At 41.6% G+C, this 71,092-nt stretch overlaps 4 protein-coding genes and 1 non-coding gene across 6 annotated transcripts in view; 4 read left to right on the forward strand and 1 right to left on the reverse strand.

The window, feature by feature from the left end:
* Window positions 1–8,164, forward strand: part of lrp13 (low-density lipoprotein receptor related-protein 13) — a 12,133-nt gene extending 3,969 nt beyond the window's left edge. The window contains exons 9-20 of one of the 2 annotated variants that reach the window (XM_026186856.1): window positions 165–351; window positions 1,457–1,669; window positions 1,781–1,964; window positions 2,059–2,260; window positions 3,087–3,251; window positions 3,514–3,714; window positions 4,430–4,979; window positions 5,058–5,177; window positions 5,351–5,458; window positions 5,583–5,816; window positions 5,905–6,283; window positions 7,944–8,164. In XM_026186856.1, the coding sequence (XP_026042641.1) occupies window positions 165–351; window positions 1,457–1,669; window positions 1,781–1,964; window positions 2,059–2,260; window positions 3,087–3,251; window positions 3,514–3,714; window positions 4,430–4,979; window positions 5,058–5,177; window positions 5,351–5,458; window positions 5,583–5,816; window positions 5,905–6,283; window positions 7,944–8,061 (2,661 nt within the window). In that variant the 3' untranslated portion in view covers window positions 8,062–8,164. The remainder of the gene's footprint in view (window positions 1–164; window positions 352–1,456; window positions 1,670–1,780; window positions 1,965–2,058; window positions 2,261–3,086; window positions 3,252–3,513; window positions 3,715–4,429; window positions 4,980–5,057; window positions 5,178–5,350; window positions 5,459–5,582; window positions 5,817–5,904; window positions 6,284–7,943) is intronic. The other variant, XM_026186857.1, reaches the window with a different exon arrangement.
* A 1,583-nt stretch (window positions 8,165–9,747) lies between these two features.
* Window positions 9,748–11,533, forward strand: LOC113033881 (proline-rich receptor-like protein kinase PERK12). Its single transcript, XM_026188045.1, has 3 exons — window positions 9,748–10,051; window positions 10,477–10,569; window positions 10,655–11,533. The coding sequence occupies exons 2-3, from the start codon at window positions 10,507–10,509 to the stop codon at window positions 11,249–11,251; spliced, it is 660 nt and encodes a 219-aa protein (XP_026043830.1). The 5' UTR covers window positions 9,748–10,051; window positions 10,477–10,506; the 3' UTR covers window positions 11,252–11,533.
* A 10,354-nt stretch (window positions 11,534–21,887) lies between these two features.
* rchy1 (ring finger and CHY zinc finger domain containing 1) lies at window positions 21,888–29,198 on the reverse strand. The gene is made up of 9 exons (XM_026186970.1): window positions 29,091–29,198; window positions 26,471–26,590; window positions 26,206–26,321; window positions 25,014–25,092; window positions 24,880–24,924; window positions 24,709–24,767; window positions 23,906–23,935; window positions 23,340–23,460; window positions 21,888–23,225 (listed from the first exon to the last, which is right to left on the reverse strand). Exons 1-9 carry the CDS (start codon window positions 29,139–29,141, stop codon window positions 23,064–23,066), a joined length of 783 nt encoding a protein of 260 aa, XP_026042755.1. The 5' UTR covers window positions 29,142–29,198; the 3' UTR covers window positions 21,888–23,063.
* Window positions 29,199–31,986: 2,788 nt separating this feature from the next.
* On the forward strand, window positions 31,987–32,057 carry trnag-ccc (transfer RNA glycine (anticodon CCC)). Its single transcript has one exon. It is a non-coding gene; the product is annotated as a tRNA-Gly (tRNA).
* A 264-nt stretch (window positions 32,058–32,321) lies between these two features.
* On the forward strand, window positions 32,322–42,811 carry LOC113033296 (nucleolysin TIA-1-like). Its single transcript, XM_026186969.1, has 12 exons — window positions 32,322–32,597; window positions 33,324–33,420; window positions 33,647–33,745; window positions 34,545–34,599; window positions 36,346–36,433; window positions 36,642–36,717; window positions 36,924–37,032; window positions 37,131–37,226; window positions 38,396–38,480; window positions 39,141–39,279; window positions 39,753–39,904; window positions 41,423–42,811. The coding sequence occupies exons 1-12, from the start codon at window positions 32,569–32,571 to the stop codon at window positions 41,559–41,561; spliced, it is 1,164 nt and encodes a 387-aa protein (XP_026042754.1). The 5' UTR covers window positions 32,322–32,568; the 3' UTR covers window positions 41,562–42,811.
* Window positions 42,812–71,092: the final 28,281 nt, after the last annotated feature.

Raw genomic sequence — 71,092 nt, forward strand, 5'->3', positions numbered from 1 at the left:
AAATGGATTGAAGGGTGTATGTAGCAATATTGCCATGTAAAGTCTGATTGTTCTGGATAAACGATCCCTTTTGTTGATCCAGTAAAGATGTATATGAAGGCTATGAGCCTGCAGTGACTCAAAGTGAGTAATCTAAATGTTAGATTTGCATTTGGTGTTTCTAGCGCTGTCGCTGTGCAGCAGGTTTCAGGCTCATGGAGGATGGGCTGGCCTGTGCTGATGTTGATGAGTGTGAAGTTCAGACTCCAGGTGTGTGCAGTCAGCTATGCATCAACGCTCCAGGCTCGTACAGATGTGACTGTCAGCCGGGCTTTATAATGGAAGCAGATGGACACCACTGCAAAATCACTGGTAAAGCTCCCTTTAATAAACAGCATGGCGTTGTCACTCTTGAAGTGGAACTGGACAAAGTTGAAAATGTCAGCACGCTGCAGCCACACCAAAAGCAAATGGGTTTGACTTTTGCCCATGCCCCATTTCAAGATTAATAACATTCTTGCTGCATTCTGTTAAATATGACAAAAGCAGATTTATATGTAAAGTTTGTATCTGTCTTGTGTGAAACTTGTATGAAAAGCACACGAGTGAAAACGGATAAGAGCCCTTGAAAGATTATATAAATGAAACTTGTATGTTTTGGATACTTACTAAAACAACATGAAAGTAATGAGAAAGTGGCCACTTTCATGAGTAAATCATATAAGCCTTATATGATTCACTATATGAAGTAGGCCACGTCTTATGCAAGTCTTTTATACGTTTTTTTTTCTTTTTCTATTTCTTTTCCATATGGGTAGCGGGACATTTTGGGAATTGCACCCATTTTATTTATTTTCATTTTTAACGAGTACGCATGCATGTCTGTTGAAACACTAAGCCACATGCAGGAGACCACAAACTGGAAGCGGGGGTAAATACAGGGTGAGGAACACTCATATTTTTTTTCTGGTGTGTGACACATTTTCACTTCATTCTCACGCTCACAAGCTGCCCAAAGAAATCTCGTGCCAAATAAGGGCAAGGATCAGAGGGAGGAGAAGCAGTGGGCTCACAGTTGGTGAAATATTTTTATTTTTGTAATGTCCTTATACAAAAGCTTCTTTCAGCTGCTTCCTTAGTCAGAAGAGGTGACAACAGCAGATGGATCTGCATATTTGATTTTTATCTGGAGGACTTTCCTGATACAACCCTCTGAGGGACTCACTTCCTGCTCTCCTCAAACTGGCATCTTTTGTGTGTCAGGCAAATATGTAAACCACAAAATCATGTGTTTAATAGCATTACAAAAATCTAGCCATTCTGCTGAAAGACTCTCCCCTGCCTTTTCACAAGATTTTGCTCACATTTATTGAGTCTTATATTTTTTTTAAATCAACATTAAAAAGGTGAAATGGAGCAAAAAAAAAACCTCAGTGTCGAATAACTTATGCATTATGATCATTTTCTTATCCCTCAGGTGAGCCCCTGCTGTTGTCCTCAATCCAAACGGATATCTACTTGTATGGCTTGCGTAGTCACAGCTTGGTTACATTGCCCTCTTCTGCAAAGAAGGCAGTCTTGTCTCTAGACTATGACTGGAAAGGTCAGAAGGTCTTCTGGGTCAGTCTGGAGATGGCTGCTATAATGTGGTCTTCTCTAGATCAGAAGATGACAGGAAGTCTGATTAAAGGTTCGTACAACTCGAATGTGGCTGGAGCATTCAGAGGAATGTCAGTTTACTCATGTCTGAAAGTTGTATCACGGAACACCTGTGGAAACAAGATGCCACTTGTTTCCACAGGTGTTCAGGCTGATTCTATAGCTGTGGACTGGGTCGGGAGGAATCTGTACTGGATCAATGGGGTGAAGAGTTATATTGCTGCCATCAGATTGGCAGCAGCCTCTGCAAGCTCACTGTACCAAAGCATCATCTTGGATGAAGACTTGGATCAGCCCCGCTCTCTTGCCCTGCTACCACAAAAAGGGTTGATATGAATTTAAAAAAAAGAAAAAAAAAAAAAAGACAGAACTGTTTCAGTTTTTGCAGTAAGCGGCATTCGTGGTCTCTTATTTCATCAGGCTGATGTTCTGGACAGAGATTGGTAATGTAGTGAAGATTGAGCGTGCTGGGATGGATGGGTCAGAGAGGAGGGCACTGGTGAACTCGAGTTTGGGCTGGCCGGGTGGTGTGGCTGTAGATGCAGTCTCTGAGAGGGTCTACTGGACAGATGAAAGACTGAAGGCGATTGGATCTGCAACTCTTGATGGAGACGACATTAGGGTAAAATGTATCTATTTAACCTATCCCAAATCTGCTGTTCTAGCGTAAAGGTTATCAAGCTCTGTCTGTGAAGGCTCTCAGTCATCGTAGTCTAAGGAGCTTGAAGAGAAAAGCCTCTGAAGAAGCTTCTGCCTCTGAAGAAGCTTCTGCCTCTGAAGAAGCTTCTGCCTCTGAAGAAGCTTCTGCCTCTGAAGAAGCTTCTGCCTCTGAAGAAGCTTCTGCCTCTGAAGAAGCTTCTGCCTCTGAAGAAGCTTCTGCCTCTGAAGAAGCTTCTGCCTCTGAAGAAGCTTCTGCCTTGCCTCTGAAGAAGCTTCTGCCTCTGAAGAAGCTTCTGCCTCTGAAGAAGCTTCTGCCTCTGAAGAAGCTTCTGCCTCTGAAGAAGCTTCTGCCTCTGAAGAAGCTTCTGCCTCTGAAGAAGCTTCTGCCTCTGAAGAAGCTTCTGCCTCTGAAGAAGCTTCTGCCTCTGAAGAAGCTTCTTCAATCGACTTAAAGAAGTCCAGATGCTTTTCTTTCCAAACCTCTTGGTTATCACGCTCTCCTTCCATAACTAAAAATATCACTTTAGATAAGATACCTCTTTATTGTCATTGCGCAGTCATACATTGTTCAATGAAATTGGAAAACTGTCTCATGTCAGCACTACATACGGAAGTCTTTTCCCTAAATGACTCAAGAATATAGAGATGATGATTTTTGTGTAGCAATGAAAAATGTCTAACCTAACTGGTGACTAATACCCTTTTGTGTGTGTGTGTGTGTGTGTGTGTGTGTGTGTGTGTGTGTGTGTGTGTGTGTGTGTGTAAAATAATATAAATGCCGTTTTCAGATTCTACAGATAAAGGAGACCACAAACCCCTTTTCTGTGGCAGTGTTCAATGACATGCTCTACTGGTCTGATGCCAAGAAACGAGTGGTGCAGGCTGCTCATAAAATCTCTGGTAAAAACCATCAAGTTGTGCTGAAAAGGCCCAGACAGCCTTTTGCTGTGAAGGTAAGGAGTGATGTTGAATTAAAACATGTTAGGAAATGGGGTGGCATAATGTACAATTTTTGGATCCTTTCATGTGTTAAGTGCTCATACAAAGCTATTCCATTATGTTTGAAGATTTTTATTTTATTTTTTATTTTTTTTGTGTTGGAAGCAATTAAGAAGTTTTTGGGCACACCCTAATGGTTAGTCCTGGAAAGCTTGCTGAAGAGTTTTTAATTTAAAATGTTACAAACAGGCTTAGAAGTTTTTTTTCTTCTTTTAGATCATCCACCCAATGCTCCAGATGGGCACTGTGAACCCCTGCAAGAAGATGGGTTGTTCCCACATGTGTGTGCTTGCTCCTGGGCCCAGGGCTGTGTGCAAGTGTCCCCCTGGTCTCTTGCTGGCAGAGGATGACCTCAACTGCTCCAACCTGGTCAATTCGGCATTTCTGCTGTTGCTGTCTCTGTCCAGTGTCACTCAGGTTTTGCTAAACGCCTTAATTTTACTCAGTGTAACCTGCATTGGCAGAATATGCTGTATATGGATATGCAACTCAAATGTCTGATAAATTGGAACAATCTGCTCTGGGTAGAAACTTTCAAAGTGGGAATTGGGTTCTGAAAGAGGACAAAATCAAACTGATCACACACACACACACACACACACACACACACGTATAAAATGCATCCTTATATATATATTTTTTTTGCTTTAGAAATGGTGTATAAATAACTGATGCAGCTTTCCTTTATGTGTATCCTTGGTTTTGGGCTCTTGAGCATTCTGTTTTGCGTCTGCACACCACCACAGTAAAATTAGAATTTTGACTTTGAAGACTTCTTGAATCACAGCTGAAAGTATGCACTTCATTCACATCTTCTTTGTTTGATTCTAAAGTCAACTGTGGTGATGAACAGAAGCAAACATTAGATTGTCATTGGACAAATACTAACTGGATTTAGATGCATTTATTAGGAAATGCTATTAAGGTTACTTGGCAAATTGCTCTGCTCTAAACTAATTGTTAAGACAGAACTTCACTCAAAAGTGAAGCAAACTCCACCCCTGCCCTTCTGGACAGGCTGTATCACACAGCAAGCTACATCACTAATCGAGTAATGCCATTAAAAATGGAAAGACTTTTATATAAATGCTTAATTATTATATAAAGACTCTAATCCCAGCAATCTCTGTAGATCTACTTGCAGTCCCAACACACCACAGCCGAGCTGAAGGGCTGGCCCGAGCATCTGGCCCTGCAGATACCGAGCGTGAACAAAGCCAATCTCATGGACTACATCCTCAAGGAACGCACTCTATTTGTGACAGATGATGCCACTTCTTCACTCAGCTCTTTCAGGCTGAAGGACTCACTCCTGACGTCTCAGGGCCAGCTTCTTGAGCTGCTGGATGACGCCGTCACTGCCATGGCAGTCGACTGGATAACACTCAACATTTATTGGAGCAGTTACAAACAGCCCCACCTGCAGGTCACTGCTGTCACAGGCACATACACAGCCATTCTCATAAAGGAGGGGATCAACAGAGTGGGTTCGATTGCTCTTCACCCACCCAGTGGAAGAGTTTGTTTCACGAATATGGATCTGGAGGCTACGGGCAGCACGGCTACAATAGTGTGCGCCAGCATGGATGGTGGTGAGCAAAGAGTGGTGTGGAAGGATGCTGTCCAACCAACATCTTTGGTCTTCTCTAATAATGGGGATAACATTTTCTGGGCTGACACGAGTAAGCTGACACTAGTTTACTTTAGTTTTGTTGTTCCAATAGGTTGTTCTCTTAATGACTTGAGTCAAATGTTCTCAGGTTTGGGGACCATTGGCTCTGTCCTGATTGATGGATCTGGATATACAGAGCTGAAGGTTGATGACGGCCTGGCTGCTGTGGCTGTAAGTGACAACATCCTCCTCTGGATTACAGTCACTGGTAAGAGTCCAAGCATGTACTGTAATAACTGACTATAATTCCTAAAATTCAAATGACATCTTGGCCCGAGCAGCTTTGTTAAATGACTACTTCATAACATGGATAATGGCTCCACAGGAATCAACATCTTTGAGTATAATTTAGTGGTACAACTGACCTTTTTGTTCCTTCAGACAAGACCCAACTCTGGTACAAAGACGCTCAGCAGGATAAGAAATTATGGTTTGAGGTTGGCACACAAGTGGTCGGCTTAAAGGCATTCAGCAAACGGAGTCAGATGGGTATGTAAGAACCACAAACGGAACACCTGGAAAGGCTAACCTGCCCTTTTTAAAGATGTTTCTACATGTCATGTACAAAAAAACCAAACTACCTCATACCTAATTATCTGCTTGATTTCATCAGGCTCTAACCCATGCACAGAAAACAATGGGAACTGTGAGCACTTGTGCCTCGCCACCCCAACAAGTCGCACATGCAAGTGCTCTTATGACCACATCCTTCTGAATGCCACTCAGTGCAGCCCAGAGCAACACTGCCCAGCTGGCAGCAGGCCCTGCCTCGATCACCTCTCATGCCTGCCTGTGGAGAAGTTTTGCGATGGACATGCAGACTGCACGGACCACTCCGATGAGAACTGTGGGACACAAAATTAAAGACTAAAACTGCTCCTGTAGATTGCACCATGGCTAAAACTTTATTTTATTTTTTTCCCCCTTTCATAAAGGTGTTGGCACCCAGCAGTGCCCAGGAGCTGAGGTCTTGGCTCCCACTCAACCTCACAGTTCTCCTCCTCCTCCTTCCAGTGTCTCTCCTGTCTCACAAGTCACAGGTCTGAACACAACACTGAATGTCAGCATTCAACGTGTGAACCTGGATGCCCAGCAGTGCAGCCAGAGGCGCTGCAGTGGTAACGGACACTGTGTAGAGACGAAGGGAGTTACTACATGTGTGTGTTCACTGGGCTACAGCGGTGATTCCTGTGAAAACCGGCTCGTGAAAACCATGCAGGGTCCCATTGTCTACGCTGCCGTGGGTCTCTGTGCAGCAGTTGTGATCATTGTTGTAATAGTGCTGGTGAAGAGGAAGAAGAGTGCCAACTTAAGGTTTGTTTTTTTTATTTTTTTATTTATTTAAATCTCAAATTTAACTTTTTCCTTGCTCTCTCTCTCTCCGTGGGTTTTGGTGTGGGTGGGCTACAAGACTTGGCAACATTTGTCCCTTTGCAATAGATGGTGTCCTTGGGTTGCAGCAATGTTTAGTTTTGTACACCTTACTGGGAAGCATTTGCACACATTAACCTACTGGTGGTTTGATGTGATAATTATTTTACAGCTCTTCTAATAGCAGCTCTAAGACTTGGGCACAGTGGCTATATGGTGTGAAATGCTAGCAACAGAATGCTAACGCTCAGGATGGCATTTATATCAACGTTATTAGATGTGGGTTAAAATATTATTACTATATTGATTTTATAACTTGAAATCTGTTTAATTGGAGGTTAGTTCTATTGGCTCTCAATTAAGCATATACAGCAAACAAGGATAGTGGTGATCTGCAAGAACGGATGTCCATTTGTGAAAAATCTGTTTGGATTTGGAATAATCTCAAGCGTGTGGGTTTTAAAATGCCATATCAATCCCTTAGTCAGCACATCTGGTTTCAAAATGGAATAGAATAAGCCTTTATTTTCATTGTACAGTGGTCCCTCATTTATCGTGGGAGTTGAGTTCTAAAAATAGCCCGCGATAGGTGAAATCCGTGAAGTAGCCAACTTTATTTTTATTTGTTTTAAGGTCATAAAACCCCCTCACTACACACTTTATACACTTTTCTCAGACAGGCATGAACATTTTCATACTTTGAGAGTATTTAAACAAGAGAGGAAAAGTTCATACATTCGTAGAACAATAAGTCCAGTATTATAGAATGAAACCAAAGGCACCCACGGTTGCCTTTGACGCTGCAAAACGTTTTGTCAGAAAACTTGCAAACATACAGTACAGCCCTTCCAAGATTTATGAGAATTTGACAAGTTGAACGCATTCTGAACTGTGCAGGAGACATGGCACGGAGGAGATTGAGAATGGCCTACAGCCGATCAGGACATCGCACTGTAAAAATAAAAAACATGCAAAATTGCAAAAAAATCACTGAAGCTGGGAAAGGTGGACCACTGTACAATGAAAATGCCAAGATGGTCAAAACAAAAAATGCACATCTTAGGTTTCATATGAGACTTCATAAACCAAGTGGTGATTTCATGATAGCAGGTTCCATTTCTTATATGGTCTGCCCACCTTCCATATACAGTATCTTTGTATTAGGATATTTTCCTGTGACTACAAAGCTAAAACTGGGCGTAACCACTTGGAATGATGTCAACGGGAGTAAAAATGTTTGTCCTGTCCATTTGTCTGCTACTGAACCAATGCAATGTAGTGTTGCTACCATAATATTTGAGAGAAAAAAATCCAACATGGTTTATAAGAAAAGTGAGCAGGCTTCAGTCTCTGGGCCATGAATCTCAGCACAATTTGCATAGTAATTCACTGATTCAATTATCCAGTCTAGACTATGCTGTTACGTTTGGATAATCAAATTTTTGCCAAGTTAGTGTGGTTATGGATGGTGCATCATTTTCATTTAAAAACAAAGTCAGGAACTTGATTCTTATTCAGACTTTTAGCGAAAATAACTTGGTGTCTCTACAGTTTGAGAACAGAGCTTTTCTGCATCACAGAATTAAACATGTTCTTGCTGCAGGGGAACTGGACCATCAGCAGGCAAGGAGATGAGCATGACTGACCTGGAGAGCAAAGCGGAGACCATTCCCACATCCCATACTGCCTCAGCAGAAAAGCCAGAGGTGGACCTCCCTTAAACCAGCAGCTTCCCGTTTTGTTGCTTTGTTGGGAGCCGTATCCTCTGTGGAATCGAGCTGATTTATGAACAAGTGATGTTTTAAATAAACAGTCTGCATTTTCCACAGTTTCCTGTCATGTTATTTCAGGTTGTTTACTGTTAGACCATCATTGTGAAGTTTGACATGAATAAGCATGAACACTTGGATTATAATAGATGGTAAAATGTGAGTGCAAGTCTGACTTTAATGCCTTGTTTTGACTAAAAGACCTTTACAGTTGTGTAAAGGGGGGGACTATTACTTAAACTGAAATAACTACGGTGCAAAAGTCTTGACCCAGCCCTAATTTCACAAGATTTTCCTAGGAACATAGGAAATGGGTGCTGTGACATAATGAAACTTGTGAATGCACAGGAAAAATGATACGAGGCAAAGACATTGTTTGTAGAATTCTAGCAAACTTAAACGTCAGTATTTGGTGTGACACATGATCATTGTCAAAATCTGACTGTACTTTCCTCATAATTCTGTGGGTGTTTTTTTTTTTTTTTTTTTTTTTTGGACAAGCTCTCAAACACTGGCTGAAATGTAGCACGAAACCATGACAGAGCCTCTGTTTTACAAACACTGTTGTACTCTTCTCCTTACTACCAGCATACACATTGACAGCAGTTTGATTTGTCACTCATTGATGAATATTGTCAGATTTTCCCTGTCCACTTGTATAATTTGGCATACCTCAGACTTCTTTAAAGATTGGCTTCTTTGGTCTTTCACTTTTTTCTCCTCCAGTTCCTTCCATTTTTCATCGTCACACACCATGTTGATTTATGTCCAGTTTCTGGCTAGCAGCTTTTTGTTGCAAAACTACAATGTACGCCTCTCAAACTTTTGTCCTTAGCATTTTATTTTTGTAGATTCAACTAAAGAAATTACTTTTTTTGGGGGGGGCAACAAGCTGTTAGTAACAATGTGCCTTACAATACAACAAAACTGGTATTTTGCTACATTTTCTGTTGTGTAGGTGTTTTCAACTCTTGAATGGCTCGTAGCTAAGGAAACAAATCTTCTAAAAATGGACAGATGCTGAACTAAAATTGAGTGGGGAAAAGCAGCAAATGGAACTCCTTCAGAAAACCTCGAACTTTTGCTAGAGATCACATTTTAAAAATTACTAGTCTGGCTCACTGTATGCAAAACAAAGAAATGAGTGGTGGCTTAAGACTACAGAGGACTGTAAATGATCAGAAATGTCACTTTTAAGTGTCATGGCACACAGTTGAAGCTATTATTGTTATAATGTTTTATTTAGGTATTTAGGAGACATATGGTTTGTAACACTTGTGGACAGACACTCTGCAAGGCTTTGTAGTCTTCGTGGTGATGTCACAATCAGCTAGGAAACAATGAATTGCAGTGATCCTTACTCACCTGAATTGTCTTATTTGACTGTTCTGTAAAACACAGGGAGACAAAACGGTGTCCATATAGAATATGTTGTTTCAGTGTCTGCGGAGACACTGGATATTTAATTAATACTATGGAACATCAAAACAATCCAAATCACGTTAGTACTTTTGCACTCAGTGCAAACACTATGCATGAAACTTTGTCTAAAATTCCTTAGGTATTTTACATCTATTTAAATTCTAAACCATTGTTTAAACCAATACCACAAAACACATGTTTACTGTGCTTATGAATAGGCACTTCTGGTGGACTTATTCTTCTACAACCATTGTCCTAGAATTTTTAGCGATCTGTCATTTCAGTTTAGCTGGGGGTGTTTGGTGATTTAGCTTTCATGGTTTTAGGAATCAGCACTACAGTGCATAATATATTGCCAGGAACAGGAACCCAATGATGGCCCGGTACCCACACATTTCCACGGCTATATAAAAAGAAGGCCAACCCAGATGTTCTATTGTTTGCTGAGGACTGAGCAGAAGTGAGAATTTACTGTAATCAGTCTGGAGCGTTTCTATGGTGAGGACACTCGACCATTAAGGTAGGTTCTCAATCATAACTTAGCATTTCACTTTACTGAACTTGTTTTAGTTCAAGATGTTGAACAACTTTACTAACATTCAATAATGCATTTAAATTGAATTCTAAAATGTTTACTTGTGTTACTCTTTAATTCCTTCAAATAGTAATAGATTAGTGGATGCAGCAATACCCTCATTTAAAACTTAATGAATTTTATGCTTGAGACAGTTAAAGGCAATGTTAGCAAAGGGTTGACAAATTTAAATGTAAATCAACCCCTCCCCCCAAAAAAGAAAAAAGATCTGTGCCACTACAAACATGATTCCAGAAATGTCTTTTTTAACAATATTTGAGGTGGAAATCATTTTTAACTGAACCAAGAAGAAGGTACTCTGTTTGTCTCTCGATGTACACACTACCAGTTTACCAATATGGTTCTTTTAGTTTGTTTCAGCAAATACAGGAAGGACAGCAATGGCAGTCCTGAGGGCCACCCTTTGCGCTGTCCTCATGGTGACTCTAGTGACAGCTAAACCAGTGAGTAGCTATACTACTTTACTGCTACATTTTCCCACTGTATAGCAAAGATTGGTGGATTTGTGACAGTTTCATTATAAAACAGGTCCATCTGAAAGAAAGTGAGGATTCACCCAAGTCATCAGAGTCCAGTGAATCCAGTTCATCAGAAGAGACCACCACTAATGATAGGTCTTCACAGGAAACCCTGCAGTCAAATACGCCGGATGCTACAGAGAACCCCCTGGATGCAGCACCGCTTCCCTCTGCAGATGCAGGACCTTCTCTGGCCACTTCTCCTGAAGACCCACAAACCTCTGCTGACCCAGATGCTTTACAACTTGTGCCAGATCCGTCTCATACTGCGATGAGCGTTGATGTTTCTTTAGATGTGCCCAATTCTGGTCCCACAAAGGACTCTGTTAACGCTGTTAACCCTACCCACATTCTACCAAACACGCATCCTTCAGGGCTTTCAGAGACTGGTGTAGTCATAGGTACAATTCAACCACAAGTCATTACCACATACCAAGGATCCACCCAGGGTGTCACTCCACCCTTTCCTACATGTGTCATCCAACCAACACCTACAGCCCCACCACTGATACTCCCTATTGGAACAACACTAGATGGTGGTCCTGTCTGTTTCACTTTCCAGGTCACAACTGCTGAGCCAGATCCACCTAGAGGAGACAGCATTTGATCCCCAACAGAACACAGAAATTGTTGTTCATTTAAGTTTGAGTTCAGCCTAGGTGACCAGGACAGACCACACTATGGCTGTACATATACACAACCTTGACTTGATACTTATATAGATGTCCTAACTACACATGGCTTTTACTTTGCCCTCAACCTTGGCAAATAGGGGGGAAAAAATGGTGCTAATGTATATGCTGTATATATACAATAAACACATCTAAAGCTGTTGCAATAACAAAAGTACAGTCACAATAAATAAATTAATAAACAGCTGAAAATTAAACTGATTAAATGTTTGTCTCAAATCCGGTGAACTGTTTAGTAAAATGAGTGTGTTTTTTTTATTTTTATTATTTATTATATTTTATTTTCAGATGTTACAGACGGGACAGACATGAGTGAAATAATAACTGTAAAATAATATTCATTTCTTCGGTAAGAAGTGTGTGCTTCTAAAAGAAGCTAAAAAATTCTCAGTTATCGACTGGGAATGAAGAGATTATAAATATATTCGAGAATGCATATAGAGATGGACCCTATCAAAAAATCATTTACAAATTATATTGTTCACTGATCAATCTACGGGGTCATGATACAAGATATGTTAAAGGAAGATGGGAAACAGAGAGCAATCTATTCTTAACAGGAGAGGAATGGGACGGGATTTGTAGGCAGCAGTGGTCAGTAACAAGCTCCCCCTCGTGGAGGGAATTCAGCTGGAAGAATGTATTTCGTTATTTTATTACCCCAGCCCAAAAATCCAATTATTCTCAGAACACAACATGCTGGAGGCATTGTGGACATGCAACAGCAAATCATTTTCACATTTTTTGGGAAGGTCCCCGTGTGGTTCCATTTTGGAAGGAAATACATAAGGTCATGGAAACAATCTTCCAAAAGAAAATACAATTTCATTTTGCATTATTGTACCTAGGCAACCTAGAGAGTCTTAATCTATGCAAACCGGATAAGTATTTGTTCAGTGTGCTGTCGGTAGCTTGCAAAAAGGCCATAACTGGCCTTTGGATTAAAGAGGATATTCCTACCATAGATGAATGGATTGATGTGATATATAATATTTTTGTTATGGAAAGAATAACTTTTAGGCTAAAGTGCCAGGCGGACGGGCATACTTCTTAGTGAGTTCGTGGAGGGGTTTGGCTATAGAGATTGACAGACCACGTGACTTTCGCGCATTGCATGCCGGTAACTCGTGGCAAAACAATCCAAGTACTGCATCAAATCCAACCATTTTCAGCACCGCAAAACGTTCATTCTTCGGTTCCAATAAATTCTTGCTTTTTCTTTCCCCCCTCAAAAAGGTATGTACAAAACGAAGGAGAACAATGCTGGTCCGTACAAAGACAGACTTAATGAAAAGTCAAAGAAAAGATACGAGGAAAAAAATCAAACCAGTGAAAGTGTCAGACCCTTATGAGCACACAGAAGGACAAAATACGTTAGCGTGCTGCCCAACTTTCACCACGCTCAGATTTATAATTATACGGTTCTTTGAGTGAGTCCATACACTCCTGAAGTTTAGTAACTTCAGGTCACTGCAACAAGCCCAGGTACAGTTTACCGACGGATGGGTACAGGACCTTGAAATTCACCGTGTAGAACGAAAGACCATCGTACGTATCATAAGTTTACCAGTCTCACAAATCGTCGTCATAAATACACATTCGTTAACCGTTTATTAATAGGTATCATGACCCCGTAGATTGATCAGTGAACAATATAATTTGTAAATGACTTTTTGATAGGGTCCATCTCTATATGCATTCTCGAATATATTTATAATCTCTTCATTCCCAGTCGATAACTGAGAATTTTTTAGCTTCTTTTAGAAGCACACACTTCTTACCGAAGAAATGAATATTATTTTACAGTGTTGCTGAATCACATACCACCATGCCAATCAGATTACTTATTCCATGTGAGGGTGAGGAGGTGACCCTCCTGGATAAGATGGTGAAGGTTTGCTGCGTTTTGGTGAACAGTGTGATAAAAAAAAAAACTGATGTGATGTTCTATAAGGTGGTTTTAATAAAAAAAGAGGCAAAAATTAGTTCGTTTCTTTATTCAACTTTTGAACAGTGGTACTAACCCTAAGCCTAACCCTAGCCCCCTAGCCCCTAACCCTAAAGGTTTGCTGCGTTTTGGTGAACAGTGTGATAAAAAAAAAAACTGATGTGATGTTCTATAAGGTGGTTTTAATAAAAAAAGAGGCAAAAATTAGTTCGTTTCTTTATTCAACTTTTGAACAGTGGTACTAACCCTAAGCCTAACCCTAGCCCCCTAGCCCCTAACCCTAACGGTTTGCTGCGTTTTGGTGAACAGTGTGATAAAAAAAACTGATGTGATGTTCTATAAGGTGGTTTTAATAAAAAAAGAGGCAAAAATTAGTTCGTTTCTTTATTCAGCTTTTGAACAGTGGTGCTAACCCTAACCCTACTAACCCTACTAACCCTAGCCTTAGCCCCCTAGCCCCTAGCCCCTTACCCTAGCAGGTAAACGGCACCGAGGATGGTGGCCGTTATGGGAAGAGGTAGAACTAGACCTACACCTAGAACTAGACCTACGTTCATTGTTAGGTTGGTAATGTCACTCATTGCTTTCTCACACCTTACACGCCTCTGTTCCTTCCTCAACTCTCTTACAAGGTTGTCTATCCTATCATTAATCACTATGCGTTCCTCTATGAGGAGCTCTAGGCGCTGAGCTATTCTCTCCATTGGATCACTTTGGGGCTGCTGCAGGGACAAGGTCCAAAACGGCGGTACCTGCTCCACGTCACGGGTTCTATTTATGGACTCACCTGGCAACTTTAGTGATGTCACTGCTGATGTTGTCACTGTTGGTGTGACCTCATGACTCATTCATGCTATCTGAACTGTGGTGTAATTATGAGGTCACAGGGGGATGTGACACAACAGAGAGATGAATCTGGCATTGATATTTGACATCACAACAGAGAGATGAATCTGGCATTGATATTTGACATCACACCAGAGAGATGAATCTGGCATTGATATTTGACATCACACCAGAGAGATGAATCTGGCATTGATATTTGACATCACAACAGAGAGATGAATCTGGCAGTGATATATAATGCCATATATCAAATGATCACTATGGCATTACTGAGAGTTGAAAAACTGTCTAAAGTCTTTCATCTTTAATAAAATGATCAGCGTTCTGCTCTACCAGGTGTAACAATTGAGTTTAACATCCAGGCATCCATGAAAACGGAATTTATGACATTTAACGGAGTTAGAAGTTAGCAGGGAGTTAGCTCGCTAGCTTCTATCTGAATACAATATAGCATGTCCTGACTGCAGGGTTTTGGAAACAAATTAAAACGTACAACTCTGCTATCACTTCCAGCATAAATGAAGACAGAAAACTAAACAGCAGTGATGTTTGTGGGGTTACTGAAGTTTGGCTAGCTGGTATATAATGATGTGCTACGTGACCGCTAGCGACACAGCTACGACACAGCTAGGTCCACCCTACCAGTAGGGTTGCCAACCGTCCCTTAAAATACGGAATCGTCCCGTATTTAGAAACAAAAGTACACGTCCCGTATTGAGCTAATAAGGGACGCACTTTGTCCCGTAATACAGTGAGAATCAAAAGTAGTCTATAAATGTTTATGGAATTAACGCTTTGTTTGAAAACATAATTCCCAGCCCCTCTCCTGCTTTGTGACCAATGAGCTGACAGCACACTTATGACAATTCGAGTATGACAATTCAGATTACCGCTCATCTCATTGGTCGAGGAAAGGTCGCTTACGGAGAAAATACCGGAAGACAACAGATGACCACAACAAGAAGCATGGCCAACAGGGAAACAAACGCCGTCACTGCGGTGCAAGTCTCGGACGACAGTACACCTAAAGCTGGGCAGACACTGTGCGATTTTTTCAGTCGCGTTATTCAGCTCCTGCTCAAACTGCACGATTGACTCGCAGGGGTTAGAAGTTGGTAGGTCACGATGCAGGTCTCACACTATCCGGTTGTTCAGTCTGACGTCACTAGCCGTGTCTGGGTCTAAACTCCACTGCAGGTCCATATATCAAATGATCACTGTGGCATTACTGAGAGTTGAAAAACTGTCTAAAGTCTTTCATCTTTAATAAAATGATCAGCGTTCTGCTCTACCAGGTGTAACAATTGAGTTTAACATCCAGGCATCCATGAAAACGGAATTTATGACATTTAACGGAGTTAGAAGTTAGCAGGGAGTTAGCTCGCTAGCTTCTATCTAAATACAATATAGCATGTCCTGACTGCGGGGTTTTGGAAACAAATTAAAACGTACAGCTCTGTTATCACTTCCAGCATAAATGAAGACAGAAAACTAAACAGCAGTGACGTTTGTAGGGTTACTGAAGTTGGGCTAGCTGGTATATAATGATGTGCTACGTGACCGCTAGCGACACAGCTATGTTAGCATAATATAAATAAGCTAACTTTTTTTCCACTCGATAAAAGTTAACGTGAGTGTTCTCGGTGGTCAGAAACAAATGTAATCGCATGGCAGGATGCTGTAAAAGGACCAAACTTCAGCCAGGAGAACAACTGAGATAATCCATCCACAATACGAGGTTAGTCATTCATATACTGTTGCATGGGCTGGGCTGTAGTTACATCCTAAGGTTTTAAAAACTGAGCTTAAATAAATGATTAGTGGTAATAAAAGCCGAGGGAGGTCAACAGGGATCACTGACTGTTTTAGGAGCTTTTTGAGATCAAATAGAAGAAAATACAAAACATTAAACATGTTAACAACACAAAAGCCATATTAAACGCAGACTACTTTAGACCCAGAAGTAGGATTCGTCGCGTCATCACTGAACAACCGGATACCGCCCGATGCTCTGATGCGACCTGAGTGCTCACACTGTGCGTCCATAAAATTAAGGTTATAACAGAAAATCTGTCGCTCGCTCTCTCTGTCTCTCACTCACACAGACACACCACCACCATCAACTTTGCTAAATTGCTAATGAAAAACATGATCAGGCAGCTGTGATTTAGCAGCGATGTAGATCCAACTATTTTCACGGTTGTTGTGGTCGTGATAATTTTGTGAGGCCACATCGAAAAGGCTCGGATGAGCTTTTCAAAGTTCTACAAGTTGTGCCTCCATCGCTTGTGTCCAGATCACACGCTGCACAGCCGTGCTGCGCCATCTTTTTCACGGCGTTTACGTGTTTGCGCGCGAGCAGTGTGAGCGGCTCACGAGCGATTGATGATCGGGAGCTGGTCGTGAGGTGTTAATCACTTCTCGTTACCCCACGTATACTACACGACGCACGATGAAGGCCAAAATCGGTCCGATCACTCAAAAATCGGCTCAAAATGGGCCTAAAACCGCACAGTGTGAGCCCAGCGTTAGAGTAGCAATGTTTGTTCCCCTCAGAGAAAGGGAAGAATGGGAAAAGGAAAACACCTGGCTGGAAAAAGTTAATATGGGCATGTGCAGTGAATATCAGCGCTATGTGGCCAGAAGTGTGATAATATAATTTATTTTGTGTAATAAACGACTGCAAGGATAGATGATTACAACAAATAGATGACTAATACATAAAAGTAATACATAGATGAATAATGATGATGAGTTAAGATGCGTAATCATGGGAACAAGTGGGTTTTCAAACGGGAGCAGCTGATTAGCATTAGAAAAGCTGAAATAATACCTCAGCTGAAGCCAATTGTACTAAATGCACTAAATGTGCACTGTTACAAGAATATTTTTCTTTCTATTGTTTTCTATTATTTTAAGTTAAGCAGGACAGAGTTCTTTTAAAGAAAGATTTACTTATATTCTCAAAAGTTAAGCATGACAGGCTTCTGTTTAAGAAAGAGACCTGTTTTATGTGTTAATGTTGTCATTTTGAGCTAAAAATAAATGGCTAAATGATCATTTGTTTCACATGTGTTCATATCACAAAGAATACACATCTACTTAAATCAAATTCAAGTCAAATGGTTAAAAAAATAATTTCACACACAAAAAAAGAGCTAGAAAATTCACCACACTGGGAAGGGTGAAGACAACTGGGTCGCCCGGCCCTGGCCACGAGGTGTCCCTTATTTATTTTTCAGGGAGTTGGCAACCCTATCCACACTGGAGAGAGACCGTTCAGCTGTGACTTGTGTGGAAAGTCTTTTTCCTTGAAGGGTTACCTAAAAACACACCAACTCATCCACAGTGGAGTTAAACTAAACTATTTGCTAGTTTAGTTTAGTTTTTGTTATTTGATATTTTGAATCACAGCAGAGAGACGAATCTGGCATTGATATTTGACATCACAGCAGAGAGACTGGATGTGATGTCAGAAAGATGACTGTGATGTCAGAACCCTCTAAATGTTGTAATTTACAGATGGTAAATGGCCTGTAGTTGTATAGCGCTTTACTAGTCCCTAAGGACCCCAAAGCACCTTACATATCCAGTCATCCACCCATTCACACACCGGTGACGGCAAGCTACATTGTAGCCACAGCCACCCTGGGGCGCCCTGACAGAGATATTTAATTCCAAATTATTTGACTGCATCATTGCGTCTTTGAGTTATGACCCAAACTCTCTATCAACTTTGTGAATAAATTCACGTCCCCCTGTGACCTCATAATTACACCACAGTTACACCACAGTTCAGATAGCATGAATGAGTCATGAGGTCACACCAACAGTGACAACATCAGCAGTGACATCACTAAAGTTGCCAGGTGAGTCCATAAATAGAACCCGTGACTCCGTTAAATGTCATAAATTCCGTTTTCATGGATGCCTGGATGTTAAACTCAATTGTTACACCTGGTAGAGCAGAACGCTGATCATTTTATTAAAGATGAAAGACTTTAGACAGTTTTTCAACTCTCAGTAATGCCATAGTGATCATTTGATATATGGCATTATATATCACTGCCAGATTCATCTCTCTGTTGTGATGTCAAATATCAATGCCAGATTCATCTCTCTGGTGTGATGTCAAATATCAATGCCAGATTCATCTCTCTGTTGTGATGTCAAATATCAATGCCAGATTCATCTCTCTGTTGTGTCACATCCCCCTGTGACCTCATAATTACACCACAGTTCAGATAGCATGAATGAGTCATGAGGTCACACCAACAGTGACAACATCAGCAGTGACATCACTAAAGTTGCCAGGTGAGTCCATAAATAGAACCCGTGACGTGGAGCAGGTACCGCCGTTTTGGACCTTGTCCCTGCAGCAGCCCCAAAGTGATCCAATGGAGAGAATAGCTCAGCGCCTAGAGCTCCTCATAGAGGAACGCATAGTGATTAATGATAGGATAGACAACCTTGTAAGAGAGTTGAGGAAGGAACAGAGGCGTGTAAGGTGTGAGAAAGCAATGAGTGACATTACCAACCTAACAATGAACGTAGGTCTAGTTCTAGGTGTAGGTCTAGTTCTACCTCTTCCCATAACGGCCACCATCCTCGGTGCCGTTTACCTGCTAGGGTAAGGGGCTAGGGGCTAGGGGGCTAGGGCTAGGGTTAGTAGGGTTAGTAGGGTTAGGGTTAGCACCACTGTTCAAAAGCTGAATAAAGAAACGAACTAATTTTTGCCTCTTTTTTTATTAAAACCACCTTATAGAACATCACATCAGTTTTTTTTATCACACTGTTCACCAAAACGCAGCAAACCTTTAGGGTTAGGGGCTAGGGGGCTAGGGTTAGGCTTAGGGTTAGTACCACTGTTCAAAAGTTGAATAAAGAAACGAACTAATTTTTGCCTCTTTTTTTATTAAAACCACCTTATAGAACATCACATCAGTTTTTTTTTTTATCACACTGTTCACCAAAACGCAGCAAACCTTCACCATCTTATCCAGGAGGGTCACCTCCTCACCCTCACATGGAAGAAGTAATCTGATTGGCATGGTGGTATGTGATTCAGCAACACTGTAAAATAATATTAATTTCTTCGGTAAGAAGTGTGTGCTTCTAAAAGAAGCTAAAAAATTCTCAGTTATCGACTGGGAATGAAGAGATTATAAATATATTCGAGAATGCATATAGAGATGGACCCTATCAAAAAGTCATTTACAAATTATATTGTTCACTGATCAATCTACGGGGTCATGATACAAGATATGTTAAAGGAAGATGGGAAACAGAGAGCAATCTATTCTTAACAGGAGAGGAATGGGATGGGATTTGTAGGCAGCAGTGATCAGTAACAAGCTCCCCCTCGTGGAGGGAATTCAGCTGGAAGAATGTATTTCGTTATTTTATTACCCCAGCCCAAAAATCCATTGGCATTGTGGACATGCAACAGCAAATGCTCCTTTATTTATTGTGCATAAATAGTGAATTGTCCTGACACAATATTGCATTTCGCTTCTGTTATTACCATGGTATATTGACAAAAACATATACTTTTATTCACAGGATAAAACAGTTGTTTTGTATCACTAATTGCCCAGTACGATTACAGCATACAATATTATTGTCAGTGCTACATTTCTGTGATGCTACCAGAAATTATTTCCACTACTAATTAATTACCGTTGAGCTCAAAGGTCCTATTAATAAACGGTTAACGAATGTGTATTTATGACGACGATTTGTGACATCAGCAGTGACATCACTAAAGTTGCCAGGTGAGTCCATAAATAGAACCCATGACGTGGAGCAGGTACCGCCGTTTTGGACCTTGTCCCTGCAGCAGCCCCAAAGTGAGCCAATGGAGAGAATAGCTCAGCGCCTAGAGCTCCTCATAGAGTAAAATAGAAGGATTAATGCTAGGATGGAGAAACTTGAATGGGAGTTGAGTGCACTAATTGAAGAGAATGCGACTGAAAGGAGGCGTGAGAAAGCACCACAGAGTGCCCTTGGCAACCTACGTCTAGGTGTAGGCATAGGTCTTGCCATAACGGGCACCATCCTCGGTGCAGCTTACCTGTCCACCTTGATTGGCTTATCTTGACATAATAACTATACTGTGCTCTCATTTATGTTCAGCTTTATTTTGCCCTCACCTCCCAACCAGCCATGACAGAAGACTGCCCCACACTGAGCCTGGTTCTGTCACAGGTTTCTTCCTGTTAAAAGGGAGTTTTTCCTGTCCACCGTTGCTCATAGGGAATCACTTGATTGTTGGGGTTGTTAGGTGGGTTGTTTTTTTATTTGTAATTTGCTAATTAAAATAAAGAAAAATTATATTTAAAAATATATATTAATTGCTCTGTGTGTTTACTTCAATGAAGACGTGTATTGACATGAACAAAGTGCAGTATTCCAAGATGGCATCAGAGTTTTAACACCTTTTATACTCATATTTTTATAATTATGTTAAGTTTAAAAGCTCAAAGATAATGACATAGATGGATCTGTTTCTGTTATTATCACAAGACCAAATTGGTCGCACTCTAGGGCCCTGAACAATTAGTTAATATTGTTCATGAGACTAAAGTCAGTGTAAATATATGTGGCCAATATTCTAGTTATTATATTAATCATTATAAGTTATTACAGCAGTGAGTTTGAACTCTCAAATCAAATCACTTATTGTCACATCACATGTGCAGGTACACTGGTACAGCACATGTGAGTGAAATCAACCCGTTCTCACTCCCGACGCGCAAAATAATGACGACAGAAACGCACACTTCTTTTTTTTTTTTTTTAGTTTATGTTTTATTAGTTTTCTTATTTATACGACATATACAACAAATTCAATTTAATCACCGTGAGGGGGAAAGCAAAACCAAACCGAACAACAACAGAAGAGACAAACGGACCAAAACAAGACCAAACAAAACACAAGAATAAACAAACCAAGAAATACAATGACATTATACAAAATCGGGACTCCCATTTTGTACATATTTCAACCATTTCAACCAATATTCTTCAAAAGAGTCCGCCTGGCACTTTAGCCTAAAAGTTATTCTTTCCATAACAAAAATATTATATATCACATCAATCCATTCATCTATGGTAGGAATATCCTCTTTAATCCAAAGGCCAGTTATGGCCTTTTTGCAAGCTACCGACAGCACACTGAACAAATACTTATCCGGTTTGCATAGATTAAGACTCATAGGTTGCCTAGGTACAATAATGCAAAATGAAATTGTATTTTCTTTTGGAAGATTGTTTCCATGACCTTATGTATTTCCTTCCAAAATGGAACCACACGGGGACCTTCCCAAAAAATGTGAAAATGATTTGCTGTTGCATGTCCACAATGCCTCCAGCATGTTGTGTTCTGAGAATAATTGGATTTTTGGGCTGGGGTAATAAAATAACGAAATACATTCTTCCAGCTGAATTCCCTCCACGAGGGGGAGCTATGCATTCTCGAATATATTTATAATCTCTTCATTCCCAGTCGATAACTGAGAATTTTTTAGCTTTTTTTAGAAACACACACTTCTTACTGAAGAAATGAATATTATTTTACAGTGTTGCTGAATCACATACCACCATGCCAATCAGATTACTTCTTCCATGTGAGGGTGAAGAGGTGACCCTCCTGGATAAGATGGTGAAGGTTTGCTGCGTTTTGGTGAACAGTGTGATAAAAAAAAAAACTGATGTGATGTTCTATAAGGTGGTTTTAATAAAAAAAGAGGCAAAAATTAGTTCGTTTCTTTATTCAACTTTTGAACAGTGGTACAGTCAGAGTACAGTTCAGCAAACCTGATACCTGCAAGGGGAAAACATGCAAAAATAATCAAGGGCCATTTATCACAGCAGCCACAACCACAGACTGTATATAAAAGACCGAAGTCTCATCCTCAGCATTTTGGCAGCTGCTGTCTTGATGTTTTTGCAGTCTGACTTCTTTTTGCAAACAGACGTCGCCCCCTGCTGGTCAGTAGAAAGAAAGCAAATTCAAGGCACTTCCTCACAGACTCCGCTTTTGAAATCTTTGAGGTTACATGCATCTTTCTTTAATATACAGTCTGTGGGCACAACAGAAATTATACAGGATGTTGGCTAGCTGTGGAGCATTGCAAAGCCATCTAAATTTAATTCACATATATTTCCATTTGTATGTAATTTAGTTTTTTAAATTTCAGATTGCACATATAGTATTTTACAATTATAAGTGGGGTTTGATGACAGCTTTAAAGACAAAGCTTTAAAGATAGATCATCAAGTTTATATATAATGAGCCTTTTTTTAAGATATGCATGATTTGAACTAGAATTTTATACAATAAACCATTTTCAACCCTTGTAGCAAGTTCCAACTAAAAATCATAGAGAGAGGGATCCACAATGATAAACTAAAATATGTATTTAGAACTCTAATGAAGAAACAATGCCATCTGTTAAATATCTGACTAACAGGGAGACTATGCAAGTAACAGCACAGGCTGACCAATGCCAATGACAAACACACATTAGTTAACACTTTATCTTACTCAGATCATTTAAATAAGATTTATGGCACATACACCAGATGTATCAGGCTAACTAACCACAACTGCACACCACTGTCACCATCACCTGCGTGGCTTTGAATGATTCAATCGTGCCGCCTCCTATAAACATGCAGGTCATACGGACTATGCTTCTAAATTGTCTTTCTTTGTAAGTATGGTGATCCTATCCAGTGATTCCCACCAAGTGGATCCTGGGAAAAATTCCATTCACGATGAACGTTAGCAGGTAGGGAAAATAGATAAATACATTTTTGTATGTACAAACTGGAGAAGCCGGCTCAGTCTAGTTTTACCCTAGATGCTCGTTACTACATCACATGCCTTCGGTTTTGGTCAAGCATGTACTCTTAATGTTGTGTGGAAGCTACTGTTGATCGTGCTGCTGTGGCTCCATGTTCTGCTCGGGCTGCTGCAGCTGGATGAGTCCTCCATCCTGCGCTGTGTTGTACGAGCCGCAGCTGGTGCACTTCATTCCCAGCACATGGAAAGGCACCGTACAGTGAGCTTGGCAGTCGTTACACATAATCTGCAGTAAGGACATTAAAAAAATAAAAATAAATCATCAAACAGAACAAATATCGGTTTCATATTCACATTTAGATAAATGCACCAGCATTTTATTGTGTTATCGAAGGCCTACTTTGACCATTGCTCCTTGGTACTCAGTGGGCATTGGTGACTGAGCGATCTCTTTATCTATCTCCTTCCAGTGGTTCTGCATGTCACAAGCACTGTGCATGCACAGTGGGCAGCGATAAGCTCTGAAACAAACACAGGGGAGGGAAAAAAACAATCATATGGAAGGCCACCAGCAATCAAATAAGAGGACACAAAAATCCCTACATTGCCACAATGTAGCCTTTAAAAAGCTGATCAGAAACCGTTTTTGCTCTATACCAGGTAGATTGGACAAGCTTTTACAAATTACAGAAGCCTGCACAAAAACCTGACCTCTGACCTTGACGTCAAGGTCACTGAGATTCAAACTTATCTGAGATTTTTTAGTAGATGGAACTACTGTATCAATTTCAAAATCTTACATGGTCTCGTTTACAAACTTGTGTCGACACATCCTGCATGCTTAGCAGGGCGACAACAATACTCCGTCAGCCTTTTACGGCTGAGGGGCAAAAAGCAGACTATAACCCGGTCCCTTAATTACAACAACATCTTATTTTACCAGAAAAAGGAGTTCATTAAACATACCCTGTTCTGATCATGTCATCAAAGCAGGTCCTGTAGAAGAGGGTGAACAAACGCATTGTTACTATTATGTCACAATAGATCGTGAAGATATTTTAATCTGCAGTCAGTTTGTCAGTGCTGAGTCTGTTTTGTCATTACTGCAAAATTGTGTTCTTGGAGACTGTGGCAGCAGGATATACTACAAAGGTAGTTTTGAGTACTATGTGTTTGTCTGTGAACAGATACTGTCAAACTGACAGTGTTGCAATCAGGCACCTATTTGACATTTTGGTCAGATAGGTGCCTGATCCTACTCAAATATCTGTGATTCATTTCCCTACACATGCATTAAACATTCATATTATTAAAAGAGTCACAATAATAAATGGAGTGTGCTTCACTATAGTTTTCTGTCACAAATTTTCCAGAGACTTCTGGATGCTTTCAAGTTAATTTGTGCGTGTGTGTGTGTGAGCAGCGACACTGAACTATCAGCAGCAGCAAATAGGAGAAACAGGAGTGTTGACCTGATTTTGATATTAGACTGTAACTATTTTTCCACCAGCATAGTCGTGTAGGTGAGATATTTCACACAGAAAAAAAACTGGATAAGTCACCAAATCAGTCTAACAGGACTAATTCCAGTAAAGTAAAATCAGTCATTATTAAAGATTAAGATGTGAAAGACTTTTTGTGTTGGAAGTGGGAAAAATGCCCAGTGTGTTTTTTTAAATATCATTTTGTGCCACTGGTAGAAATTAAAAAATACACTATTAAACCCCATAACCCTGAACTGACAGTATCCAGAGAGTAAGGAATCCTACTTGTGTAGAAGATGGCCACATGGAAGAACGTGAGCTCCAATCCTGGATGTGTGAATATCCTGCATTAAAAAACATTAAAAAAAAGAAAGAAATATATATTAAACTCTGGAGAAAACAGATTAAAAAAAGAGCCACCATTCTCCTCGCCTTCTATCCTATTAATGCTGTTACCTCCATGCAGACAGGACAGTTCTGCCTTGAAACATTTTCAACACACTGAAACATAGAAAATAAAGGGAAATTAAAACTGTGAGGGCTCAACATACAGATAGATGTAGGCGAGTCAGGAACACAGCGATAGTCACCTTGTGGTTTCCTTGCAGATCCTGAGCTAAACACAAATTGCACTTCTCGCAGTGAAAGTACTTCTCTCTGGGCCCAATCCTGTAGAGGCACATTTGAAAACTCACTAAATGACAAATTTTGCCATCACGTGTTTCGGGAACAATGAAATATCAGCATGATAACACAACACTGTGATTTTTATCTCTGACAGTTTCTTAATGAATTAAGAAAAATGGGAAAATTTTGTGGGGAACGTTAAGAAGACATTTCCCCAGTACCCGTATCATTATTACTTAGGGCTGCTCAATTAATCGAATTTTAATCACGATTACGATCTGGGCTTTCAACGATCATTAAAAATGACTGAGCCGATTATTAGCCCCTCCCTCATGCTTTACTCTCGCGCTGCTCCGTGTGGCAAATCAAGCGCACTGCTCTGCATTTCGAACACCCGTCACAACAATTAAGAGGACCCGAGGGAAGCTCGGAAAGCTAAGCAGAAGTTATTTGGAGAGGAGAGTGACTGCCGTTGGTTGAAAAGAAAGGTAAAGAAAAAAAACTTCAGTGGTGTGGAAACATTATGGGTTCGCGGAGTCAGATGTGGATCAAGTAGACACAGTGTGTAAACTTTGCTATGGTGTTGTAGCTGCACCACAGAGCAACACTGCAAAGTTCACATTTTTCATTTATTTCTTATATTGCAAACATTTGCACTGTTATCAGTATTTGCACACTATTTTATATTATTTTTTAAAGTCATTATTCAATACATTGTTATTCTTAACCCTTTAAAGCCGGTCAGAGCAGCATGCTCGTTTTGTATAACTATTTTTAAATCCCTGTAGAACCTGAACCGCTAAGCTAGCACAATAAATTTTTTTCCATATGAAACCAGAGGAGTTACATCTTATGCCATCAGCTTGTCCTAGGTCACGGTTTCCTTCCACATATAGCTTTGCAAAAATTGCATAAAAAGCGCTTGCAGGAACAAAAACATAATATTCCAGAAACACGCTTTGCCGATCCGATCAGCTGTTCATAACACTTCCCACATTGAAAAAGACGTCAACGCGAACTATCGCAAGTGACGTCATTTTCGCGGAAAATGTAGTTTTTTTTGCCATAATCGAGCAGCCCTATTATTACTACTAAAGTTACACATAGAAATATTTAGACACTATAAACATGAAATATATTGAATCAGTTTCTTACCTGCAGATTCCACAGGGCTGACAGTGGTACTGCTTCTTGTCTTTGTCGAACAAGTGGCAAATGTCGCAGTAATACTCCCCAAACAGCAAATGACATTGCTGACAAGTCTGCTGTGTCTACAAAAGTATAACATTTGTACAGCTTTTTCCCTTCATCCGAGCTAACCATAATCAAAAGTACAACTCAAGCACTAAGGTGACATCGAGACGTCCTGCTGTAACCGACGGTGGAGCTCAAACACGTTAACTAGCTTTTCCTCAGTTACCTGCTGCACCGTCAGACACGCTGAGCACTGCACCTCTCTGACTTTGAATCGATCCATCTGGTGGTTCTCCTCTGCATCGTGGCACAGCCGACACACGTACAGTTTACCGCAGCAAGGTGCCTGCAGTACAGCAGAAACGCGATTACACAGGGCACAGACAGGGATGGGTATAGTAGTATGAGCTCAAATTGTGGTCATAAATATTTTGTACTTGCAAATCCGGATTTGTATGTGTAAAAAGAATTTGTGTGTGTGTAAAACAGATTTGTTACTGTAAAAAGAATTTGTGTGTGCATAAAAAAGATTTGTGTGTGGACTTAGCCAAAAAATACGTGTGAAACTCTGCACTCAAGTTTCAAGTTACAAGTACGAATTTTGAACCGTATTTCTTTCTTTCATCTGATTGGCCAATGTCATGTCAATCACAAATTTAACTATCCAATCAGAGAACAGGTGGGTTTGGCTGTCGGAGGGGCGCTTTTTTGAACTGCAGGTCCTTGAAGGGTAATACAGTTTGAAGCTGGAGGATCTCTATATAAATATCCTATACAAGCTAGGTCCCCAAACTTTCAGTAGCTGTTGAAAGGATAAAGTTGTGGTATATCAGTGGTTAGAAATACCATTATTACTTTAGGATTAGTTTAACACAAAGTCAGGGCTGACCCGGGACCATGGCTGTGAGTCACAGTGCGCAGCATAAAGGTCCTTTCACATCGGACGCAGGATGTGCTGCTAATGCTAACTGCTAACTAAAAGCCAAGGATCCAGAACTTGTTGCGCTGGCTGCTGAGCTCTGTGTGTTTTTGCAGCAGCTCTACCTGTACTAGATGCACCTGCTCCTTGTCTTTTCTATCTCTGACTTTATGTCCTCTAAAAGAGTTTCTGGTTTCTTTGCTGGTTCTTCAAATATTCAATAAAAGGGCATTTATTCCCTTCAAGGACCTAAAGCTCCATAAAGCACCCCTCCAATAGCCAAACCCACCTGTTCTCTGATTGGATAGTTAAATTTGTGATTGACATGACATTGGCCAATCAGATGAAAGGAACAAAAAAAAAAAACGGGTCAAAATTCATACTTGTAACTTGAAACTTGAGTGCAGAGTTTCACACGTATTTTTTGGCTAAGTCCACACACAAATCTGTTTTACACACACACAAATTCTTTTTACACATAAAAATCCTGATTTACAAGTACAAAATATTTATGACTACAATTTGAGCCCATATAGTAGTCCTATCACAGTTTGTGTAGCTGTAGCAATAAGTCACTAAGCGTGTGTGTGTGTGTGTGTGTGTGTGTGCACGTGCCTAAATGTAATCCTTATTCTGAAAATTCTTTATTAAACAGTGCTGACAAAGTTCAAGAGGGAGCTTGGCACTGTCATGGAAATTATGTGTGTGTCTGAAAATATGATATGCATGTGTATATATGAATAAACTTTAAATTTCTCCCGAACAGCAGTAAGTCAAGAAGCCCCTCTCTCTTAAACAACTGAAAAAATGCTCTGCTACTGGAAAGAAGTACAAATAATTAAATAACAATTTGCTGCAGTACACCCACCTTTATTTGACATATTTGACCTTATCAAACAAAAGCCAGTGATATATAACAAAACAACATTTATAAATTCCCCTGATAACTGGAGCTGTTTGGATTCTCATACCCAGGCTGCTGGCTGACTGAACTCTGAACAGCTTTAGCCAACATGTCCATGTTCAGCTACTAATCAAGTGTCTGATTAGGCGTGCTGTTATAAAGGTCTTGGCTCACAGTGAAGAGCTTCCATACTAATGACACGGCCTGACCACCCCTTAAGTAATTAATTAAAAATTGGCAATGAGGACATGAGGATAAAATATATTTGTCATGTCACGTGTTAGGTAAAACAGGACATGATATCGTGTGGCATCAGACGTTTTGGCTCCAAGACCTAAAAAAAAAAAAAAGTACATTCTCCCTGCTGTTTGAAAATATAAAGATGAGTCATCAACTTATCAAACGTCAGATAGGCTGTTTACACACTTTTAATAGATCTGTACATCAAATTTGGACACAATGTAAAAGATTTAAATATAAACAGTGTGTAAAGGTTACGTAATTAACACGTATATAAAATAAATGATAAATTCCCCACGCCTTTCCTTGACCCCCCCCTGACGTTTTCTGTCAAGGCCAAGTACAACCGATTAGGAAGGCAACAATTTTAAATTCTATTCAGTTTTGTGCTCTTTTGCGCTAAATACATAAACTCTCATTTTTCCTATTTGTCAAATGTGAGAGGGAGCAGGCTTCCTTGTCTCCTCCGCGCGTAATTATGATGGGAAGGACTAAGACCGGAGGGAAGGAGGCGAGAAAAGCTCCAGAAACTCTCAAGCCCCTCGCTTCAACAACGCCGTGCAGATATTATGCAAAATCATGCCGTCCGTCTGAAACATTTATTATTATTTAACCCTGTTACAGCGACGTTTGCCGGCTGAAGACTAAATAACTAGCTAGCTAGCTAACTATGACCGTCTCTAGCAGAGATATACCGACGACATAATCGTTATAGCACAGTTATAACTTGGCACCGTATATTTAAGACAAATGTATGAACATTTTTTAAAGCATTTTACTCACTTTCAATAAGCAGCTTCGAATGTAATGATCACAACCAGCAGAAGCAGCCATGCTTACCCCGAAATGGAATGCTTCTTCTTCTCCCTCCGCTCTAGAGCGTTGCACTGTTGGCTCCTGTGTTGTTGATTATGTCATCGTTGAGGTTGCATTAGCGCCACCTCTGCTTCGGAATGTGGATCGCAGTCTGTACAAATCCTACCCAATGACTCAAAACACAAAAACGGAAAAACAAACAGACACAAAATTAATACAAAACAAAAGAAACTATTTTATACAGTATTTTATTGCGCCCATAAATACTGTCTCTTAAAGAACATTAAACATGTCCACACAACTTCAACCTCCTAGGACCTGGCGTCCACATATGTGGACATCACATTTTGGGTTATTTAGACCAAAATACTCAATTTTGCTCTACAAGGGCCTGATATCCACTTATGAGGACATTATACTGGTACTGTTCTATCAAAATTTTAAACGAATATCCTCATATCCTCATATGTGGATATGAGGGCGAATATCCTCATATGTGGCTCTCATTTTTCTTAGAAACAAAAATTAGGTAAAAAAAACAAAACAAAACGCTGATAATTCTTTGTTTTTACATTCATCAGGTCCCAATCAGCCCAAATATCAAAGAGAAATTAAAAATGCATGCTGTGGAAGAGTTCAGGTCTTTGGAGGTTAAGGTTCATTTTAGCCTAAATAGCGATCTCATTTTCAGCCTAACAGTGTTCACACAGACCAGTAAGATTCATTCTAAGTTAAAATATTCTTTTTTTGTATTGTTTCCCTGCTTTATCTACATTTCTTATTTCTGAAATAATCTTATTGTTTATAATATAGAATCCTCCCCTTTGCTTTAGTGTTCCATTTCCCTCACCACATTGCTGTGCACCAGACTTTTTCTGTGGCCTTTGATTTGCTTATGAGTGTCTAAGCCTAATTTCCAAGCCTCTTCATTCTGCTTTAGACCCATGAACACATAAACCCAATAAGCATGCCATGGTAAATGAGCTGGGACTGTGCTTATAAATAAGATGCAAGGATTTTAGACTTTATGAACAGAAACAGAGCAGATTTAGAGGGTTTCTGATTTATTCTACCTGACCTCTATATGGATACAGCCTAGAATACCACACAATTTGGAATTTTCTTTATTCTGACACCTTTTTTCCAGGCATTTTTAAAGTATTAATTTAAAGGTTTTGGACTCACGTAGTAAATATTTCATTTCAAGAAGGCCTACCATCAGTATTTACTATTTTCATCCATAAATGTAGTATCTTAGTATTGAAAAGAAGAAGGCTACCTGAAGGGTAACTGAACTGATTTTAGGTGGGATCAGCTGAATGTGTTTTCTTCAATAAGATTTCAAGTGGCAGTCATGGAATCTGGCTTGTTAGTGTATACAACTCCCATCACTTTCACACCATTTACACTCTCACTCATCTTTACCCCACCTACCTCTATGGAATCCACATTTGTATGGACTAAGTTGGTTAGCCACCACAATTTTGTCTGTTTGTATCTGGAAGTCCCACAGGATCTTAGCTCGGTCATTCTCCACCACCCTTGGGGGCGTCTCCCATTTTGACCTCGGGACTTCCAGGCCATATTTGGCAATCGGCACAGATGTCAGCCACTTGGTTATGGCGTTCCATGTATGCCCTGCCTGCTAGCATCTTTCACCCTGCTTTTATGTGCTGGATTGTCTCAGGGGCATTTTTACACAGCCTGCACCTGGGGTCTTGCCTGGTGTGATAGTCCCCAGCCTCTATGGATCTTGTGCTCAGAGCTTGTTCCTGTGCTGCCGTGATTAGTGCCTCTGTGCTGTCTTTCAGTCCAGCTTTGTCCAGCCACTGATAGGATTTCTGGATGTAAGCCACCATCTCTATCTGCCGGTGGTACACACTGTGCAGGGGCCTGTCCTTCCATGATGTTTCCTCCTCTTTGTCCTCTTTCTTGGGTTTCTGCTGTCTGCATGCGGTCAGTTGGGGCCATCTTCCGGATGTATTCATGGATGTTCGTTGTCTCTCCTGGACCGTGGTGCTGACACTCACTAATCCCCGGCCTCCTTCCTTCCGCTTGGCGTACAGCCTCAGGGTGGTGGACTTGGGGTGAAACCCTCCATGCATGGTAAGGATTTTCCTTGTCTTGATGTCAGTGGCTTCTATGTCCTCCTTTGGCAAACTTATTATCCCAGCAGAGTACCTGATCATGGGTAGGGCGTAGGTGTTGATAGACCAGATCTTGTTCTTACTGTTCAGCTGACTCCTCAGGACTTGCCTGACCCTCTGCAGGTACTTGGTGGTTGCAGCCTTCCTAGCGGCCTCTTCGTGGTTTCCATTTGCCTGTGGGATCCCCAGGTACTTGTAACTGTCCTCAGTGTCTGCAATGTTGCCTTCTGGTAGTTCGATCCCCTCAGTTCTATACCTTCCCTCTATTTGTTATCATCGGACTACACTTCTCCAGTCCGAACAATATTCTGATGTCGTTGGTGTATATCTTGGTGGTGTGTATCAGTGAATCGATGTCTTGTTCACTCTTGGCATACACCTTGATGTCATCTTTGTAGAGGAGGTGACTTATTATTTTCTATTTTTATTAAAGTTACAGCGTGTAAAATCTCACCATTAGATGTCAGTAGATTGCAGATTGCAGTCAATTGCTGTCACTTTTCTTATCCCTCCTAATTCAAGTCCATAAACCGAGCTACAGTAGCTCTGCTCACTCTGCTAATTCTGACTGTTGTTCAATCTTGGTTTAATCTCTTTTTTTGCTTTTTGGACAAGCAAACTTACCGAAACGTCTTCAATCATATACCTCTCCCTTCAATAAACATCAACTGATTCAGCAGCCTTCATATATCCCGTTCCCGGACCTCTCTTCAGCAGCGCCGCTGGTGTAGTGGTATCATGCAAGATTCCCATTCTTGCGACCCGGGTTCGATTCCCGGGCGGCGCACGCCTCTTTTACAACGGCGATTAAATCTCAAGACATTTTTAATGTGATCAAAATGTTTGACAGTCAAATGTACCCTTTAAAATATTTAGACGTTTCATCGTGACTACTACTCACATAATATGATTTCCAGATGGCTCTATTTATTTTAGCGGATTGAGCAATGATCAGGAACTGAGAAATAAAAATGTGTTCCTCAAAGCCTGTATTAACCATACGTATAGAATAAAAATGCGGGGGCGCATCTTTGTGTGTGGGAGCAGGAGCGCTTGATTTTGGCTTAATTTCAGCGCGCAGGTTGACGCTGCTGACGCTGCTCCTCCGCCATCTTCAACTTCCTATTGTTTGCATCAGACTGAGGCTGTCTGCGGTGTGTGCCAGAGAGAGCAGAGTCGACCGCAGATATATTATTAAATAGTAGATTTAGTCTTTACGTTCGGGTCGCTAAGTTCAGCACAAACCATTTGTATGTCACTGGATTAAAGCTATCTCAGGACGAAACCACTGAACCTTGATGATGGAGGACGATCAACCCAGAACCTTGTGAGTATCAGCGGCCTTGTCTATGCCCTGGAACGGGAAGGCTTCGTCTAACTGCTGCGCGTCCGAAATATTTCCACGTTGTTGTTTCAATTAAAAGCCTTTAAACCTCGTCATTAAGGTTGTTTCATTTCTATTATTATATACTACAATTCATGGATGTAATACAACACACGTAGCTCCTTGTTTGTTGGGTTTATTTGGATAAATAGACGGAACCTTAATTTCCTTGCAAACGAAAGTGAATTGTTAGCTAATGCTAGCTAGCACCTCCTAAACATTCGAACACATCTAGCAAGTCAGTTCTTCGAAAGTACTCCCTTTTGCGTGCAATGATAGCTAAAATAAAACGCTTTGTTTTATTGATAGTGTAAACACTTTAGCGAAAATGTAACAACAAGGATAGTATTTTATAAAGTGTCTAGCTGCCAAGACACTTAGCTCGAGGCCCGTAAACCGGTTAGCGGTATCTTTAGCTAGCTGGCGGACAAGCCACGTCAACGCTCGTGGAGACGGCGTGGGACATCTCCAGTGAGGGGGTGAAATCACTGACTGTTTTTGTAAAGCACACACTGTCCCCGACAATGTTTCGTTCCAATTCATTTATGGCTTTTATGTTGCTATAATTCATTGTTGTGGGTTGTAAGCTAGCCTGGTTAACTAGCCTTTGTTTGCATGCTACTTCCTGTTTGACTAAAGCTCAACTCCCCCATCTCTCTCCTTTTGCAGGTATGTGGGGAATCTGTCCAGGGATGTCACCGAGCCCCTCATTCTGCAGGTCTTCACACAGATAGGCCCCTGCAAGAGCTGTAAAATGATAGTCGATGTGAGTGCTATTGTCTCTGCTGTATACAGTGTGGTGTGGCTGTCTTTCAGCAGTGGCGTGAGCGGTTATGGCGCTGCTTGTGGAAGTCTCGGCCAGTGTGTCATTTTTTTCTTCTTCTTGTAATCCATTATATCGGACCTTTCACATCCATCTATACTAGGTGATTTTTATTTTCTCTAGTGGTTAAATATTTGACTTAAAATCAGTCTTGATTTCCCATTAACAGACAGCTGGAAATGATCCGTACTGCTTCGTGGAGTTCTATGACCACAGGCATGCTGCTGCCTCATTGGCAGCTATGAATGGAAGGAAAATAATGGGTAAGGTAAGCTATCGTATCTACAGGGTGAGTGGGGATGGGTGGGCTGCTGTGGAAAATGTGAGGAAAAAAAAGTTATTTTTAACATGAAAGAAAAACTAGTGGATTTCTGTATTCCATATAATATTGATTAGATATTCTAAATGACAAGGGGTGGCTACTTGATCAACTGATGACAGTTTCTTTATATGATGAAAACTGGTTCCACCAGGCCACTCAGTCTTTATGTTGAGGAAATCTACATAGTTCTTTTGTTAAGTGTGAGCTCTCTGCTTTCAATATTTTAAGCAGAGTGCAGTAATTTAATACAGTGTTCTAAAACAGAGGAACTTGATAAAGCCCTACAATCTAGAACAATAGAGGAAATAATTAACATTGTAAACGGCAACATTTAAGAGACCCCAGGGGCTGATAAAAGAATATTAAAGTGGTGCAGGAATGGTGTAGTAATGAGTTCAGTGCTGGGACTTTAACCTAGAAGTCAAATAGATGTGCTGAGCGACCAGTCTGCTTAGATGAGATGTATGCATTATATTCTATTTGAATTTTTATTTATATTTAACATATTATATTAAATCATTCATTTAATCATTCATTGTTATATTGCGGGCTTTATAAAAATGCATAGCTTTCCTTAAGGTTATTGAAAGCCTATTTGGAGTCAAGATCAGCTTTAAAATAAAAAAAACAAACAATTAATTTAAAATTGGCTTTTAATTAACTTGTGTATTGGAGATTACCAGGTTTTACTGTATATTGTAAACATACTCCACCTGCCTTCTTTTTTTCTCCGCTCTTCTCACAGGAAGTTAAAGTCAACTGGGCCACGACACCAACCAGCCAGAAAAAAGACACAAGTAGTAAGTAAAACTATTTGTATATGAAGAAGTGAAGTTTTGAACTTGAACACACTAAAAGAGTCCCTGTGATAATATTGCTGAATAAGTACTGCAGAACGTAAGCATTTCATTTTTGATTGATTTTATGCTTATTTTGTCCTTCCTCTGTTAACAAACTGATAGCAATCAGCGGTCTCTAATAGGAACTAAGGTTCTTGGAAAGTATAAAGCTTGAAACAGAGTGTGTACTCTAATGCACAGTAGGGCTGAACGATTATGGAAAATAATCTAATTGCGATTTTTTGCCCCAATATTGCGATTGCGATGCGATATGCGATTATTTTTTAAGGTATTTGTCTTCTGTATTATTAAACAAAGACAAGCAATACATCATATAGTATGGCCAATACTATATTACATTAATTTTAAACTGTTCTTTCCTGGAAGACAGACCTCTGTTATGATGACATGAGGTGATGCATGAATTGATGACTGACATTTTTATTTAACTTCTTCAATCACAACAGTATATTTGAACATACACAATAGTTTATTTTTAGCTTACAAACATCTGAGCATAAAGTGCTGACAAGGAACCCTGGTGTAAACATTAAATGATTAAAATGAAAGTCAGTACAATGTGCAGATTGCAGAAATATACATAAACAAAATCAGTGGCTTTACCACACTCAGTTTTTCGACATCTGTGAACTACTAGACAGTCATTCAATTAAAAAATAATATTAAATAAATAAAACTAATAAATAAAAAATACACACATCTTACTGATCTCTGCAGTCAGTAACATTACACATAAAGTGCAAACATAATAGCAATTGTATAAACACACACACAAACACGCCTTTAAAGTTTAAAGGCGTGAAATTGGACGGTCTAGTTCTGATTAGCGTCACCGCTGTCTTGGTGGAGTTTATTAAACTCGGCCGTCTGCTTCTTGCTATCTAAAATATAACCAGACACTGGTGTAAATTCTCGACTGTCTCATACTTCTGTTTAATAAGTTTTCTGTTTGACGTTTAGTCAGCTGTGTGAAAACCAAGGAGGAACCCACCCGGGGGATTAATAAAGTTTTATTTTATCTAATCTAATAACTTTAATCTCAGCCAAACCGATTTACTCACGAACAAACAAAACACTGAAAAAAGCCCAACAATAACATTTTTAGGTTGTCTAAGTGACTACGTTTAACCCGAGCAGCGAAACTCCGCGGTGATCTGAAAATGATGTGCCGGGAGTTGTGCCGTTCTCGGCCGCATCAGTAACCCTCGAGCTCCCGGCTAGCTGTCGAGCTGGTGGGTAGCAGACGCCTCTGAAAACGTCGAAGCACTTTTGCAAATATGGGATATCTTGATAAACCGAGCAGATATTTGATGTTTACACAACTACTTTCGCGCCTGAAAATATGTTAAAAGTTTATTTTGTGACCCAGAAAGATTAGTATGAGTAATTTTAAAACTTAGTAGCGGCCGCCATTGCTGGAAACTGGAGTTTGGCTGGGCCGCGCTATGAATTCTGGGATATGGTAGTAATTTGGACAGCCTTCGGAGCGTCGCTGTGACGTAATCGGTCTACAAATGCGGCCTCAGGAGGATGCAGCCCATGAATTGTATAATATAATCGCAGTATAATCGCAGCCTTTGCGGTTAGAAAATTGCACTTGATCATGTCGCGATATTATCGCAAATGCGATATATCGTTCAGCCCTAATGCACAGCGGGTCTAAACCACATTTTTCCTCCCAAATAGATCATTTTCATGTTTTTGTTGGCGACCTCAGCCCAGAAATAACCACAGAAGACGTCAAAGCTGCCTTTGGTCCATTTGGCAGGATATCGTAAGTTTCAAACTGTTTACTATCAAAGATCAAGTCTGGGTTAACACATATTGCCATTTAGATATATTGAGAAAAGAATGAAATAAATCTCAGGCAGAGGAGAGGGCCCATTGTCTTATTTAGAGACCTGCTAGTCCTCTTACAGCAGAGACTTCTGGTTGTGCTGAATGTTTGTGACAAGCTGCTGTTTGGTGATTTTTGTCTGCAGAGATGCTCGTGTTGTGAAAGACATGGCTACAGGGAAATCTAAAGGCTATGGCTTCGTGTCTTTCTTTAACAAATGGGTAAGTAGGCGTCATGTGAGTTTAATATTGCTGTTAATGAGGCTCGGAAACACTTTGTGTCTACGAATTCTCTCTCTCTCTCTGTATATTAACATTTTCACATAGATTGCTTGTTGGTTTGTTTGCAGTGCTTCTGCAGAGGTGCACTTTAGATTTCATGTTAAGACTCCCAGTGGATGAAATAAGATTATTTTTCTTCATTCCAGGATGCAGAGAATGCCATTCAGCACATGGGGGGGCAGTGGTTAGGAGGCAGACAGATTCGAACTAACTGGGCCACAAGAAAGCCTCCTGCCCCAAAGACCACCCATGAAAGTATGTTATACAGGATTTGTAAGATATGCAGATTTACAGGTGTCCTTATATGTACGGATGGATGGATTCATTAACAGAAGCTTGTCTTTTCTCACCAGATAACTCCAAGCATCTCTCTTTTGATGAGGTAGTGAATCAGTCCAGCCCCAGTAACTGCACTGTGTATTGTGGTGGAGTCAGCACAGGACTGACGGGTAATGAAATATATGAGTACCATTGACAACATAACTATGATAATTACAGCAGATCTGTTGCTATTCAGATGGATATGACTGCTCATATTTAAGCTTTTCGTTATTAGTCAATGATCTTTCAAACAAAGCAGGAAAAAACCCAAAACGCCTCACCCCTATACGAGTTTAACGATACACAAATGTCACTGCTAGGTATGAACTTTGGTTTTACATCATGTTCAGTACTGCAAGAAGATTGAAAAAGGGCATATTTTTACCTTATCCAAAACCGAATGAGCCATTAAATTAGTTAGTAGTTATGATCTGTGTGATTTCCTCAGTGTCAGGCTAATTAAACCCATCACTGTGTGAGCAAAGGAGACACTGGTTGTGGAGGAAGGCAATTTAAAACTCAACATTTATTTGGAGCCAACATGTAAAATAAAGCTTGCATAATGTCTGCCCAGCTTTCAAGCTAACGCTGCTAGCATCATGTAGGTGATAGACAAGAACTGGTCTGCTGCCAAAGTGAGCTCTTGAGCTCTTCAATTATTTCTTTCTTTATTTTCCCAATCCTATAGTGCAAATATGTTGATATAAATAGACCTCAGAGTTTAACTGTTTTGCTCAGGAGTCCTACTGATTTGTGGAAATTTTTAAGCATAATTTAGTTTATGAATTAATACATAAATGTCTTTACCCATGGTAGCCAAAGCTTTTTGCTGTTGGTTGTCAAATCTTTATTATTAAAATGAGTATATATTTATTAGTAAGCGCAGAGAGATTCAAAGAAGCTGCTCAAGCATCAGTGCATCTGCTAGAGTTCATAGTGAGTTTAACATAGTCATACATGCTTCATTTTAAATGCAGAGATTTAACAAAAAAAGAAAAGCATCAGTTTGTCCCAAAATAAACTTTTCAGATCGTGTTTACCTCAATGAAAGAGACATGTGATGTACTCTATAACTACACTGTAGGTATAGAAATACTATACTTTACCTTTTCACTGCTGGAAAAGGTAAAGTATAGCTACATAGCCCAGTCTGTTTATTAGTTTTTGCTTGTTGATTATAAATGTGCTGACCACCTGTATGTGGCATATCCACATGTATCCTGGGTAGCAGTTACTTTATCAGGACACAGCCCTTACAGAAACGGTCTCTAAGAGTCTCATTATTTATGTCTTTTAGAGCAACTAATGAGACAGACCTTCTCCCCCTTTGGACAAATCATGGAAGTCAGAGTTTTTCCTGACAAAGGATATTCATTTGTCAGGTATGTGGATGTTTTCTGTTTTCTTCTTCATTTCTTTGCTTGATCAAACGGTGATGCTAAGGTTTACAGCTGAAAGAAAAGGTTAATGAACTCTTTGGAATGAGCTTGATCCCCCGGCCCTGGTCATAATGATAGACAAGTGTAATTGTGATTACTTTTTGCAGCCTGGAGTACAGATTTTTACTTTGTTCTGTTCACTTTATTGCCCTGAACAGGGGAACTTGATGTGCACCAGTTAGCATGATTAAGAAGGAAAACACCAAAACACTTAACATAAAGAGAAAATATAAAACGGGTTGTTCCAGTGGGTTCATAAACTGTACTGCAAGAGCAGTAGCACTAAATGGAAGCAAAAAGCAGCACTGCTGTGGACACTGAGTATGTCTTAATGGTGTGACGTATATGCATCACATACACCTACAGATTTTGTTTACAGGTCTGTGCTGCAACACATTTGTATCAGTTCTAGTCCATGATGAATGTTAGATGTCTACTGTACTATTAGTAGTTTAGCCATTAATAGCCAAGGAATGTAATGGTTTATCCCCCTCTCAGTTTGCTAACAAACACATGCATTGTGGTCATCATTGCTGAGTGGATATTTATGAAATGATGTTCAGCGTTTCCTTAGTCTCTCTCTCTCTCCCTCTGTTTGTCCAGGTTTAACTCCCATGAGTCAGCAGCCCATGCCATTGTGTCTGTGAATGGCTCGTCTATAGAGGGGCACATAGTCAAATGTTACTGGGGTAAAGAGACCCCAGACATGATGAACTCCATGCAGCAGATGCCTGTGCCACAAGTAAGGGTCCTATGAACTGTAGTAAGAGGGACAGCATTACATAATGACTTGGTATGGCAAAGAACACCAAACAAATAGTGCTGCAGTATGTCTTGCTCTAGTTCAGCTCAAGTATCAGCTTTTTTGCTATATGAGGGTATGTGAGTGTTACAAAAAGTATGGGGATAATTGAGTATCCTGTACATGAAATTGATATATTTAAGATACTGTGATGTACTCGGGCAAGTGACCCATTGGCTTGTGTTATTGCAACATGGTCACCTGCAGGAGTCCCAAGCAGGAAGAAAAAGTCACCAGTAATGACCTCACAGCTTTATCTAATATTGTACCTGATATGCAAATAAGTGGTTAATTTAACAAATAAAAAGCCATGCCAGCTATGCCACTGTTAAATAGATTCTGCAAGGTTCTTTGTGGGATCTGCTGCTGTTAAACCATTCTGAAGTTATCCTTTTTTGTGCTATACCCTGCAGCAGAACAAGATGGGCTTTGCTGCAGCCCAGCCTTATGGCCAGTGGGGACAGTGGTACGGCAACGGGCCCCAGATTGGCCAGTATGTCCCCAATGGGTGGCAGGTCCCCACCTACGGTGTCTACGGGCAGGCTTGGAACCAGCAGGGCTTCAAGTAAGTAGCACAGGGCTCCTCTTCTCTGCCTCCTCCTACTCCAACACCATCAGTTCAAGACCAGGCCAGTGAGATCCAGCTTTGGCCACAGGAGGGAGCTATGACCTCCCTCTGCCTTCCAATGCCCCCCCCCCCCACCTCTTCCCTCCTTCCCTCACGAGCCTGCCAACTTCAGAAGATTGAGAAATAAACAGACCCCCACCACCAAAAAAAAAAAGAATCTGAACTCAAGATTTGAGGGTAATCATGTTTCAGTGTATAGTTACTGTGCACATAGTTCATCGTAAAACCTGAAAGCTTTTGTTCCAAAATGTGTTGTCACTTGATTTATAGCCCATAATGGCTCAGAGCATCGGACATACGAAAAACTGCTTAAAGTAAAATTTTTGAGTTGTTTTAAAAATGTAATTGACTAAATGCAAAAAAAACCCCCACATGCTCAGAGCTGAGGGTTTTTTCTTATTCTTTACTTGCCATCCTCTTCTTGGGATAGCTCGCCGATGATGAATCCATTTCACTTTCTGTGTACGGACATCTTCAATATTCTTCACTTGTTCCTTTTTTTGTTGTTGCATGTTTTGTTTTTGTTTTGATCTTTTGTTGTAGCTTTTTACATGTTTCTTTTTGATTTCACTGATTTTTTTTTTTTCCCCCCTCACTGATGTTGTTTGTTATGTTGGAAATGTCGAATATGATGTGCAGGTTACCTTCTTTTGCTTTTATCTGGACAGTTTATGTGCAGTGATGTTTTGTGCACCCAAGATTAATAAAGGACGGGCCTCAAGTTGCTGATAATCTAACATGTGTGGTGAACAGCTCTCTAAATACTCTGCACTAAAGTGTCAGGCAGATGTGGGCTCAGTGTGTTTTGACTGTTCAGGGCAGTTTGTTCAGACAGAGGTTTACACCTCTTGACTTGAAATTTGAAGATGAACTTTAACCTGCGTCTCCACGCTGAATCTCCACTCTGAACTTACCTTTAGTTTTATTGCCTGAACCACAGAAGCAGTAAAAAGAAAGCCTGTGAAAACCGGGTGAGAACTTGCTACTTTGTTATACTTTGTGGCCAAATTTAGAGAAATGAATGTGCTTGCACTGTCATCAGTCTGTAGGCTGCTTACAGCAGGGTTTGTAGTTACCAGCAGTTGGGAGGGGGGTCGGGGGTTTAGCAAGGAATCTTTAGCTTGCTGGACTTAGCCTGTATGCTCTCTGTCTGCTTATCCACCCATGTATAATCAAATTCCTTTTGATACCCCCCACCCCAACCAAAAGCCCTCCACTTTTTTTTTTCTTTTGTTTTGTTATTGTTTTCATCTAGCTTGAATCCCCACCCCCGCCCTTATAACCTCTGATAACTCTGTTTGCCTTCTTGTTCTCATTCTAGCCTGTCCAGATTCCAGTAGCTTTAATACAGACTATTCTTTTGGCTCCCTTTCGCCTTGTCTCTTCTAACCTGCTGGCATTTTGTCTTTTCTCTCTCTCTCTGTCTTTCTTTACCTCGTTTTTTTTGTTTTGCAGTCACTTACCGGCCAGTGCTGGGTGGACTGGCATGAGCGCCATCAGTAACGGTGGGGTTATGGAGCCTACACAGGGATTGAATGGGAGTATGCTAGCCAACCAGCCCGGTATGGGAGCCGCAGGATACCCCACACACTGATAAGTGGGCAGGGTGGGAGATTTGTCAACCATCAGCCTCTTGCTGGCTGTACGGTGCCCTGCGGGGCTGTGTAACACTGCCTCCATTTTGTGGCAGGACTGAGACTTTACTGGGATGTGGAATCTAATGAGAAGGGTGACTTCTGTGGAGATGTAAATGGGATTTCTTGGGGTGGGCTGAGGTAACAGGAGCCAGGGAGCAGCAGTTTGACCCACACAGGTATTTACACCATTTGTGGTAGGAAAGACTGTCCATGAACCAGGGCTCTTACCATTTTTAAGTTAACTGTAAATGAATTATAAAACTGTAAAGGAGAATCTCTTTTTTTCCCGGGTTTTACAGATTGCCTCCATTTTCACTTCTTTCCTCTCGACCACTGAGAGGTTTCTTTTTCTTTTTTTCTTTTTTTTGGAACTGAGTCATGCTAAGTTATGATCCTTAATTATCTGAGGAATGGAAATTTGTTCTAATTTTCTCTTGGATTAAAAACAATTGCAGGGATTGTTGCCACTGCTGTTTCTCTGTAAGGGCAGATTAATATTGCACAGTTCTTTCCTCTCTTGGATTTCCCAGAAAAATTTGACTACCAAGAGCATTTTTCTTTTTTTCTTTTCTTTTTTGCATTCCATTTCTCCTTCATATCTTTCTGACAGCCTCAAAACTTTTTTCGCCACGTGTAAATAGCCATCCATTCATTTGAAACGATGTAAGTAAAATGCTACTGTTAACTGTGGGTGCTTGCTTTTCATTTTTTGTTTTGATAACTCGACAGTTAACTCGAACATTGTACGTAGCAGAGTGGCACTATCAAAGGTGACACTGGCACAGTGCAACACGCGACTCTTCCATGCAGGGATAAGACAGCATTGCTATGCAGTGCATACTTTAAAATTTAACACGATTCAAACGTTAAAGTGTGAACATGTTTGACACTTCTGATGTTTCTTTTCTTCTTTTTTTTAAATATCTATTGAAACGCCAGTATTTTATATCAGACAAATCTGAGTGTATTCAGCTTTACACTTGCTCTTTTTGCCAGAGAGATGGAGAGGCCTACATTGTGTAACTGTTGCCTTATAGAGCTGGTTTCTTTTAGCTGACAAGATACTCTTTTTAATTAGGCAGTGCCTACAGACCTTTTCAGACCTTTTTGTTTCGAAAGGTGTTAGTCCTGAGAACTGATGACTCTGCTACTGTAATCAATGTTTTCTTGCTTTGTCCAATTAAAATGCTAATGCACATAAACCACACTTTGTGTTTGTTTCCCCCCTTTGTTTATTCGGTCATATTAGAGCATCAAATGGAAATACTGCATCTTGGCAACTGTGTCCAAAACTCTAAGCACATCACACGAAACATCTGTAAAAGTCTTGCTGCTTATAGCCTGCCAGTACTTGACCATATTTGTTAAGAAGAAAACCTGCTGATCTGTATCATGGCGCAGTTCAGCCAAATCTTTTTTTTTTTTTTTTTTTTTTTTTTTTTTTTTTAAAGCCACCGGCCGCTTTAATCTTCTAACATCTGCAGCCTTGTGTGTTTAAGACATTAGATTCTGTCCGGCTGAACCAGAGGAACTTTATTTGGTGCCAAAGCGCACAGATAACAGATATCTCACCAAAATGTAGAAACGTGGTCAAACATAAATCAGGTCATGTGATCGCAAAACCCTTAATGGCTTCAAAGGTGAAAATGAAGCACATAAGTGTTTTTAGAATCATATTACAGTAAGTCAGTCACTGCAGCTAAAACTAGAGCTTAAAAAAAAAGAACTTAAAGCTTTATTTTTATTGTACTTCGTGCATAAAATGTTACAGTTCATAAAGAAAATGAACTTTACATGTACAACGCTCTGTTACTACAATCCTCATTTACCTCAACACTTTTTTTTTTTTTTTAAACACACACTGATGGATGTATCAGGAGCAACTTGGAGTTGCAGTTGTCTTGCTTAACAATAACTTCCACATTGAGACTGGAACAGCCACGGATCAAACCAGAGATGTTCCAGTTGGTATACAACCTGCTCTACCTTCAGAGCCGCAGCCAAGATGGCTTCAGCACAAAAAAAGTTGAAGATACATTTGAATTTTAATTAAAAAAAACAAACTGTGCATTCAGGTTGTCTGTTAGACTTTTAATATTCGGTTCATTAAAGCATCTCATTTATTCCAGTTCATAAAACAAAAAGGATTTCCCACAGTTCTACCACCACCTTCTGGCTGGAGCTTTTTACAGTTTGTCAGAGGACATTTGACTTGTAAGTGATTTTTTTTTTTTTTTTTTTTTTTTTTTTAAAAGCACAACCATGTGTTTTCTCAGAAAGTGATGTTTGTTCGAAACCCTGAAAACACAATGCAAAGACTTGCTGGGGATTTATGTTTCAATGGGAAACCTACTCTGTCGCCACACTGTAACTGTCAGGTTACACACCTTAGTAATGTTTCATCAACACAACCAACAGTTTATACCAGTGAAACTTGATCTTTCATTAGGAAGAGAAATGCTGTATAAGCTGCCTGTTGATGCTTCTTAGCTGGTATTTTAAAACCTGATGTTTTATTGCTATGAGGCTACAGCACTGTTCACTCCACCACGGTGCTGCTGAGCGAGTTGACTGTTTACCAAAAAAACAACAAAATCACAGAAAAATACACATTTAGAAACTCATGCTACATTTAATACTGTAAGTTGCACTCGTCACAACAGTGATCTGGCTACACCTTTAAGCTAATACTGCATAAACAGTGCCGCCTGTCTGTGGTTAAAGCTCCTTATATCCAAGTTTAGACACCAAATGGACCACAGGTCCTGAAGGGTCTGTGTAAGCTGTTTATACAGCTTATTGTAGGGTCTTAGAATATAAAGCACCTTGGGGCAACTGTTGTGATTTGGTGCTATATGAATATAATTGAACTGAATTTGGACTTTGGTACCAGTGACTTCATATGCATTCTTAACTGGCAGAACGGTGTGATATGGCAGCTAGATTATCAGAAAACAAAACGGGTCACAGACCTGTAGTAGCAGGCTCAACTAGCCCCAGCTCCACTGTGCAGTAAGCAATTCGCAGGCCTTTAATTCTGAGATGCTCATTATGTATTGGCACTCACGTGATCTATATTCCTAAAACGATATAGTTAAAATGAGTTAACTGGAATTCTTGCAGGCTCTCTGCTTGAGGCCTGTGAATGAAGGCCTGGGCACTAGATGGCGCCCTCAGTCCATGTTTCCTACAGGTTGCTGTGGAGCAGCTGGCTTGCTTTGCTGTTATTTAGCACAGTGTGACTAGAACCATCAGTTAGTCTGTCAGCATGTCAAATGGCTGTCTGTCACATCAGAGTGAGCGAGTGAGAGCTTGTTAACGCTCTCTCTCTCTCTCACACACACATAGAAAGTTTATCTCTTTTTTTCTTAATAAAAACCTCCAAACGTTACAGGTGTCTTTTAGATTTCAGTAAGCGCTGTACATATACTAATGTGTATGTTCATATGGGTGTTGTCAGGTATCGGTGCCAGCTCTCCTCAGTCTGAGTTATTGGGTCTTGGACTGCCATGCAGTCTGGCTGGCTGGAATAACAGGCAGCAAGAGCTGACAGGCTGATAAATGGTTTGTCTCTTCACAGCTGCTCAGCCAGGACCCGACTGGGCTTTAATGGACGGAGAGTCTGTTAGAGATGGAGGGGGAGAGAGAGATGTCAGAAGATGACTTAGTGAGCAGATTACAGCTGAAATCAATCAAAGCAGCCATGCTCGGTTTCTCTTTTTGTCTGTCCCGCTTCCTTTCTCTCAGCTTTTTCTGCCGCTGTTATTGCGGCACTCGAACGAAACAAAACCCAAAAAATTCCAAAAGGCTCACTCTTTGCTCTGAAATATACTCACATACTGGTTAAAGAAAGCTGAAGAATGTGTGGGAGCGAGGATACAGATCTAATTAAACATTTAAAAACACTTCTGCTGTTGTGATCTAACAGCTTATAGCTATCTTTGTTTCAGCCCTTTTATCAAGTATTACATCAGGTCTGAAATACATCCACTCCCTGACAGAGTAAATGTTCTTTTATCACGTTCAGGCCTTCTAACCTTTAGTGTCTCAGCTCTAGTTACATCAGTTAAATGTTCATTTTTTAAAACGCTAACATGATATATTATATATACACATTTCTTTTAGTTTAAAGGCTACTTTTAATCACTAGCTTGAGAGCCAAAACTGGGCCATCATTAGAATATGATGTCCTTGAGATGCACAACACAATATTTAAAAACTTGGTGACAATGTTTTTCATGACTCATATGGGATTATTTTAACACAAGACATCCATATGATGCATTTTTTATGATGACCTCAATATATTGTGATATTAAAATGTTTCTTCCAAACCCCAAAAGCAGACTTACTGGGGATTTAGGCTTCAGCGGGAAATCCATGACAAAATCTATGCTGTAGCTGCAAACCCCTCCCAAACCCTACACCATAACCTACGGCACAACCCTTTCTCTGCCTGAGTTCTGCTTCTGCAGGGAATCTGCATCACAACTTACAATGTGACCAGAAATCCCTTTCAACCATATGTCATAATTTGTCATCTAGGGTGCACCTCCTGAGAAAGGCAACTACACGTCGGGTCAACGCAGCCCATGACGATTGTCACTGATCTGTTCAATAGCATCGATTTTCCACTGCGGTTTTTGAGTGTGTCAGTTAAAGAATAATAATCAGGGTATCAAATTATATATTTAAATATAATCATAGCATCAATTTAAGTACTCACAAAAGCCAGAAATTCCTGGAGGAAGATTGCTGAAACTGTTGGATCTGATGTGAGGCAACACCCAAAGTGGGAAAAAAGTCCCAGCATTTTATTTGTTTTAACAACAAATAAAACCCAGTGACACAACCACATGGTAATGAACACACAACGCACCAGCACAAGCATAAATGTCGGCAGCAATGTTAGCCACTTACATAGGTTAAGCACTGCAAAGACTACCTGCAGGAGTCTATCAGGCCCTAGGATTGAAAGGAGAGCAGTACTCCAGTTTATAAAATACTGTTGTGTTATTTAAATGGACTTAGTCTGTGCTGTAACAACACCTTCTGTCTAACTTCTATCTCTTACAAAGACCAAAACACATTATTGTTTATTTCAGCACAGTTAACAGTACATATACTGAAGAAAAATATAATAATTGATGGTTTTATGTGCAAGCCATGTTGCCAAGTATACCCTGGCGAACACACTGGACAAAGGCAGGCTAAGAGGTGAACTGCCCATCTGCATGTCAGCTTAACTTTACTGTTTACTGACATTAAACTTGGTGAGTGTGCAAAGTGTGCAAATAATGGAAATAAATTGACCATGGAAATGTCACCAGCACTGCTTAAACCGATACTAGTTCAAGTTCAAGTTCAAGTTCAACTTTATTGTCACTTCAACCATATACAGTTTAAAAATACACAGTGAGGCGAAACAACGTTCCTCCAGGAACCAAGGTGCTACAAGACAAGTTAGTGCAAAAAAAATAAAATAATATATAATATATCTAGTAATAATATTGTGCAAAAGAGCATTTACAGGTTGGTGTGTGCGATGGTTTGGTGGTGTAGGTCAGTGTGTTTGCGCTTTGTGTTGGTTAGTCAGTCCAGTCTCAATGTTTTGAGGTATTTGAGTTAAGCTGAGTGATAATGTTAGTGTATGTGTGTGTGTGCGTGTTTATCAGTCAGTCCCTTTTTGCTGAGGAGACGGATGGCTTGTGGAAAAAAGCTGTTGCACAGTCTGGATGTGTGTGCCCGAATGCTTCGGTACCTTTTTCCAGATGGCAGGAGTGTAAAGAGTGTGTGAGAGGGGTGTGTCCGATCAGCCACAATGCTGGTGGCTTTGCGAATGCAGCGTGTGGTGTAGATGTCCTCAATAGAGGGTAGAGAGACCCCGATGATCTTCTCTGCTGTTCCCACTATCCGCTGTAGGGTCTTGCGGTCTGATATGGCACAGCTCCCAAACCAGACAGTGATGCAGCCGCTCAGGATGCTCTCAATAGTTCCTCTATAGAAGGTGGTCAGGATCGGTGGTGGAAGCCGGGCCTTTCTTAGTCTTCTCAGAAAGAAGAGACGCTGTTGAGCTTTCTTGTGCAGGGAGCTGGTGTTGAGGGACCAGCCGAGGTCCTTCTCCAGGTGTACACCCAGGAATTTGGTGCTGTCAACGATCTCCACAGAGGAGCCGTTGATGCTCAGCGGTGAGTGGTCGCTTCGTGTCCTCCTAAAGTCATCAACCATCTCTTTTGTCTTGTCAACATTCAGAGACAGGTTGTTGTCCTTACACCAGTCCGTTAGTCTCTGCACTTCCTCTCTGTACGCTGACTCGTCGTTCTTGCTAATGAGACCCACCACGGTCGTGTCATCAGCGAATTTAATGATGTGATTTGAACTGTGTGTTGCTACACAGTCATGAGTCAGCAGTGTGAACAGCAGAGGACTGAGCACACAGCCTTGTGGGGCCCCAGTGCTCAGTGTGGTGGTGCTGGAGGTGCAGTTCCCGATCCGTACTGACTGAGGCCTTCCGGTCAGAAAGTCCAGGATCCAGTTGCAGAGGGAGGTGTTCAGGCCTAACAGGCTCAGCTTTCCGATCAGTTGTTGGGGGATGATCGTGTTAAATGCTGAGCTGAAATCTATGTACAGCATTCGGACGTGTGAGTCCTTCTTGTCCAAGTGTGTCAGGGCAAGATGGAGTGCAGTGGAGATGGCGTCGTCCGTTGAGCGGTTATGGCGGTATGCGTGCAGCACCAGTTTTGGCTCCGGAGTGGCCGCTGCGTGCTACTGCCGCGCCGCCATAAATAGACTGTATCTGCCCTCATAGTAAAACCTGGTGCACCTGGTGTAGAAGGACCGCTGTTTTTTTGGCATTTTCATTTATAGCCAGTTTGTTCTGATAGTTTGGGCTTATCGTTGTTTGTGGTCTATACTGAATTCAAAGTTTGACCTTCGCTGGATAATGGGGGATGTTTTACATAGTCCTTATTTCCTGCAGATATAAGCCTCGGTCCGGTCAGAGTTGCCTGGCAACTCTGTGATGCTGTTGCCATTGCTAGCAAGGTGTGCCTACTTCAGGTGATCATGAGTGTATATCTTGTAAGAAAAAATATAAGTCAGTCACCACAAATTCGGCCCATTTTGCCAAAATTCAACCGCTTGCAGATGAATATGTTCTTTCAGTATAAGATTCACAGATTCTCTAACATTGCAGGCTTTCTGTAGGTCACCTGCAGCAGTAAGTAGAGGATGGGGCAACCCTGCACTGGAAACAAGCGCTTTGAACACAGACCCATGTGTTCAAAAAGGATGCTGCCTTCATCTCATTTTTAAAAATGCATATCTCTTCTTTCCCAGGTGCAGATTGAGCACTGTACAAAGTGTGCCGAGTCAGAAAAAAAATCTCAGAGGAAAGAGGCAAGGGCTTGTGGGACAAGAGGTGCCCTGTGAATTGTTTGAGTGAACAGGGTCCGTGTGTGTTTGTCTGTGTTTCCATGCAAGTGACAGCTTGCTGCAGTGGCTGACAGCAAATAAACATGTTCCAGTAATTAACCTTGACAGGCCCAATGTGGTGCCAACAGCAGAAACCTGCTAATGACACAATTAATCCATAATTAAGGCATTCTGTCACACCACAGTCACACACGCAGTCAGTGATGATCGTGTGTGTGTGTTGGAAGGACTGGTAGGGAAATACAGTATATGCTAGGATGGGAGCAATGCTCCTCTTGTGCTAACGCAACTTGTATTTGTTGCTTTTGCTTAAACCTTAATGTAAGAAAAGATCAAAATAAAAGGACTCAAAGGTTTAGAAATGTAATCAGTGTGTAATCAGTACATATGTACAGCCTTTGAAAAGGTCCCACAGTGAATGCTGAAGATAATGAACTTCTGCAGGTCAAATGATGACCTTTCTCTTTTGAAGGTTTTATTGAATTTGCTTGAACACCTCCAACGGTTTTATCGCAGCCTGTGTGGGTTCTAATATACGCAGAACAAACTGGCAGCAGAGAGGTGTTCCTCGAAGGTTTCTCAAAAATCTAAAAAGGCAGCACATCAAAAACTAACCGCTCACATCTGAATTCCTCATTGCCTCACATCCCTGAGCCTTCAAGTTTAATTCAGTTATATACGCAACAGCAGACTTACTGCACAGCTGAGGGTTGGACCCCACCCAGCCCAAAGCTACTGGGAAATAATTGCTTTTCTTGTCCCCTGATTTTTTTGCACAGGGGGTTCATAACAAGTTTATAACTGCATCATACATACAATTAAGTTCATAAGTATTTGGGCAGTGCCAACATTTTTTTACACCGTCGCAGTCAAGATGCTTTTGGAGTGCAGATGTTTAGCTTTAATTCACGTGGTTAAAAAAAGAAACATTGCATTAACTGTTTACAGCAAATTTTGGCTCGTCCCGCCAAAGAACCAACGAGCTCAAGCCATCGCATGGCATCTGTTGTCTGTCCATGTCACATGAATTGCTACTCCTCCTACAGCAGCAAGGGTGTCAAACATAAGGCCTGGGGGCCAGAATCAGCCCAGGAAAGACTCTAATCTGGGCCACTGGATAGCTTTGGAAAATGTGATGGAGAACAGAAATGTTCGACTTTTAATTGTATTTGTATTTATAAGTTTTACACCTTTTCCTATTGATGAAGCCCTCCCACATGGCTATTCATAATACACCAAACTATGTAAGTTCCATAATTTTACTCATTTACTTTGTATAATTTAAACCCAAAGATACCTTTTATTTACTGCAGCAGCATTTCTTTATCATGTGGAAGATTTGTGATGTATTGTCCTGGGCTACATGAATGTTTGTGTGATTGTGTGAATGACATTTTTTGGTAGAAAGTACTTTCAGGGCTCACTTGAGTAGAAAAAAACACAACATTAATACCACTTAATCATATGGTCTTCATGTGAGAGTAATGCAGGGGTCCAGACTGGTAAAACCATTGCTGTGAAACTATTTGCCCCGCTATTTGTCACACTTATAAGTTTCCTCAAATCAAATGTCATCAAACAAAATTTAATATTACAAAAATATAACCTTAGTAAATATAAAACATTTTTAAATGATGATTTCATTTAATAAGAGAAAAAAGTTGTCCAAACCTACACAGTGTGAAAAAGCAGCTGCCGCCTAAACCCAATAACTGGCTGTGCCACTCTTGGCAGCAAGAATTGTAATCAAGTGTTTGTGATAATGCTCAATGAGTCTTTCTGTCACTATAAAGTAGATTTTGGTTCACTCTTCTTTGTAGATCTTCCATGTAGATTTTTTAAAATTAACATTGGTCAGCAGCCGCTTTCTCCTCAGAACTCTCCCACGGATGCCATTTTTGCCCAGTCTCTTTCTTATTGTTGAATCATGAACTCTGTCATTAACTGAGGCAAGTGAGGCCTGCAGTTCTTTGGATATTGTTCTGGATTCTATTGCAACCTCCTGGATGAGTTGTTGATGTGCTCTTGGAGTAATTTTGGTAGGCCGGCTGCTCCTGAGAAGGTTCGTCATTGTTCAAAATTTCCAACATTTGTAGATAATGGTTGTCTCTGTGGTTCGCTGGAGTCCCAAAGCCCTAGAAATGAATTTGTAACCCTGTCCAGACTTACACATGTCACTAACTTAGTTCTCATGTTCTCATATTATTGTATGCAAACATGCATTCGTCTTACTAACTCTGATTTGATAAGGTCTCTGGCTTGGATGAATTAACTCTCATTCACTCACTCTCATGCAAGTTGCTTCATGGTGCTAAAAAACAGTAAAAGACAAAAAAGCTATCAGTTCACCTAGCTTCTACTGCGAGGCCAATTTTCACACTTGAGTGAATGAGATGGGGAAATGGTTGAATGAAACTGGTTGGACTGAGGAAGCCAGTTGTTCTGCAGTCATGCAGAAAAAAGTCATGCACCATGCCTCAATGTTTTGCTTCAATGTAATGTTGCTTAAGAAGACCAGTTTGAGCTAGTATGTGCAAGCCAAGCTAAACCAGAAAATAAGAAGCTGCAGAAATGTGAAAAAGCCACGTATTTTTGTAGTGAATTTTCTGTTTATCTCAGTTTCTCTGGCTCCATTGTTTACTTATCAGATTCTGGATTTTCTCTCCCTGTGCTGGTGCAGCGAGTCTGCTGAGTAACCAGCAGATCTCAATTTCATGGGAGCCTAAGGGTATAGCAAGATCTGAACACAGACCGCAGCCCACTGAGACTATTTTTATACAAATTACATATGCTAGAAGCATCTACTGGGAAATTATTGCTGAAGACATTCACATCATGTCAGCATTCATGTCCAGTGCTTCCTTGAAGCTGTTGTTGCCTTGTTTAATACCAGAGAACATCTAAAAGGCTTATGATAAACAGAAGTGGAGTGGCAATAACTGTGCCCTCGTTGAGTTTTTACCATTCAAAAAAACCTTGTTTAATGTGTCAGCATAATTTGTTCAACACAACAATATTTACCTTTGATGGTAAGGGCTACTAGCTTTAAATAAACTAAGGAGATGACACGCGTGCCACAAAACGCACTTCACTTCTTAAAAAAAGAAAAAAGAAAAGTAGGTTTGCAAATAAATTTCCAAGTTTTCCTGTTACAGACATTCAGCCGAAGACCATTACAATTTCTCATATTTTTTTAGAGGTACCCTGAATTCAACATTGTAGTAACTCATGTTTAATAAAATGTACGCTGGCTGTGAGATTTCAAATGCACTACAACTACAAAGAAATGCTGCAAAAGCACACACACACACACACACACACACACACACACACACACACACACACACACACACACACACACACACACACACACACACAAAACATACCAGTAGCTGAATTAAATCCAACAGAAATAGAAAACCCCACAATGGAAGTAAAAATAAAAACTAACTCACAAGACACAATGGAAGAGTTTTTGGGAGGACGTTAACGTGACTGAACAGCTACGGAAATGACCAAAACGTGAAGGATTGCACTGATCCATGCTCAAAACAAGCAAATGATTCATCAGTGCTATGAGAAATATGTGTTTTAATCACATGATTCATATGACACTGTAGAAACCTGCACGTTATTAGTGTTTACTGTAAGCATCACTTCTGTAGCTCTGCTGTCATGTTATTGTCTCCCCCAAAACAGTTGCTTTTTGAACTTTTTTTTCTATTTCTATTGAGTTTGCACTTTTGTTGTGTGCTTTTGCAGCACATAGTTATATATATATATATATATCTAAACACAAAATTCCCATCTCGCCCCTGCAGGCGGTTTATCCTTCAAGCTCGGGTCCTCTACCAGAGGCCTAGGAGCTTGAGGGTCCTGCTCAGTATCTTAGATGCTCCTAGGACTGCGCTCTTCTGGACAGAGATCTTGGATGTTGTTCCCGGGATCTGCTGGAGCCACTGGCCTAGCTTGGGAGTCACCGCACCTAGTGCTCCGATTACCACGGGGACCACCGTTACCTTCATCCTCCACATCCTCTCGAGCTCTTCTCTGAGCCCTTGGTATTTCTCCAGCTTCTCGTGTTCCTTCTTCCTGATATTGCTGTCATTCGGAACCGCTACATCGATCACTACGGCCGTCTTCTTCTGTTTGTCTACCACCACTATGTCCGGTTGGTTAGCCACCACCATTTTGTCCGTCTGTATCTGGAAGTCCCACAGGATCTTAGCTCGGTCATTCTCCACCACCCTTGGGGGCATCTCCCATTTTGACCTCGGGACTTCCAGGTTATACTCGGCACAGATGTTCCTGTACACTATGCCGGCCACTTGGTTATGGCGTTCCATGTATGCCTTGCCTGCTAGCATCTTGCACCCTGCTGTTATGTGCTGGATTGTCTCTGGGGCATCTTTACACAGCCTGCACCTGGGGTCTTGCCTGGTGTGATAGACCCCAGCCTCTATGGATCTTGTACTCAGAGCTTGTTCTTGTGCTGCCATGATTAGTGCCTCTGTGCTGTCTTTCAGTCCAGCTTTGTCCAGCCACTGGTAGGATTTCTGGATACCAGCCACCTCCTCTATCTCTACCCTCCTCTTTCTTGGGTTTCTGCTGCCTGAGGTATTCACTGAGCACTCGGTCAGTTGGGGCCATCTTCCCAATGTATTCTTGGATGTTTGTTGTCTCATCCTGGACTGTGGTGCTGACACTCACCAGTCCCTGGCCCCCTTCCTTCCCCTTAGCGTACAGCCTCAGGGTGCTGGACTTGGAGTGAAACTATATATATATATATATATATATATATATATATATATATATATATATATATATATGGCATTTTCCCAGGGTCCAGAATGCTCCTCCACACCATAGACTGTATGAGTGGATGTAGCCGTCCTGATGTCACCCCCCACTGGTTTGTGGAGTTGCTAGGTGATTTAACCATTACCACCTTAGCCACAAATCAAGGGAGCCTAGGGCCAACACTTCAATACAAAAAAACTTATTTTCAACTACCAGAATCGCCCCCTGCAGGTCACTACAAAGAATCACAGTTTAACTTTTGCACTACACTAGATATTTTAAAATGTAATTTTAGAGGGTCACTTAATTCAAACAATCTGAATTTCTCTCACAAAGTGAAAAGGGATGTTAAGATTTCATGCAAAGATTATAATAAAATGAATGGAAAACATAGCAGTTTTTGCCTGTCCACCATACTGAGCCGCACTGAGCTGAATGGAGACTGTTGAAAGTAGGCCAGATAAAACAAAAGAACATTTACAGCATCAGACCAGCTGACATCCAATTGCACAAAGTGACAACACTTGCCTGACATTTGAGCTAACCATTATATCAACGCTACACAAACTTTACAGGGCCAAGTCTTGTTCAGAGCCCTGCCACACTGTTTATAACTTTGACAGCTTTATTGTGCACTTTGTGTACAGCTTCAACAGCAAGTCACATTCCTGGCATTCGCAAATAGACTTACAGGTGATTTTGTAGCTGTCAGGGTGTTAGCCAGACAGTCATGACTGATTTATAGTCAGAGTGTCAAACATAAGCTGAGTAATCCTGCAGGAAAATGAAGATGAAACTGTGCTCTCAGGTATGCCACGGCTGCTTCCTGTGTAAATACAGGTCAGGGCAGTTGTGTTCTTAAATTCTGGTTCACACACACACACACACACACACACACACACACACACACACACACACACACACACACACACACACACACACACACACACACACACACACACACACTCTGATGTTTGTGTATTTCTGTCAGGGTGTGTCAGGCTCACAGTTGACAGGTGTGTGTCACCTCATCATTTAAGCTGTCAGCAGGCAGGAGGACACGATGAAGGAAGCGGGTTGGTTGAGGCTCAGGCCGAGCCACTTCCTGTACGCACACAGTTTGGTTGGAGTCTTGGAGAAGTCCTATGTAGGACAAAGGCAGCCTGCGGCTAACTCCCCCTCCCTATTACCACCGTCTGTAACGCTCCAAATGAAAAAAAAAATCCCCCATCTGACTTGACTCATCGCTCATCACTAGCATAGCGAGACTACACGAGCTGCATGGATCAAAGACTAGATGTCTTGTCCCCCTCCCCTTTCTTAAATTCATCCCAAAAAAAAATAAAAATGGTGAGGGCTGTATGGATGTATGCGTGTGTGTGTGTCTGCATGAGTGTGTGCGCTGGAAGGGAGCAGCTTGCCAAGCTCCTCAACTTGAAGCGTGTGTTTATGTACTTTGTCACTCAAGAAAATGAGATGTGTAAATCCAAATGTCAGCGAAGAAGAGATTCCTGACAGCGCCGAGCATCATGTTCCAGATTTTTTTTCCTCCTCCTTCTTCTCTCCACTTTTGGCTGGCTGGACGCGCTGCTGACTGCTTCACAGCTGACAGAGAGAGAAGATCTGAGTGCTGATAGGATAGGAGCAAACGAGAAGAAGTGGTGGGGTGATGGTAGATAATGTTTCATGAACGAATACACGCAAGCACGCACAGAAACGGGGGCCTTATAACAACCAAGGTCAGCTCTGTGTTTGCGATTGTCTGCACATGACACCACGTGCTTACTTCTTATGGATGGTTTGGGTTAGTGTGTGTGCGCAGATGCTATCTGAGTACAAATTGGACTGAGGCCTCTCTGAAGTATTCCAGTGACAGTAACGGGGGAGGGGGGGTATGTATGTATGGATTGTAAAATTAAGTGTATGTGTATGCATATATCTGTCACTGGCGTTCAATGGCCCTGCCATTCAGTGGTACATGCACAGGGCTGACAGTTCCAGCTTAAAACGTGTCACTCGACATTACCCAGAAAGCACCCGAGAGAGAGAGGAAGTGTGAGTAGAGTGGAGGATAGAGCTGTAGATATGTGTGCGAGTGTGTGTGGCACTTGCAAGTAAACAGTGGCACAATGGTTTGTCACCTTGTTACTTTTCCATGTGTATTCTTAGCCATTAACCACATGCTCCTGCTCAGATCTGATTCGTAAGGTGCACTGGTTCTTAGCTCTGGGGGCTAGAGGCACCCAAGGACACTTGACAGAAGCTGGTTCCTTTCGTGGGGTAAAGAAACCCTACTAATAATTAGAGATGGACCGATCGGATATTACGTATCGGTATCGGTCCGATACTGACCTAAATTACTGGATCGGATATCGGAGAAAAATAAAAAATGTAATCCGATCCATTAAATATCACGAAAGCACCTCGCAAAACTTGCAACACGCCGTAACTCACCTCAGAACGTTAGCACGTCGGAGCAGTATGCATCACGTGATAGAGCGGCTGTGGCATGCGGGACCTGTCGGTGGTCTGGATAGCATGTGGAGCTTCGCTAGCAACCCGGCATTTCATCTCCGACAAAGTTATCCCCGAGAGAAGTAAAGCAAGTGTGTAAGTCCATCTCTGAATGTTTGTAAAGCATTCCTGCGTTAAGCTTAACAAACGACTGCCTCTTCTTGCTGCTACTTCAATCATGAAACTGCTTAACGATCAGCTGATCGGCTTTTCTGTCGGGAGTACGTCTCTCTTGTTTGCTTTTGGCCCACTTTGCACCAGAAAGAGGAAACCAGCGGCTGAACAACAGCAGAACGTTTAAGCTTGATAAGCTCTTGTTAGAATTTATTTAATATTACTTTCTACTCCAGGATCTTTTTCTACGTAGCTGACGGCTGGTAACTGTGCAGGGGCGGATCTAGCAAAGTTTAGCCAGGGGGGCCAATAGGGCATTAACAGGGAAAAGGGGCACAAAGACATACTTTTCTTTCTTATTCTCATTTAAAATGTCTAGCTTTTAATAAATAATTATCTGACAGCCAAAGTTTTAATTTGATGCAAAATGAATAGAAGTCCATTACTGTATATAGTAACTATTAAGTCTAATATATATATATATATATATATACCCTAGTAAGCTATAGTACTTTTTCCTTTGTGAAGGTACCATCTGTGCAGTCTGCAATTTTGTTGAAGAAAGATGTTGAATCTATTTAATATTTCTTGAAAAATAATTGATTTCTGTGCATTTTTTTTCACACTGCATCAAATTAAGGTTGATTACGTTGATTAAGCATCATGAGGTGGAGCGTGAGGGGTGGTTCCCTATTTTTTATTTATTTATTTTTATTGTTGCTGGGAGTTGGAACCCTATTAGTTAGGTTGCTTAATATATATGCTAAGTACTCTTTAAAATACCAGAATAGGGAGGATGGTGTAGGTTTAAGTTTATTAGATTGATCAGTATTGCTGAACTATGAAACATTTTTTTTGCATACAGGTATAACAGAATAGCTTTAGTGTAGTTGTTGTTTTAAACTTGAGTATGAACTTATACAAAATGCAGCAAGATATTTAAAAAACAGTTTTGTTGATTAAAAAACACTATATCGGATTCATATCGGTATTGGCAGATATCCAAATTTATGATATCGGTATCGGTATCGGACATAAAAAAATGGTATTGTGCCATCTCTACTAATAATGTCACTTACACTGAAAAGCCACAAAATATTTGATTTATACAGAAATCAAACACAGTGTTTGCAGGCCATAAAATCAAGTCCAGCTCCAATGGAAGCCAAAATCAGCCAAAGCCCTCATATACATCTAATTGGCAAATGTCATTACGGGCCCCCCTAAATAAATTGCTCTCGTCTGCACAGCTGCAAGCTGCTTTGGAACCCACCATCTCCTCCTTTCATACTGTTTTCAAATTAGTCAACATCACATCAGATGTTTCCTCAGCAGAGATGGGCAGTCCCATTACTTTTTTCAAGTAACGAGTAAAGTAATGGATTACTATTGCAAAAACGTAATTAGATTACTGTTACTTTCCCGTAGGCCCGCTGTCTTACTGCATTACTAAACCGTGATTTTGTTTGTGAGAATATCTAATGATAATGATGTACGAGCGTGCGACGCCCGTGGCAGCAACAGATGTGTGTAGATCAAAAAAGGATAATATGGAGTGCGGGAGAGAGTACGACCAAGCAGCGTTTAAAGCTTGAAAGTACTGACATCACTTTGAGTTGACCACAGTTAAAAAGCATGCAGTTATTAGAGTTAGGTTAGGTTAATTCAGTGGTTCCCAAACTTTTTTTGCTAGGCCCCCCTTTGTTTTACAAGAAAAATGTTGGCTGAAGAGGCGGATCACATCCTGCTGGTCTCCCGCATGTTCGGAGTGCACGCCCCGCCGGCGACACCCCCATCAACCTTCTCCGGAGCGGACGAGCTGGTGCTGATGGCAGGAATCGCTACGCAGCGGCACGGCGGGGAAGATTTTTGTTTCTACCATCAGCGTTTTGGTGCCGGAGCACGTCGCTGCCTGCCACCCTGCTCTTTTTCCGGCTCAGGGAAATGAGGCTGCCACCGCGCTGTGGTGGCCGCAGTCGCTGACCGCAGTCGCTGACCGCAGTCGCTGATCATATGGAAAGGCTGCTCTTCATTGAAGACTCACGCTCCGGGCGCTGTTTTCTGGTGGACTGTGGCTCCCAGAAGAGCCTCATCCCGCCCACCGCCACGGACCGTTTAGTGGCAGGCTGATTGCGGCTAACGGTTCTCCTATTGCAACTTATGGAGAAAGGTTAGTGACTGTTAGTTTCCACAGCAGGGAATTCTAGTGGAACTTTGTTGTTGTCTGTGCCTATCTTAGGCGCCGATTTCCTTTGTGCCCATGGGCTGTTAGTCGATGTTGCCCACAGACATTTCAACGACGCTCTGTCGTTCTTTTCACTACCCTGTTTTACCCAGGCCGCCGACCCCCTCATCCAGGCCAATTTAGTGGCCTCTGGAGACGTGTTTCAGCATTCGCTTTTAGAGTTTCCGTCACTGTCAACTCCTAATTTCTACAGCGCGGCAGCAAAACACGGAATTGAGCGGTCAGACCCCCGGTGTTCGACCCCGCAAAATTGTCCGTCGCTCGGGAGGAGTTCGCGGCTATGGAGCGCCTGGGCATTGTGCAGCACTTGAACAGTGCCTGGGCCTCTACACTTCACATGGTGCCCAAGCCAGACGGGTGGTGGCGACCGAAAGGTGCCGCCCAGACCTTTCAGCGACTTATGGACTCTGTTTTGTGCGGACTACCTCACGTTTTTGTCTACCTGGATGACATATTGGTGGCCAGCGGCTCGGCGGGACAGCACAAATCTCATCTGCGCCAGGTTTTCCAGCGTTTAGCAGAGCATGGTCTGATCATCAACCCGTCGAAGTGCCAGTTTGGTTTGCCGGTCCTGGATTTCCTGGGGCACTGCATCTCCACTGACGGTGTGGTCCCGTTGCCGGACAGGATTCAAGCTGTCGCAGCTTTTCCGCGTCCAGCCTCGGTTAAAGCGTTACAGGAGTACCTGGGGATGGTCAGTTTTTATAATTCTTTCCTTCTCTGGGCTGCTCACCTGTTACAACCGCTCTATGCTGCTTTAAAAGGTAAAATGGCAATGTCTACGGGTTGGGCTGCTGCATGTGTTCCGTGCCAATGCTCGAAGGTCCACAGGTACACTCAGGCGCCCCTCGAACCTTTCCGCGTACCTGGTAGGCGTTTCGACCATGTGCACGTCGATTTGGTCGGACCGCTCCCACAGTCGCAGGGTTTCACACACCTTTTTACTGTGGTGGATCGCACCACCAGGTGGCCGGAAGTGGTTCTCCTGGCTTCCACGACAGCTGAGGTGGTGGCCAGGGCGTTTGTGTCCATGTGGGTTTCGCGTTTTGGTCCCCCTGCTGACAATACCTCTTACAGAGGCCCTCAGTTTGTGTTGGAACTTTGGTCCGCCATGGCTGACGGCCTGGGGGTCACGGTCCACCGCACCACGGCATACCACCCGCAGGCTAACAGGATGTGCGAGCGGTTTCACCGGTCGGGTTGTGTGTGGCGACCCACTAGAGGGCTCCACTCACACCCAAGCTGGGAGGAAGGGTTCTGTTGTGTTTGGGCGCAATATGCTCAGTTCATGTTTGGAGGTGAATAAAGTTGTAGTGTAAAACTAGAGCTCCTGTGTCGTGTGTCACATGCCTCCATACGAGTATACTTAACTCTGAGTATAGAAAATAACATAGAAAACAACAAATAAAGTAAAACAAGTGTTTTGTAGCACTTGTAGCTTATGTGTGGGTGTAGTCAGCTCAAAAATAAAATTGAGCTGAAGGTCTGTTCCTTTATTATGTATTCAGTTGCATATCATGTTTTTAAAAAGTAACTAATTACTTTTGAAAATAAGTAATCAGTAAAGTAACAGTTGCATTCTTAGAGGAATAATTAGTAACTAATTACTATTTTCAAGTAACTTGAACCTCAGTTCTGTACTCAGCTCTTACTGCTGTTCTCTGAGTCAAAGTCACAGGTCTGTGTACATAAAGGGAAAAACGTCAGCTCTTACTCCTGGGCCCTGTTTCAGGAAGCCGGTTTAGTGGAAAAACTGAGTAAGTATACCCTGAGTTAACGAAAACTCTGGGTTTTCGGTTTCACAAAGCGAGTTCAGCTGAAGCCTGAGTGAGTCACTATGACGACACACGCCGTGAAGCTAACCTGCCCCCTAGCAGGTTTACTACAACTAACCCTGACTGTCTCCGCCCCTTTGTCGGAAACCTGACAGTAGGAAGTGTCAGACATGGCGTGTCCCTTCCTTGAAGAGCCAGTAGATCGTGAAGCCCAAATTCTCCGCAGAGCTCCCCGCCGGGAGAGAGTGATCAGAGCGCGTTTGGACATTTTATCATATCCTGATGATTGTCTGTGCGAACGTTACCGTTTCTCAGCACAATCTATAATTTATTTGGATAACATCCTCAGGCCATATATTACGCATGTGACACATCGCGGACATGCTCTCAGTTCTGTACATATTATTTGTATTGCACTTCGGTTTTTTGCAAACGGGAGCTTTCTGTATAATATTGGTGAAGCTGAGCACGTTTCCAAGGCTACCGTCTGTCGGGCAGTCAGGAATGTTACAGTTGCACTGAAACGTCTCCTGTACACGTTTGTGGTGTTCCCCGGTCATAGACCCACAAGATTTATCAAAGAGGGATGCCACAAAATTGCAGGTATCAGGATGACCAAAACTTAATTTATGATGTGGTGATACTTGAACTACTACTTAAATTTTACATTTATTTTCAGGGTTCCCAGGCGTGATTGGCTGTATAGATGGCACTCACATTCCAATCATTGCTCCTTCAGTAAATGAAGGAGACTATGTGAACAGGAAGTCTTTCCACAGCATTAATGTACAGGTACATAGTTCCCTGTAGCATTTCAAACTAACAAATTATTTCATCATAGTAATGGATGCTAATTTGTGTTCTCTGCACTGTGAAGATCATATGTGATGCTGCCAACATTATCACAAATGTGGAAGCCAAGTGGCCAGGCTCTGTCCATGACTCACAAATATTCCGTGAATGTACACTGAGCACAAAATTTGGACATGGTGAGTTGAAAATACTTTAAAATATATAAAGACCAATTGCTTCAGGGACATTTGAACCGAAGTGTATCCTTCTGTCTTAGGAGAGTTCACTGGCTACTTGCTTGGTGATAGGGGGTATCCATGTTTACCCTATTTGCTTACCCCTTACTCTGACCCTGAACCGGGCCCACAGCAGCGATATAATCTGGCTAATTGCAGGACAAGAGCCAGAGTTGAAATGACTATCGGAATGCTTAAGGCCCGGTTCCAGTGCCTGCAAAGACTCAGGGTCACCCCAGAAAGGGCATGTTACATTATTGTGGCATGTGTGATTCTTCACAACATTGCCACAATTAGAGGAGAACACTGTCCTTCTGAACCAAACAGCAGTGATCCAAACCATGAACATCCTGACCCTCCCACGGACATACAAGATGGAAGAGCAGTCAGAGACACCATATGTCACAATCATTTCTTTTGACCCATCACCTCAACATGGTTTTCTTTTTTTGACTTTGTATGAAAAGTATTTCAAACAAGGTTGGGCAAACACAGACTCTGAAACTACATGAACCTCTGAAATTTTAGCCCAGATAGAAATAAAAATAAAATAAAAAGCTGAAATAAAAAGCTGTTCTTGATTGTTTTTGGAGCTTTAATGTCTCTTTTAACAATGTGTTTCTTTTTCATTAATTAATTAAAATGTTGTATGTTAAAGTCCAGCCATGGTCCTGGGTTACACATGGTAGTTATAATATTTCTTTAACATGAATACAGCAATAATTTGTATGTAAAAAAATGTTTTACAGCTCTGGAGCATGTGTTTTAGGGTCTAATTTCATCTGGCACCTTAACACTAAATGATGCTAAAACAACATTTGTGCTTCAAGCATATAAACATGCACCTGGTGTAGCCTGCCAAGTACACCAGGTGCATACCAAGTATTAAGACTGGTAAATCTGACTAACTAGACTGTGGCTTAGAAAGGTTCCTTTCTTGCTCTGTTTATGCTTGTTATGATAAATTGAAAAATACAGTAGGTGTTTGGCTGTGTAAAGCGGTCAGATCAAGCTGGATTACAGGAGTTAAGAGCCACATGTCAAAACACGTCTTTCAGTCTGCCCCAGGGCTCCATAACAACAGCCCCCATCCCTCGAAAATCCAGCCGCCACCATTCTTCTCATGTCACTCAGTCCCTATCCAAAGGCACAATCAACACTCTCAGCTCCATTTCCTGCCAATGAGCACACTGACAGCACGCACACACACACAAACACACAAGCAACAAAAGGTGATATCAGTTACACGTAGTGCCCCTAGCATGAAATGTTATAGCATTATGTGCTGTACTTGTGTGTGTCAGTCAACAGGAGGACAGTAAATTTTAAAAACTGTAAATCAGTTAAGATAATCTTCCTTCTGTTTGGAGACATACAGCAACAGGTTTTATGAGTCGGTATAATGGCTTGTATGACCAATTTTTCACATAAATAAGAGGAGTTTTCTGACATTTATACTTCATACATAAATCTAGCAAGCTTTTGCATTTATATTATATAAATACATGTGATGAACCCAAGTAAACTCACTAAATGTAGTTTTTGAAGTTAGCTCCTAAAGTCCCTGCCATGAACTGCACTGTTTATAAAAGATTTAGGTTGATGTTCAGGTCCTGGTTACTTTATTTGTACAATGTATCTATGGTGATGTCAACCAGTAGTTTTATGTCTTCACAATGTGAAGCTTCAAGATTAGTGTTTTGGTCAATTTCATGTTAGTTTTTTTTTTTTAATGACCATATTTGTACGACAGGGTAGCGGTGTTGGTTAAGGCTTGCATATGGGGCGCCATTTGTAAAGTGAAACATGCTGAAATTAACGGCAACATTTTTCCACAATTAGCTCAAAACCTTACAAAAACATGTTTTTTTGACTCATTTTTCACAACATTTAGTAAAATATTTGTAACTTTTCATATTAGAAACACAATTTCAAATGTTAAATCTAAATGCTAAATATTAAATCTAAATGTTAACTATTAAATCTAAATGTTAAATCTAAATGTTACATGTTAGATCTAAATGTTAAATCTAAATTTAACATTTAGATTTAACATTTAAATGTAATATTTAGATTTAAATATAATATTTAGATTTAACATTTAGATTTAAATATATTATTTAGATTTAACATTTAACATTTATATTTAAATTTAACATGTTTTAAATATGAAAAGTTACAAATATTTTACTATCCATCCATCCATCCATCCATCTTCATCCGCTTTGTCCGGGGCCGGGTCGCGGGGGCAGCAGCCTAAGCAAAGAGGCCCAGACCTCCCTCTCCCCAGCCACCTCCTCCAGCTTGTCCGGGGGAATACCAAGGCGTTCCCAGGCCAGCCGAGAGATATAATCTCTCCAGCGTGTCCTGGGTCTGCCCCGGGGCCTCCTCCCGGTGGGACATGCCTGGAACACCTCACCCAGGAGGCGCCCAGGGGGCATCCTTGTGAGATGCCCGAACCACCTCAGCTGGCTCCTTTCAATGTGGAGCAGCAGCTGCTCTACTCTGAGCCCCTCCCGGATGGCCAAACTTCTCACCCTATCTCTAAGGGAGAGGCCAGCCACCCTTCGGAGGAAGCTCATTTCTGCCGCTTGTATCCGCGATCTCGTTCTTTCGGTCACTACCCACAGCTCGTGGCCATAGGTGAGGGTAGGGACGTAGATCGACCGGTAAATTGAGAGCTTCGCTTTTACACTCATCTCCCTCTTCACCACGACGGACCGGTGCAGCGTCCGCATTACTGCAGCTGCAGCCCCAATCCGTCTGTCGATCTCCGGCTCCCTTCTCCCATCACTCGCGAACAAGACCCCGAGATACTTGAACTCCTCCACTTGTGGCAGGAACTCATCCCCGACCCGGAGTGGGCACTCCACCCTTTTCCGGCTGAGAACCATGGCCTGAGATTTGGAGGTGCTGATCCTCATTCCCGCTGCTTCGCACTCGGCTGCGAACCGTTCCAGTGCGAGCTGGAGGCCTTCACCCGATGAAGCCAACAGAACCACATCATCTGCAAAAATCAGAGATGAGATTCTGAGGCCACCAAAGCGAAAGCCCTCCGCCACTTGGCTGCGCCTAGAAATCCTGTCCATAAAAATTATGAACAGAACCGGAGACAAAGGGCAGCCCTGGCGAAGCCCATCACCCACCGGGAACGAGTCCGACTTATTGCCGGCAATGCGAACCAAGCTCTTGCAACGGTTGTATAGGGATCGAATGGCCCGTAGCAATGGGCCAGACACCCCATATTCCCGCAACACCTCCCACAGGACACCCCGAGGGACACGGTCGAATGCCTTCTCCAAGTCCACAAAACACATGTAGACTGGTTGGGCAAACTCCCATGCACCCTCAAGTATCCTGGAGAGGATAAAGAGCTGGTCCAGTGTTCCGCGACCAGGACGAAAACCGCATTGTTCCTCCTGTATCCGAGGTTCGACTAACGGACGAACTCTCCCCTCCAGCACCCTGGCATAGACTTTCCCAGGGAGGCTGAGGAGTGTGATCCCCCTGTAGTTGGAACACACCCTCCGGTCCCCTTTCTTAAAGATGGGGACCACCACCCCGGTCTGCCAGTCCACAGGTACTGCCCCTGATCTCCACGCAACATTGCAGAGGCGTGTCAACCAGGACAGCCCTACAACGTCCAGAGCCTTCAGGAACTCGGGGCGGACCTCATCAACACCAGGGGCTCTGCCACCAAGGAGTTGTTTAACTGCCTCAGTGACCTCGCCCCCGGAAATTGGCGGGTCATTCCCCTCATCCCCAGACTCTGCTTCCTCCTCGGAAGACGTGTCAGTGGGATTAAGGAGGTCCTCGAAGTATTCCTTCCACCGCCTGACAATTTTCTCAGTCGACGTCAGCAGCGCTCCGCCAGCACTATACACAGTGCAGGTAGAGCACCGCTTTCCCCTCCTGAGACGTCTGACGGTTTGCCAGAATCTCTTCGAGGCAGTCCGAAAGTCTTTTTCCATGGCCTCTCCGAACTCCTCCCACACCCGAGTTTTTGCTTCAGCCACTGCCCGAGCCGCATTCCGCTTGGCCTGTCGATACCTGTCGGCTGCCTCCGGAGTCCCACAGGCTAACCAAGCCCGATAGGACTCCTTCTTCAGCCTGGTGGCTCCCTTCACCTCTGGTGTCCACCATTTGGTTCGGGGATTACCACCACGGCAGGCACCCACCACCTTGCGGCCGCAGCTCAATGCAGCAACTTCGGCAATGGAGACTCTGAACATGGTCCATTCGGACTCAATGTCCCCAGTCTCCCTCGGAATGCTGTTGAAGCTCTGCCGGAGGTGTACGTTGAAGATCTCGCGGACTGGGGCCTCTGCTAGACGTTCCCAGTACACCCTCACAAATATTTTACTAAATGTTGTAAAAAATGAGTCGAAAAAACATGTTTTTGTAAGGTTTTGAGCTAAATGTGGAAAAATGTTACCGTTAATTTCAGCATGTTTCACTTTACAAACGGCGCCCCATATGCAAGCCTGATTATTCATAATCTGTATGTTTGCAGTACTTGGGCACACATACCTGGTATATATTGCTAGGAAAATAAAGGCCTTTTCACAAAGGATGCAGTGGGCTCTATGCTAAATGCTAGCTTCAACGAATAGCTAAATATTTTTGTTGTGCTGGCAATGGCACTCTGCTTTTATGTCTTACCATACATAGACAGCATAATAGACGGAATACATGCCAACCCGAATTTCACTGCTCCTCCCGAAAATCCACCATTCTCCCGAATTTCTCCCAATTTTCCACCCGGACAACATAATTGAAAAACCATATCCCAGAATTCATAGCACAGCCCAGCGAATTCCAGACATGATATATAAGTCATAGATAACTTAAAAATGTTATTGTTTGGCTTTTTTCAGTGTTCTATTTGTTCGTGAGTAAATTGGTTTGGCTGAGATTAAAGTTATTATATTATATTATATTAAATAAAACTTCAGGTGGGCAGGTGCTTCTCCAACAGCATCACCATCAACACAGGAGCACCTCAGGGATGTGTCCTCTCGCCACTGCTCTAGTCCCTCTACACTTCAGACTGTGTGGCCACCCATGGCTCCAACACCATTGTGAAGTTTGCTGACGACACAGTGGTGTTGGGTGCCATCTCCAACAACGATGAGACGGCCTACATGGATGAAGTGAAGAATCTGGCATCGTGGTGCCAGGACAACCACCTCCAGCTGAACGTCAGCAAGACCAAGGAGCTGGTGGTGGACTTCAGAAGGGGTCAGCACAGAGACTACAAGCCCATTATCATCAATGGAGCTCCAGTGGAGAGGGTGCAGTCCTTCAAGTATCTTGGTGTCCACAAGGCTAGGCAGCGCCTGTATCACCTACGACAATTAAGGAAGTTCAGGGTCTCTCCAAAGATCCTCAGGATTTTCTATACAGGCGCTGTGGAGAGCATCCTCACACAGAACATGACATCGTGGTTTGGGAACAGCTGTGTGAAGGACCAAAAAGCTCTCCAGAGAGTGATCCGTACAGCAGAACGCTGCTGCAGGATTGCTCTCCCCCCGCTTCAGGACACCTACACCAGGAGATGCCGGACTAGAGCAGCGCAGATACTGAAGGACCCGTCCCATCCTGGCAACAAACTGTTCCAACTTCTGCAATCTGGTAGAAGGTTCTGCATCATCCGGGCAAGGACAGAAAGACTCAAGAGGAGCTTCTATCCCCAAGCCATCCGGGCCCTAAACACACACACCCGCCCTCTCACATCATCTATAATTGACTGAGACAGGACTCTTCCAGACACTAAACCAAGGCACAATGTACATTTCAATTCCTTTAATTTTAAATATGTTTATATTGTCTATCCTGTAAAATAGTCAGATGTCTATTCATATTAATGTACAGAATTCACCTGCTTGCTGCTACTACTGCACATTCACCCAATGTATATACTACATATATATATAATGTTCTTCCTCTACACCCCCCCCCCCCCCCCCCCCCAATTTTTTTGCACATGTCGAGGAGCGTGTCAGGCTACATTTCACTGTGTGTTATACTTGTATAACTATGCATGTGACAAATAAAGAACCTTGAACTTGAACTTCATTAATCCCTCGGGAGGTTTTCACACAGCTGAATAAACGTCAAACAGAAAACTGATTAAACAGAAGGTTGAGATGGTCGAGGATTTACGCCAGCGTCCGATTATATTTTAGATAGCAAGGAGCAGATGGCAGAGTTTCACTCCACCGAGAGAGCTTGTGACGTAATTGTGATGTAAAAGGCTAGACCGTCCAATTTCACAATTGCTCACTTCCGGCCTACCCGGCTTTCGGAGGACCCGGCCTGTCGCTACCCGATCCGTACCGGAAACCCGATCCGTACCCCGCATGCCTTTTTGCCAACATTTGCGACAGTTAATTTATTTGAATGACACGGTTAGCGCCCAGTTAGCTCCTAGCATTTCTCAACAGCTCTGCATCCTTTTCAACTTCCTGGGACATTTAAACAATGGACAATCCGTACACAAACAAATTCATGCTTTTCTCCTCAACAGAGAGCATCCCCCGATTGAACAACAGCGCTGTAAAATAAGAAGAATGACACCTAATTACAGACTTAATAATACAGACTTAGCAATATGTCACGTGAAGATTCATCAGCCAAATTAAGTGTTTACTGACAATTGACAGTGATAGCGCACATCATCATCACTATTCCAATCAATCCTCTCCTCACAGACAAGCATAAACACACTCAGCTATCACTAAATTTAACGCATACACAAACACGATTTGTAATGACCCTAGTTCAGTTTACAATAGGGCTCATTCGCTTGGTCAGCAAGTGGCAGTATCCTCGTACACTGGGGAGTAAACTGCCATTAAACAAACAAACAGAAGAAGAAGAAAACATCTGCACATGGATCGGGGAGTCCTGATCCGTAACTATCTTTTTTTCCCGTTTTTGTCCACATTATATTGAAATGTTTCATTACTGCAAACATTTTAAGAGACACTTATTATTGTTAACATCTTAACAGATACTCTGACCCGTAACTATCGTAAAATGCTTTGAGCGGAAGTAGTGGCCTTTCGCACATGCGTGGTACCGATCGGGTAGTGACACGGCCCACATAGACTGTGAAGGTCGGGTCCTCAGGAGGATGCAGCGTCTGAATTTGGACACCCCCGCTGTTTCCGGCAGGACAATAATAACGGTATGTGTATACCCCCCCCTCAACAGCCTGTCTCCCTAATTCTGAGGTCTCAAGTATGAAAGACCTTCATAGCTAGTGTGATGTCAGCCAATAGTTTGAGTTTATGCAGAGCCATTTTGAGGCTTTGAGATTTGCATTTCTGCCATCAACATCTTGGTCTTAAAGAAAAAAAGAAGAAGAAGAAAAAAAGATGTGAAACCACTTGCTTGTCAGTCTTGCCAATCACAAGTAGTTAGCAAATTAACACATATTAGGTTATCCTTCTTTTTGACACATAATATGGTAAAATATTATTTTTTACTTAATGAGAATCAAATCGAATGACCGAGACCATGAACTCATCAAGAAGTTAACAGAGATCAAAGGAGGAGTCCTCCATAGGCTTCTACATGAACTGAAGTCAGCTGCTTGAAACAGCAGTTGTTGCCATCTGGTGGCCTTCAGATAGGATGCAGGTTTAAGGACACATTTTGCTAGCTAACCAAGCTAGCAAGCCAATGCTAGCTTTAGCTTACAATCAAACAAAAAGCAACAAGAAACTAAAAAAGAAAGGCAGTGAGGGCTTAAGTAGTAAAGTAGTCCAAAAAAACAACCAAAAACCCAGCTGGTGATGATGCTTATACAGTATACTTTGTATGATTGGTCTCCCATTCCTCTAATTTGAATTTAATGCAACACATCTTGTGTTGTGTCCTCCTTTAACCATTTGTCATGTTATATATAATGTCAAGTTTTATAATAACATCAGTAGAGTATATGAAATCACTGAACACCAAGCCTGTACCTTTATTTGAGCATTTTTTGTATAATGAAGTTTGTACTGGCACTTTGTACTTTTATTGTATTTTGGATTTCTGTAGAGTCATAATCAGACGGCTTTGCTGTCACTGAATTGTAGCAGGTTCAATTATAGTTCAGGGTTTTTACACATAATAATGAAAAAGATATTATCGTAGCTTACTGCAGATACACACTGTCAGAGGACATTGTTTGAGAATCAATTTATGCCAGCTGCTGGTGCCTCAAACTCCTTCACTTTGTCTTTGCATTTCTGTCTCAGGTTTAGCTTGGCAACACATTTTAGCCCCCCAGGCAAAAAGACAGTGTGTACCACCAAGCGCCAGATTTCCACAACTCCAAGGGAAGGATGCCATCGCTCTGCATATTCCTTATAACTAGCTAACTTGTGTTCTTGCTTTGCAGCAGTCATTATAAAAATTAGTATTCTTTCCAAGGCTGCCAGATCTCATAAGGGGCCTGAGTAAAATGTGTTAGCCTTGGTAACGTGTAAACTGGGTTGTATTTTTGTGTAGCCTGCAGAGTAAAGCGGTTCAGTGCATATCAATAGGCAGAACGTGCCACTAACATTGACTGCAGTCGGCTGTCACTTAGGTCAGTCGTATTAAAGACGCATGCATTAATGGTTCATGGAGGTAAAAATGGGTAATGATGTTTCTTTCTCAGATCTTGCCTGCATTGATTTCTCCCCCCAAAAAAGAAAAGAAAAAAAAGAGATACTTGAAAAATGTATATTTAAAGTTCCATCATCACAGACACAGACAGACAGAAAAGAAGAAGAGGACTAGCCGAAGGAGATAAAAGTGATGGACGGCATGTTAAGTGGATATTTTACTCCAGTGTAAGTGTGTCGTGACAGCGAGGATTATGATGTGACACAGAGCTGCTTGGTAGGCCTAAAGCCACTGATTGACACACGTCAGTGATATTTGTAAAAAGCTCTACCAATGGGTGTCAGATAAGTCAATCAGGCTGAGTGAAACAACATGTGTCTGACATTGTCGGTTATGAATTTTACATGAAGTCGATGCCGCAGTGCTGCATTTGCCCAGAGGCAGGAAAGTTGTTGAGGAGGAATGGGAGGCCCAGCTGGGGGCTGACTGATCACCCCTCTCGCCCCTGTTGAAGATGATTGGTAACTGTTTTACTGATCACATAACAAACCTATTTTTGAATGTTACGTTTCTGGACTGCGTATTGGTTATTTATATTGTACTGTGAACACAGGCCGCTGGAGTCACATTGAGATTTGTTGTCACAGCAGAGACTCGTTTTAAAAAAGTGCCTCTTTTTAAAATAAGCTGCGATTGTGATTTGGTGCTATACAAATAAAACTGCGAGTTTTTGTCAAGTCCACCACAATGCCCCTTTCCTTTTATAGCTGCACGTGTGTGTACGTGAGGGTATAAATGTGTACGTTCTGTCAAAGCAGACACCACTGATATGTCAGGCTGTTTGTATGTTATGAAGTAGGTTTGATCTCTGGCATGCTGTGTTTGGGTGTAAAGTGCAGTCAAGTGTTTTATCTCATCAGACCCAGACGCAACACAACACAACCCTCACCACACACACGCACATACAGATACAC

The sequence above is a fragment of the Astatotilapia calliptera genome, chromosome 12 (assembly GCF_900246225.1).
Source record: "Astatotilapia calliptera chromosome 12, fAstCal1.2, whole genome shotgun sequence".
Lineage (NCBI taxonomy): Eukaryota > Metazoa > Chordata > Actinopteri > Cichliformes > Cichlidae > Astatotilapia > Astatotilapia calliptera.

What these genes read in the sequence shown, in the direction of transcription:
- LOC113033881 (XM_026188045.1), top strand. Translation starts at nt 10,507, where the DNA reads ATGGCAGTCCTGAGGGCCACCCTTTGCGCTGTCCTCATGGTGACTCTA. An exon ending in CTCTAGTGACAGCTAAACCA is followed by an intron (nt 10,570 to 10,654) that starts GTGAGTAGCTAT and finishes ATTATAAAACAG; the next exon opens with GTCCATCTGAAAGAAAGTGA.
- LOC113033296 (XM_026186969.1), top strand. Translation starts at nt 32,569, where the DNA reads ATGATGGAGGACGATCAACCCAGAACCTT. An exon ending in CCAGAAAAAAGACACAAGTA is followed by an intron (nt 34,600 to 36,345) that starts GTAAGTAAAACT and finishes CCTCCCAAATAG; the next exon opens with ATCATTTTCATGTTTTTGTT. An exon ending in GGTCCATTTGGCAGGATATC is followed by an intron (nt 36,434 to 36,641) that starts GTAAGTTTCAAA and finishes TTTTGTCTGCAG; the next exon opens with AGATGCTCGTGTTGTGAAAG.
- rchy1 (XM_026186970.1), bottom strand. Translation starts at nt 29,141, where the DNA reads ATGGCTGCTTCTGCTGGTTGTGATCATTACATTCGAAGCTGCTTATTG. An exon ending in CGTGTCTGACGGTGCAGCAG is followed by an intron (nt 26,322 to 26,470) that starts GTAACTGAGGAA and finishes ATACTTTTGTAG; the next exon opens with ACACAGCAGACTTGTCAGCA. An exon ending in CAGCCCTGTGGAATCTGCAG is followed by an intron (nt 25,093 to 26,205) that starts GTAAGAAACTGA and finishes GTGCCTCTACAG; the next exon opens with GATTGGGCCCAGAGAGAAGT.